Below are 72,089 nucleotides of genomic sequence, written 5' to 3'. Positions count from 1 at the left end.
TGGTCTAGTTAGTAAGGACGTGTCAGCATAAGTATGAGGTAGGTAGCTACATGAGAAACATTTGCCTGCCAAGGACAGCTGTTTCAGCTGCAGGCAATAGAGGTGCAGGATTGAGATCAGTGGCTTCTGTTCGGGACACTAAGCAAGTGAACAGTGCACTACTCTAATGAGCAATAGTGGTGGTGGAGGTGCAGCAGTGTAAGGGTTTCTACAGACTTCACATATGATTTCATTTCGTATGATACAGAATCTGGTTTCACCACACGATCTGTGTTCTCGTATATTTCTGTTCCTGCTCAGAAATCTGTGTTTGGACTGCAAGATTTAAATGCATTGTACGTAAATTGCTCATATTGGCTCTGTTCTCTTTTGCACTGGATTTTCGTATTTTCTCATTTGTAAGGGAAAATTCCGTATTAGCTAGTTTTGATGGAATATATGTGCATCTTCAGTATATTTCCTCACAGAGTGGATATGGAAATCTGCTTTGAATTTCTTTACTTCTTGACATTGATTTAGCCAACAAGATTGCAAAGCATACTCATTCTTCCATGTAACTGCTAAAAATGCAACAGTAGTTAGACAAATGTGTTCACACGTTGCTGGTTGTAGGCACAAAGAGTACATTTTCATAGAAATGAAGATACAACAATCATCCTTCCACTAAGATGAAAATTTCAAAGGAAATAATACATTCTATTAATAAATAGTTCCCAAAACTTTAAGTCAAAACCTAATTTGAAAGAATTGTCGTTGTTGTTGTTGTAGTTGTTGTTGTGCCCTTCAGTCATGAGACTGGTTTGATGCAACTCTCCATGCTACTCTAAACTGTGCAATCATCATCTCCCAGTACTTACTGCAACCTACACCCTTCTTAATCTGCTTAGTCTATTCATCTCTTGGTCTCGCTCTACGATTTTTACCCTCCACGCTGCCCTCCAGTACTAAATTGGTGGTCCCTTGATGCCTCAGAACATGTCCTACCAACCAGTCCCTTCTTCTTGTCAAGTTGTGCCACAAACTCCTCTTCTCCCCAATTCTATTCAATACCTCCTCATTAGTTATGTGACAACCCATGTAATCTTCAGCATTCTGATGTAGAGCCACATTTTGAAAGCTTCTATTCTCTTCTTGTCCAGATTATTTATCGTCCATGTTTCACTTCCATACATAGCTACACTCCATACAAATACTTTCAGAAATGACTGCCTGACACTTACATCCATACTCAATGTTAACAAATTTCTCTTCTTCAGAAACACTTTCCTTGCCGTTGCTAGTCTACATTTTATATCCTCTCTACTTTGACCATCATTTATTTGTCTCCTCAAATATCAAAACTCCTTTACTACTTTAAGTGCCTCATTTCCTAATGTAATTCCCTCAGCATCACCAGACTTAATTTGACTACATTCCATTATCCTCGTTTTGCTTTTGTTGATGTTCATCTTATATCCTCCTTTCAAGACACTGTCCATTCCATTCAACTGTTCTTCCAAGTCCTTTGCTGTCTGTGACAGAATCACAATGTCATCGGCGAACCTCATAGTTTTTATTTCTTCTCCATGTATTTTAATACCTACTCCGAATTTTACTCCTGAGTGATATGATTTCCAATCTATTTTTTAAGTGTTCATTTGTTAATGGAAATGCTAAATTCTTCAGAAAATTACATCAAATTTTTACGGTTCCTTTTGGTTTTGAAAGTGAATCCAAAATTTGGCAATTTATCCCAGATATGGTTAGCTTACTATAAAATAACACCATAGGCCAACATCTTCTGATTTTGGAAACAGAATAACCTGTAATCATTTTATCTACAGTATCCACTCCTCCTTCAGTGTGAATGTAAAAAAATAATTGGCTTCCCTGTTTTGGGGTTGATATCATCCACGTCATGCATTGTAGATAGGAGTATCAGCAAACAGTTACTTCTTGGTTGGGTAGCAACATTTTGAAACTCCACAGGTTGGTCTCTTAGATGCAAAATTCAAGAGGTATCTCCCTTTCCTTCTTGTGAAGAGTGCCTAGAATGGTCAATTTTTTCTCCAACATGTCCTCCACTACTGGCAGTTTGTGTGACAATTGTCAATGATGACATTTCTGTGTGTATCTTTGATGTCACTGACAAGCCTTCCTACAATTATTGCTGGGCTGTTTGTTACTAGAAATGGTCCATCTAGCTGCTTTCCTACATATACTTCAATATTACTGGTATAAAACCTTTTTGTCACTCATGGCACATATTTTAATTGAATATTTTGTGGGTTTGTGTGGTGTATATATAGGGTCCAGGAGTAGCAGCCTCTAAACAGTCAACATTTCATGGACTGTAACATAATCAGCAGGATTATAGAATCACTTCAGGTTGACTGCAAAGGAATGTGGACATTTTCTGACAGCAGTTATGCTGTCAAGTTTTTTCCTTTCATTTGGAGTGGAAATGTCAGCAAATCTCATACAATGTATTACAAGCAGAAATCCCTTGTAGCTCATTATGGCATTCAGGATATTCATATGTGTACTGCCTGACTCCGGAAATTCTTTTACATTTACATGCTGACCTTTCTCTAAACTTGTCAAATGCAAAATGCCAAATATTGGCATAATTTCATGACTATCCACGGCTATACAATCTCTTGTACATTTTTATTTTTTTTCAAGGTTGTCAGTATATTTGGTAGTAAGGGATACTATCATACATTTAGTGCCAAAAAGGTTGAAAAACACAATTTCATTAGAGAAATCTTTTTAATAGCTTGTGAGACTGGGTGGTAAAAAAAATTCTCACCAGAACAGGTGCATTTTCAGAGAAGTATCTGAACGACAGTTGCATTACCCTGTATTTGGTTCTTAATAACTAATACCTGGAACACTTTAGTAGTTAAAATGTCTGCAGCCTTGTACCTGTACTGTTTGGCTGATCCGTGTGGAGGACATGTGATAATGTAGCCTTGTTCTCCTTATTATTTGAGGCCATAGTGTCAATGGAGTTATTGGCTCTAAACAATGATAATTTATGTTAAACTTTGTACCCCTCCATAATTCTGGAGGGTTGCCGTTTGGTACTTTGCAGAAGTGAAGGTACGGAAAGCCACCTAAGATACACATCATAGATATGCATATTTGACAGAGTTGTCAAGTCCTAATGGTCTGTGTGTCATAAGTTCAGATCTCAATGGTTGCAAGTTTGCACATACCATCTTGTGTTGAATGAACTGGTACTGCATAGGATGAAAAAATAAGACTTGCTGGCAGTGTACTATCAAATATGCTTGTAGAAGTGTTAGATTGGGTCAGGTGGCAGCATATGATTTTTTTCTAGTGGAAATTACTTTGTTATATGATTGCTTCTCATTAAACTTCAGTAATAAACCCATTGTAATTTCCACTGTGTGTTAGTGTGCATATGAAAGATTTCCAATGTCTGGAGAGAGGGGTCATGATAGAGACCAGGCAGTATCAGTACTTGATATCGTCTGCTTGGGATAAGCCAAGAATCCTGGCATTCATGCAAGGTTCATAATCGAGACAATTCACGTGCTTGAAAAACAAGAGAGAAATTATTCCAGAAAACGTAAGTGTTGATTGGCAATCCCTCAGTACAGGTATGGAGACCCTAGTTTCCACCACTTGTATGTGAAGTGGACCATCTCCTCTCCACTACTGTGGCCAATATAATAAGAGATCCAGAGTTGTGGCAATCTGCTGGAGCAATGTAGAAGTAGAGGCTGGCTATGAATGACAAGGAGTTGGGGCCCCAATGGTCAGATAGAAAACTTGCCCAGAATAAAAAATATGGGTTTTTGAGGGATAGTGGCAGCACACTAATTCTCGTTATCTGTAGTTCGCCAACCAATCCACTCATACCACATGCATTGTGGCTTTGTACTTCCCTGGTGTCTCGGGCTAGCAACTTTGTATCGTTTCTCTTCTCCTATTGTGTAGGTGGTGACGATCTGGCCATTAAATTAACTCCAAGTTTTGTAGCAACGAATGCTGAAGGTCACTGCACTTTGTATTACGACTAGCAACAACCATGTTCTATGTCACCTGGCACTACCCTGAGGCATCTCATGAGTGGGGAGTGAAGTTGCAGCACTGTTCCCCTTTCTCATCAGATTCTAACCTGTGTAAACAAACTAAATTGCAGTTAGCATAGGCAGCAGGCTTGATACTTGCCCATAAGACATTTTGTGTGTTTGTGGACGGTAATTGGGTGGGTGTGTGGGCAGCCATCTTCTAAAGTGACACTGTTCAGCAGCATTTAGGCAGTGGATGCTGTTGCCATTTAATTTTCTGAACTGAAGATTCTACCCTGGGTCAGTTAGTGCCTGCTACTTGGAGGCAATACTATCTACCTCTGGTATTCTAAATACTGTCACTCTGCCTCCTATCTGCTTTGTGTCTGATTTCCTATCCTCTAGTTCCAAAGCTGACTTCCAACAGCCTTCAGCTTAACAATGTACCAGTCAATATGTTCTGAATATATGACATACAGTAATTTTTATAGTATTCTCCTGAATTGTAATACAGATTCCAAATCTGTTGCATAGAGGTGAACCTTTATCTTTTGGGACTCTGTAGTTCAGCACATAAAGTATGTCATTAATGACTCCAGTAGAGTAACCCTTAGTGTGTATGCATAGAATGTACTTCAAGGACTGGACTATTCATCATGAAAATAGGCATGATTTCATCCTTACATCCTGCTTTGCTCAACCAGTTAGACTAAAGTTTTACCTCAGTAATGCAGTTTATTAATATTAGGCCACTCTTTTGATTAGTTATGAAGAACATGGTACAGAAACTTCTTAATTTCAGTCCGTTACATAGCACAATACCTTTATCTGTGAAATAGCTCTGCAACAACTTTCACAGATGTGACATTGAACAAAAAGCCTCTGGTCTTGGTTAAAAAACTGTTGTATTTGTATCAACACATACCTGAATACTTTGTACACCCATATTTTATGTCACAGCTACAAAAATTGTTGCACATTCTTTGACAGCCTTGATTGAAGTCAGAATGAAGCTGCTAGTCATACCTGTATGGTAATTGCAATTATCTGTGGTTCCTTATATAGTGTGTGAAGCGTGGCAATCTGAACACTGGAGTGGGGTAACGCAGTGCTAGTGATGCTCAGAAGTATGATGCACTGTTGCTTTGGACATGCATGCCGGTCCGAAGGAACACTGGACGGTACTTCTTAACAACACAGAGCATGTCTCTCCCCTGACACCAGGTAAGTGACATTTGAATCAAAATGTGCATTTCAATCACAATATTTCACCCATACAGGAGTGTACCTAGTGAATGTAAGAGTGAGAGTTGAAGACACATGGTTGACAATAAGTGGAAGTCTGGGTTTGCCCATGAATTGTGCTTCGATAGCATAATGGTAATACTACCTTGTGCAATAAGGAGAAATCTGGCTGAGAGTCCTGGCCCGGCAGAAATTTTCATGATTGTCATTCCATTATACAACTGATGGCTGTTCATATTTGAAACAGTGAAAACATTTCATGAACATCACAGTGCCAGCCTACTGGTATGCCGTCCAGTGGTAAATGCGAGAAATCTGAGTGTCCCAGGTTGGCATTTAATTTTGGATGGATTTGTAAAGTGTTGCACTGCATGGCAAAGGAATTCGATGCCTCCGCCAATATGTTGCATCCTTTTAGTGCCGGTTCTTTCTCTACCTCCCTTTCTCATGACGTTGGAATCACAAAATATAAACAAGTTACAGTCTGCCTGAATCTGAAGAACTGTCAACCTGATGACATTCCGATCTCACCTGTACCCCCCTTCAAAGAATCCTAGTTCAGTTCATGATCTAGATGGAGTGAGAAACATCAGTCAAGCTGTTCCGATATCTTTTCCCAAAACAGTTTTCAAACCATTTTCTTGTTGTGGGCTTCAGTGCAAATATTAAGAGCAGCTGCATCAAACCCATAACACACAAATTCCATTTACACTCGGCTCTGTTTTTGCACCACTGAAACTCAATACTGCTTGGTGTTAATTACAAAGATCTTCTCCTACAACTGTGTGTGTGTGTGTGACAGCTTATGTCCTCGGTACGTCTAAGCCAACCTAATTAGCACTGGATTTTTCTCCTTCCCACAATTCAAACGTCAATTATTTTTTGTGATTGAAATAGTGAGGTTTCTCATCTTGACACATGATATTGCTGATAAGCAGAACACCACTTCATGCAAAACACCAAGACCTCACCTAAAGAAATAATAAAAGGGTGAATGACTTTGCGGGTTCTGTACAAAGTCAGATTAAAGAAAGATTCAGAAGCATGCTGCATGATGTTTCACCCATAGGTTTGAACAACATGTGAGTATTATAGAGATCGGGAAGCCTGGAGGAAAGGGAACTTTCTTTTTTAGGAGCACTGTTGAAAAAATTTAGAGAATCACTATTTGAAGCTGACTGCACAACGATCCTACTGTTGGCAACATACATGTCACATAAGATAGAGAGAAATTAGGGCTTGAATGGAGCAATTCAGATAATTGTTTTCCCTTCACTCTGTTTCCCAGTTGAACAGAAATAGTTATGACTACTAGAATTATGGGATACTTTCAACCATGCACTACACCATGGCTTGCCGAGTATGTATGTAGGTGTAGATGTATACAAAATGAAACAACGTGTATCAGATACCATCCCCATATATCATCATGATGTAAAAAGTGATTGCTACAAAGTCTGCTCTGTTTAGCCTGTCTAGTGGCTTATAGTGCTTCCTCTGGATTACAGGGTCCTGGGTTCGATTCCTGGGCCGGTTGGGTATTTTCTCCACATGTGGACTGTGTTTGTATAGTTTTCATCATCATTCATGAAAGTGGTGAGATTGGATAGAGTAAATTTAAGGATTTGTACAGGCACTGATAACTGCCCAGTTGAGCACAACACAAACAAATCATCATAATCATGTGTTCTACCCTGACTGTTGACTCAACTATCACCTGTGTCATCATCTTTGTAATTGTTGTCATTGGTGGTGTTGCTTTTGTTGTTATGAGATACTGTCTCCCATAGGATTATTTCCTCATCCTGCAGATCCAATCTCGACAATTTTTTTCTACTCATAGCCATTTCTACTGAACCTACTGCCATAATTGTTGTCATTGTGCATTTTTGGCATCTGAGGCTACTGATCTCTGAATCGTACTCATTTAGAAATCTTCGTGTTTGATTTCCAGTTACTTGGTCTGTATGGCTGTGGCAACACCTCTACCTTCCATCAGTGACGGAAGAATGACGATCAAAAATTCAAGTCGTAATACTCCAGTTTTTGTAGATACCTTTGAAATGCTTAAATATTATCTTTGCAATAGCTTGCTTGTATAATGTGCCTTAACTGTAGGTGAGACATTCAAAAATTTACTTACAAGGTACATGCACTGACATACAAATTTCTGCCCATGAGCCTAAGATGCGTGAGCCTATTTTGAAAATTGCTCTTGTTACACATTAACAGCCTTTGTGATGTGTCACACTATCTTTGTGTGCAGCCCATAAATGAGCAGCAGCAGGCTGACAATGTGATAGCAGTGCAGCGGAAAGTGACAAATGTAAGCTGTCCTAATTTTAATCTGACCATAATTGAGATATCTTGTCACAAAACACAGTTTCCAGATTTTGTCCATGTTGTCTTCAGTCGAAAGTATGGTTTGATGCAGCTTTCTTTAACAACACACAGATACCGTTTACTGTGAGCTTTATTTTTGAACTGCTGAAGTTGATTAGGGCTTCTTGTTCACTTAAATAATCTACCCTTAAAATTGTGTGTTGGGTAAGGAGTGCAATAGTGAGAAAAGTTGCTGCTAACTTAGGTCATTGCCACATGTAGTTCAAATTAATTCACATTCAACCTTTCCTCCTCCCTCACAATTGTTCCCTTAAGTTTCATTATTGGTTGTAATTGATTTGGCCAGACGCCATCTTTCTCGCACCTACCATATGCAATATCACTAAAAGAGCGAAACCAGTTATTCATAACCCTGCCCTCTGTCCTCACTGTTGTCAATTACCACTTGGCTTGTCACTGTTGGGAGAGACTTACTCTCGAATGATTATTTCCTGGGGTCATGAATGTAACCTTAACAATCTTAACATTATATGCCACTGATCTCTGCTAGTAATGGCTGTTTTTGCTGAACTTAACTGACATAATTGTTTTTATTCCTTTGTGGGGGTACAAGAGCCAATGCATGTGGCAGTTGGATGGTATATAAATATCATAACCAAGTGAAATTCTGTTATTTGGTCTGTATGGCTGAAGCAAAACATTTGAGTGCCCTCCATAGCTACTCGACATTATCAGTCAGGAAACAAATTTAACAAATTCTGGTGCAATGGTTTTCTGATATCATGTGTCTTAGACTTACAAGTAAGTTAGACAAATATGTGATAACCAGTTGTGCAGGACTACATGGATTGTCAGAAACTATTATTTCTTTGGAACCATGTATCTGAGGAAATGGGCAAGACTTCTAAACAGTCAGATTGTTGGAAATTTGAGTGTGATGTTGTTTGGTATCAGCTTACACTGGTTGTAATCAGTAGGTCGAAAGTAACACATGACAGGACATCTAAGGAAGAGGCCACATGCTGATACACAATTCCACTTCTAAGGAGCTGCACATCAACCTTAATATTGTGACAGGTAGAGCACAAGAGAGCCATTGAAGTCTTTTACCTGCAAGTTTTTTGTGACCTATCGAATTGTACGACGAATATTTTGCCTCTCAAAATGATAGTACTCAGAGGAGCTCGTCGTAATGTTGGGAGACGTGTCGTTCATTACGGCACCCATCATTGCTTGCTACCACTGTACTATCCTCTGTTGATGACCAAAATTTTGTTCCACCTCCATCAATTGAACTAGAAGAATGTTGATTAAATTGGGTCCTGAGTCTGATGGCATGGGGGATCTGGCACCCCTGGCATCATCATGGGGTAGAATTCTCCTGAGGTCACTCCTTTTACTACTCTTTAATTACTTTAAAGTACTGGAGCATTAGAGGACTTAGCTGCTGCAGCAGTAGGATCTGACAAGGAACCAGCAGCTGTGGGACCTGTTGTCCATATCTCATTCATCTATTGGCATTTGTCAGGTTACTGTGCAACCTAATGCTTTTGTTCATAGTAACAAAATTGTAAAGCGAAAATAAGCAAATGAAACTACAGTAGTGTATGTGTTCTCCAGTGGTTTTATAGTAACAACCTACATACTGAGACTCTATGAAGTGCTGTTAGTTTTTGGGGAATACTGAGTGGGCTGTGGCATGAATCGGAGTTCAGATTGAGGTGTGAAGCATGCAGGATAATTGGTGAGGTTATGCAAAACCACTTTGCCATCTTATTAACTATAGTGGTTAGCACATCTGCCTAATGAGCAGGGGGCTTGGGTTCAAATCCTGCCTTTCACAATTAATTTTCATTCTTTTGAGTCTCCATGTATATATCATTGGTGTTTGAGGCCTCTGGAACTATATAGTTCCACTAGAGTAAATTCTGTTGCTTTAGTGTTTTCACTACTAACGTCGGTGTCTGGTTGCATAACCTTCCATTGTGCCCTAAAGAAATATGAGAATCACAAGGGAAAGTCAATGACTATATTGCAAAACACCAATAAATGTCGAATATTAAACCGGATGATATGGTAACAGGCTATTAGGGTAGGGATGTACTGACAACTACAGAGGTTAATATTATAGATAGTGTAATAAATGTGATTTGAAATAGCAGTGCAGTCAGAAGCAGCAGAGCGTGTACAGGCAGCATTGAGCATATGCCAGTGTCCTTGTGCTGTGTGCCACAATGTTGACAGGAAAAATTAATCACTTTTAATAGTTATTGCTGAATTGCTATTCAGTACCAAAAATCAGTATTCAGAATGAATACACATTACCAAGTTCCAAACCGATGCACTGACCACTTCAGCACACAGGTGACACATCATATGCTGAAGCTCTTAATGCATTACTCAGGCAAGAACAGAGACCAAAAGACGCCGACACATGCTCGACCTGCTCCCTCCTCAACTATCTTGCCAATGACATCCTTCATCCACAGTTAGCACATGCGTGACCACCATTCCCAATTTCATATTGATTTTCATATATCACAAATGTGAAGAACACAGTTCAGATAGTAGCAACTGAGCACCATTAGTTGTTGTTGTTGTTGTTGTCTGCAGTCCTGAGATTGGTTTGATGCAGCTCTCCATGCTACTCTATCCTGTGCAAGCTTCTTCACCTCCCAGTACCTACTGCAACCTACATCCTTCTGAATCTGCTTGGTGTATTCATCTCTTGGTCTCCCTCTATGATTTTTACCCTCCACACTGCCCTCCAATACTAAATTGGTGATCCCTCGATGCCTCAGAACATGTCCTACCAACCGATCCCTTCTTCTAGTCAAGTTGTGCCACAAGCTCCTCTTCTCACCAATTCTATTCAATACCTCCTCATTAGTTATGTGATCTACCGATCTAATCTTCAGCATTCCTCTGTAGCACCACGTTTCAAAAGCGTCTATTATTTACTTGGCTAAACTATTTATCACCCACATTTCACTTCCATATGTGGCAACACTCCATACAAATACTTTCAGAAACGACTTCCTGACACTTAAATCTATACTCGATGTTAACAAATTTCTCTTCTTCAGAAACTCTCTCCTTGCCATTGCTAGTCTACATTTTACATCCTCTCTACTTCGACCATCATCAGTTATTTTGCTCCCCAAATAGCAAAACTCCTTTACTACTTTAAGTGTCTCATTTCCTAATCTAATTACCTCAGCATTACCCGACTTAATTAGACTACATTCCATTATCCTTGTTTTGCTTTTCTTGATGTTCATCTTATACCCTCCTTTCAAGACACTGTCCATTCTGTTCAACTGCTCTTCCAAGTCTTTTGCTGTCCCTGACGTTCGCCGATGACATTGTAATTCTGTTAAAGTTTTTATTTCTTCTCCGTGGATTTTAATACCTACTCCAAACTTTTCTTTTGTTTCCTTTATTGCTTGCTCAGTATACAGATTGAATAACATCGGGGATAGGCTACAACCCTGTCTCACTCCCTTCCCAACCACTGCTTCCCTTTTATACCCCTCGACTCTTATATCTGCCATCTGCTTTCTGTAGTAATTGCAAATAGCTTTTCGCTCCCAGTATTTTACCCCTGCCACCTTCAGAATTGGAGAGTATTCCAGTCAACATTATCAAAAACTTTCTCTAAGTCTACAAATGCTCAAAATGTAGGTTTGCCTTTCTTTAAACTTTCTTCTAAGGTAAGTCGTAGGGTCAGTATTGCCTCACATGTTCCAACATTTCTACGGAATCCAAACTGATCTTCATCGAGTTCAGCTTCTATCAGTTTTTTCATTTGTTAGTGAAGAATTCACATTAGTAATTTGCAGCTGTGACGAATTAAACTGAGAGTTCGGTAATTTTCACATCTGTCAATGCCTGCTATCTTCGGAATTGGAATTATTATATTCTTCTGGAAGTCTGAGGGAATTTCGCCGGTCTCATACATCTCGCTCACCTGATGGTATAGAGTTTCGTAAGGACTGGCTCTCCCAAGGCTGTCAGTAGTTCTAATGGAATGTTATCTATTCCTGGGGCCTTGTTTCGACTTAGGTCTTTCAGTGCTCTGTCAAACTCTTCACGCAGTATCATATCTCCCATTGCATCTACATCCTCTTCCATTTCCATAATATTGTCTTAAAGTACATTGCCCTTGTATAGACCCACTAAATACTCCTTCCACCTTTCTGCTTTCCCTTCTTTGCTTAGAACTGGGTTTCCATCTGAGCTCTTGATATTCATGCAAGTGGATCTCCTTTCTCCAAAGGTCTCTATAATTTCCCTGTAGGCAGTATCTATCTTACCCCTAGTGAGATAAGCCTCTACATCCTTACATTTGTCCACTAGCCATCCCTTCTTAGCCATTTTGCACTTCCTGTCAATGTCATTTTTGAGATGTTTGTATTCCTTTTTGCCTGCTTCATTTACTGCATTTTTATATTTTCTCCTTTAATCAATTAAATTCAATATTTCTTCTGTTATCCATGGATTTCTACTAGCCCTCGTCTTTTTACCTACTTAATCCTCTGCTGCCTTCACTATTTCATCCCTCAAAGCTACCCATTCTTTTTCTACTGTATTTCTTTCCCCCATTCCTGTCAATTGTTCCCTATTGCTCTCCCTGAAACTCTGTACTCCAGGGAGACCAGTATTAGATTCCGATGCACCAGTGCAGGTTTACTGTATCTCTTCGACCTTCACATTGACCAAGAAACACAGAAATCGCATCGGGATTGAATACAAAAGGCACAATGCCGACATACGTACAAGAGTGAATCTTCTAAGCGTTAGTGCTATGAGCGCCTCCTGGGAGACCAGTATTAGATTCCGATGCACCAGTGCAGGTTTACTGTATCCCTTGGACCTTCACATTGTCCATGAAACACAGAAATTGCTTCGGGATTGAATACAAAGGCACATGGCTGACTTATTTACAAGAAGAGTGAATCTTCAAAGAGTTTCTGCTTTGTGCGTCTCCTGGGAGACCGGTATTTGATTCCGATGCAACTTTGCAGGTTTACTGTAACCCTTGGACCTTCACATTGTCCTTGAAACACAGAAATAGTATCGGGATTGAATTCAAAAGGGACAATGCGGACTTAAGTACAAGAAGAGTGAAGCTTCTAAGGGGTTTGTTATTTGAGCGGCTCCTGGGAGACCAGTACTAGATTCCGATGAACCAGTGCAGGTTTACTGTATCCCTTGGACCTTCACATTGACCATGAAATACAGAAATTGCATCGGGATTGAATACAAAAGGGACAATGCCGACTAAAGGTACAAGAAGAGTGAATCTTCCAAGAGTTTGTGGTTTGAGCGGCTCCTGGGAAACCAGTATTAGATTCCGATGCATCAGTGCAGGTTTACTGTATCCCTTGGACCTTCACATTTCCCATGAAACACAGAACTCGCATCGGGATTGAATACAAAATGCACAATGCCGACGTATGTACAAGAAGAGTGAATCTTCTAAGAGTTTGTGCTTTGAGCGGCTCCAGGGAGACCATAAATTGATTCCTTTTGTGGCGGTGTTCGTAGCGACAAGCAATTCGCTGTAGAAACGGCTTACGAAGTCACCGCCACACTTTTAATAGCGCTGGAACAGTGAACAGAAAGATGAAAACCCAAACACTCTGATTAAATAAAGTCGGTGCTTATTATTAACGAAGATACAGAACACAGTAGTGAACGCCGTGTCTACAGAGATCTGTCTAGTTCGAGTCGGAGCGGCTAGGTCAGCGTCGGCTGACGACAGACAACTACTCTGCTGCGATGAACACACAATTGACTAACAAGTACACAATTCGGTGGCGAGTATACAACTGAGCAGCGAATACAGAACTGTCCTAGCGCTCGCGACTCCAGCGCTTAAGAAGCTAGAAGCCAGCGGTGGCGCGCTCATATTTGCGGCGATTTCCTATATCGCTGGCGCTGCTTATGCGGACGGCGTCCGGACTTTGATGCTGCCAACCTTTTGGCAGCGGGCTCGGTTGGCATTACTGGCTAGGATATAACACTCCTCCCCCCCAAATCGCCGCACCGTCGTTGAATAATGACGTGGCTAGCGTCGACGGCGGGGGAAGGGTCTGGCCGCAGGCGTAGCAGAAGAGACCGGGGCGGAGACTGTTGTCGGTGGCAGTCCCCGGTCCGCACCCCAGCATTGGCCGCGCAGGGCCTCGGGAAACACCTACTGTAAACCGAGGTCAGGGTGCACGCCTGTGACCACGGGCGCAGCTACTTGGACTGGACGCGACGGGGCGTCGGGACCCACGAAGAGAGGCAGCGACTGCTGACGCTGCGTCGACGGCTGCTGAGTGGGCGCCGGACAAGGCGCTGCGGTGTCAGACTCCTTGGGGGTGCCCAAGAAAAGCGGCTGCAGGACAGGCTGCACAGCCACCACATGGGAAGGCGGCCCGGCTGAGGGGTCGACGTCCATCAGCTCCGAAGGCGGTGGCGACTGAAGAGGGACTGCAGGCGCCGGAGCGACCACCTGGGGGGCTCCCGGATGAAGCTGCGCGGGAGGCATCAACGGGACGGGCTGTCGGCGTGGTAGCGGCGACGGCTGCTGCTGCTGCTGCTGCCCTGGGGGCGGCAGCGAAGTCGGAAGGCGCGGCTGGAACCCGCCGCGGACCAAATCTGTGGACAAAGAACGAGCGGCAGAATCCGGGCGGCCAGCGCGGCGCAACTGGTTCTGATGCCTCCTGTGCACCCCAGTAGCACCTTGAACAGTATAAAAACCGCGACCCTGGACACTTATCACGGTACCACGTTCCCAACGACGGCGACCGTGATAAACTCTGAAAAAAACGGCGTCGTTGCGCTGAAAACGCGTGCGATGCTCAGAAGCGGCGGGTCGATCCGGGGGGTGCAACAACCGTAGTAGGGTGCCATGACGACGGCCGTGGAGAAGCTCCGCAGGCGAAGGGCCGTCGCGTGGCGTGGTCCGGTACTTTTTTTTTTTTTTTTTTTTTTTTTTTTTTTTGTGGTTTTAGGGCGCACAACTTCAATGGTCATTAGCGCCCTGACTACTCTAAGAATACACCGCGAGGCACAAGTTGACCACAACAACTAAAAGGGAAAACACGATAAAAGACAGACTGACAGGCATAGGATTAAAAAACAGCATCATCAAATGTCCTTAGCGAGGTTTGTCAAATTGATAAAACGAAGAACACGAGCAGCTGCTCGTGGGTCATCTGCTAAAATGGCATTGAAAATATTTGGCAGGTTAAGATCGAGGCGCAGTATGTTAAGATCTGGACAGGACATTAAAATGTGTCTAACCGTCAGCAAGTGCCCACATGGGCAGAACGGCGCCGGCGCAGCCGTCAGCAGATGGCGATGGCTGAACCGGCAGTGTCCAATTCTTAACCGGGCTAAAACGACCTCCTCCCGCCGAGAAGGGCGTGAGGAGGACGTCCAAGCCACGGGAAGAGGTTTTAAGGCCCGAAGCTTGTTGTCAGTAAGTGCAGCCCAATCGGCATGCCACAGAGATAAGATGCGCCGACAAATCACCCTGCTAAAATCGGACGAAGGGACGCAACAAAAAGCTGTCCGAGGCTGGAGGACCGCAGCCTTGGCCGCGGCATCTGCAGCTTCGTACCCAGGGATACCGACATGGCCAGGAACCCACATAAAGCTAACTGGAGAACCGACGTCCACCAGCTGCTGAAGAGAGCGTTGGATCCGGTGTACGAAAGGGTGAACCGGGTACGGATCACTGAGGCTCTGGATGGCGCTCAGGGAATCTGAGCAGATGACATAAGCAGAATGTCGGTGGCGGCAGATGTAAAGAACAGCCTGGTAGAGGGCAAAGAGCTCAGCTGTGAAGACAGAACAATGGCCATGGAGCCGGTATTTGAAACTTTGTGCCTCGACAATAAACGAACACCCGACCCCGTCATTGGTCTTAGAGCCATCTGTATAAATGAAAGTCATGTCGAAGAACTTCGAACGAAGTTCCAAAAAACGGGAGTGGTAGACCGAACCGGGAGTGACCTCTTTTGGGAGCGAGCTGAGGTCAAGGTGAACGCGGACCTGAGCCTGGAGCCAAGGTGGCGTGCGGCTCTCGCCCACTCGAAAGGTTGCAGGGAGTGAAAAATTAAGGTGTTGAAGGAGGCGACGAAAGCGAACTCCAGGGGGTAGCAGGGCAGAGACATACAACCCGTATTGACGGTCAAGAGAGTCGTCAAAAAAGGAACGATAAGACGGATGGTCGGGCATTGACAGTAGCCGACAGGCATACCGACAAAGCAGTATATCGCGCCGGTAGGTGAGTGGCAATTCGCCAGCGTCAGCATGAAGACTCTCTACGGGACTGGTATAAAATGCTCCGATCGCAAGTCGTAAACCCCGATGTTGTATGGAGTTGAGGCGGCGTAAGATGGATGGCCGTGCAGAGGAGTATACGAAGCTCCCATAATCCAGCTTGGAGCGGACGATCGACCGATATAGACGAAGTAGGACGGTTCGATCCGCTCCCCACGACAGACCACTGAGAACACGGAGGACATTTAAAGAACGGGTACAACGGGCGGCCAAATATGACACATGTGGAGACCAGCTAAGTTTCCTGTCAAATGTAAGGTCTAAAAATTTGGTTGTCTCCACGATTGGGAGAGCAACGGGACCGAGCCGTAAGGACGGTGGGAGAAACTCTTTGTAGCGCCAGAAGTTGATACAGACCGTCTTCTCGGCAGAAAAACGGAAGCCACTGGCGACACTCCAGGAGTAAAGACAGTCAAGAGAACGCTGAAGACAGCGCTCCAGGACACGTGTACACTGCGCGCTGCAATAGATTGTAAAATCGTCCACGAAAAGGGAGCCAGATACATCAGCTGGGAGGCAATCCATTATTGGATTGATCGCGATGGCAAAGAGAGCGACGCTCAAGACTGAGCCCTGTGGCACCCCATTCTCCTGGCGAAAGGTGTCGGTCAGGACAGAACCCACACGTACCCTGAACTGTCGATCCATTAAAAAGGAACGAATAAAAAGAGGGAGGCGACCGCGAAGGCCCCATGTATGCATGGTGCGGAGAATGCCCGCCTTCCAACAGGTGTCGTAAGCCTTCTCCAAATCAAAGAACACAGCCGCGGTCGGGCGCTTCCGCAAGAAGTTATTCATAATGAAGGTCGACAAGGTAACCAGATGGTCAACAGCAGAGCGGCGCCTACGAAATCCACATTGTACATTGGTAAGTAGGCGTCGAGGCTCTAGCAGCCAAACCAATCGAGAGTTAACCATTCGCTCCATCACTTTACAGACACAGCTGGTAAGCGAGATGGGTCGATAACTGGAAGGCAAGTGCTTGTCCTTCCCCGGCTTAGGAATCGGGACAACAATAGACTCGCGCCAGCATGCGGGAACATGTCCCTCAATCCAGATGTGATTGTATGTACGAAGAAGAAAACCTTTACCCGCAGGAGAAAGGTTCTTCATCATCTGAATATGAATAGAATCAGGCCCTGGAGCGGAGGACCGTGATCGACCAAGTGCGGTTTAGAGTTCCCGCATGGTGAATGGGGCATTATAATTTTCACAATTCGAGGAGCGGAAGTTAGGTGGCCTAGCCTCCTTTGCCCGTTTGCGGGGGAGGAAGGCAGGGTGGTAACGAGCGGAGCTCGAAACCTCTGCGAAAAAGCGGCCGAAGGCATTGGAGACAGCCTCAGGGGCTACAAGGACGTCATTCGCGACCTTCAAGCCAGAAACTGGTGAGTGGACCTTAGTGCCAGATAGCCGGCGCAGGCTACCCCAGACAACAGAAGGAGTAAGACTGTTGAAGATGCTTGTGAAAGCAGCCCAGCTGGCTTTCTTGCTTTCTTTGATAATACGACGACACTGAGCACGTAATCGTTTATAATTGATACAATTCGCCACTGTAGGGTGGCGTTTAAATGTGTGTAAAGCACGTCGACGAGCACGTAAAGCGTCTCTACATGCCGCGGTCCACCAGGGGACCGGTACGCGACGTGGAGAAGAAGGAGGGTGAGGGATGGAATGTTCAGCAGCAGCGAGAATGACTTCCGTGAGGTGTGCGACCTGACGATCGCAGCTTGTAAAGGTTTGATCCTGAAAGGTCGCCCTGGAAGAGAAGAGCCCCCAGTCTGCCTTGGAGATGGTCCAATTAGAGAAGCACGGAGAGGGGGTATGCTGCAGGAGATGGATAACACACGGGAAGTGGTCGCTCGAATATGTATCAGAAAGTGCATACCACTCAAACCGTCGTGCAAGTTGGGGAGTACATATAGAGAGGTCTAAATGGGAATAGGTGTGAGATGTGTCCGAAAGAAAAGTAGGGGCGCCAGTATTGAGGCAGACAAGATCGAGCTGGTTGAAAAGGTCTGCTAACAAGGAGCCCCTCGGGCAGGATGCTGGAGAGCCCCAAAGGGGATGGTGGGCATTGAAGTCTCCAGTTAACAAAAATGGTGCAGGTAGCTGAGCAATAAGTTGCATCATGTCCGCCCTGGTAACGGCAGATGACGATGGAGTGTAAACGGTACAAATGGAAAATGTAAAAGTGGGGAGAGTAATGCGGATGGCAACTGCCTGCAGGCCGGTGTGCAACGTGATGGGATCATAGTAAATATCATCCCGGACCAGCAACATGACCCCTCCATGAGCCGGGATTCCTACCACAGGGAGTAGGTCAAAACGCACAGAGGTGTAGTGTGCCAAGGCAATTTGATCGCTTGGGCGTAGCTTCGTTTCCTGGAGGGCTACGACGAGCGGACGGTGCAAGCGGAGCAGCAACTTCAAGTCCTCTCGATTGGAGCGAATGCTGCGAATATTCCAGTGAATAAGTGCCATCGTAAGAAAAGGAAGATGAGAGAAGTGGTCCCCTCGAAGGCCGCTTAGGGCCTGGCTTCGAGCGAGCACTGCCGCCGCTATCAGTAGGCGGACAGTCATCGTCCATGTGGTCTATAGGGTCATCGGCCATCTCGGGAGGATGGCCGGGAGGGGGAGCTTCCTCCGCCAGTGAACGGCCAGATGTACGGCTACCAGCGGTGCGGCCAGGCGAAACAGATGACGGCCTGGGGCGGCAACCGCTGGGTGGCGCAGGAGAAGGAATGCGCCGTGGCGGAGAAGGAGAACTGTGCTTCCTATGCGCCTTTTTGGAAGGACGTGTAGTGGAAGTACCGGTCGAAGGCTGGGAGGTCGAGGTACGGAGGAAGTCTGCACGGGATGGTTCCTTCTTGAAGGCCCGTGCATCTGACTTCGATGTCTTCGTCTTAGCAGAAGCTGAGGAAGGTGCTCGTGTCTGTGGGGTGATGGGAGGAAGAGGAGACGTCGACCGCGCGATCTTAGCACTGGCCGAACGGACGACCGTGGTGCTGAAGGTCAGATCGCATGTCTGGGTTGCTACCTCCCGCGTAGTCCGAGGAGAGGCGAGGACAGTACTGTATTTCCCCGCTGGGAGCAGCGTGGGCTTCCTACTAGCCAATAGCTTGCGAGCAGCCGAGGTGGACACTTTCTCTTTGACCCGAATTTCTTGGATACAGCGTTCTTCCTTATAGACAGGACAGTCGCGGGAGGATGCGGCATGGTCACCCTGACAGTTCACACAATGAGGAGACGGAGGTGGACAGTCACCCTCATGGGCATCCCTGCCACAAGTGACACATTTAGCCGCATTGGAACAAGACTGTCTAGTGTGATTGAAACGCTGACACTGGTAGCAGCGCGTAGGTGTCGGGACATAGGGGCGAACAGAAATAACCTCGTAGCCCGCCTTGATGCGCGATGGCAGCTTAACACTATCGAAGGTCAAGAAAATTGTCCGGGTCGGTACAAGGTCATTGTTGACCTTTTTTATGACCCTATGGACAGCCGTCACGCCCCGCTCAGCGAGGAATGATTGAAGCTCCTCATCAGTCAATCCGTCGAGGGAGCTAGTATAGACTACACCACGAGACGAGTTCAAAGTTCGGTGGGCCTCCACCCGGACAGGGAACGTGTACAGGAGGGTGGCCCGAAGCAGTTTTTGTGCCTGAAAGGCACTCTCAGTTTCTAGTAATAAGGTGCCGTTTCGCAACCTGGTACAAGATTTGACAGATCCGGCTATGGCATCTACGCCCTTCTGAATAACGAAAGGGTTGACAGAGGAAAAATCCTTTCCGTCCTCAGATCGAGAAACTACGAGGAACTGTGGGGCAGGCGGTAGTACTTTTGTCACTGTTGGCTGGTCACGTTTCCGTTTTTGAGTCGAAGTCGAAAGAGATGGAGTAGAATCCATTGCGGAGGAATCCCCCATGATTGCCACCGTCTCCGATGGCGCGCTCCTTCCTTGTGGGGACCCTCGCAGAGGGCACTCCCGCCTTAGGTGAATGTTTACACCTCAGGTCACACCTCCCGAGAAACAGACGGAGGGACCAATCGGCATGGTCACAAGGTATCAGCTCAGGCAATCACCCCTCCCCGGGCCTGGCCTTTACCAGGGGGTACGCGCGTGCCTTACATGTCTACCCAGGGCGGGGAATTACGCGTTACCCCGTCACCGGCTACGCGTGCGAACGCGTGGGTCGGCCTTCAGGCACGCACAGGGAGGAAGGAAGAAGAGGAAAAAGAAGAGAAAGAGGGAGAACGAGGACAGACTGCCTCAAACGCCGAGGCGGAGACCAGAGAAGGCAAGGAGAAGGTAATGAGAAGGCAAGGAGAAAAAGGCAAGGAGAAGGCAAGGAAAAAAGGGAATGAGAAGGCAAGGAGAAAAAGGCAATGAGAAGGCAAGGAGAAGTCAAGGGAAAGAGTAAGGAAGACAGTGAGGTCGAGAAGAGCAAGGAAAGGAACCAACAAAAGGAAGGAAGAAACGAGAAGTGAAAAACCAAAAAGACCACGATTATAGGTCGTGGAACCGTCCGTCTCCGGACGCAGGCGCTAACTACCCCCGTGAGGGGTATGGACTCCTTTTAGTCGCCTCTTACGACAGGCAGGAATACCGCGGGCCTATTCTAATCCCCGGACCCGCAGGGGAAGTGGTCCGGTACGACGACAGGAATGTGATGAGGGCCTGCTGACGAGAGTGCGTAGCACGAATGTGGTCCATATGATCCTTGAATGTGCGTACAAAACGTTCCGCTGCACCATTCGATTGAGGGTGGAACGGCGGAGTAAGAACATGGCGAACGCCATTGGCAGAACAAAAACTTTCAAATTCAGCAGAGGTAAATTGTGGACCATTGTCAGACACTAAAACTTCTGGAAGACCCTCAATACAAAAAATTGAAGTCAACGCCTGTATAGTTTGTGCAGACGTTGTAGACTGCATGGGCACAACAAACGGAAAATTACTAAGTGCATCTATCACGATGAGCCAACGAGAATTCCAATATGGACCAGCGAAATCAATATGTACTCGCTGCCAGGGACCGGCAGGGCGTGCCCACTCAAAATAGCGTTGAGGCGGAGCAGCTTGGTGTTCGGCACAAGTCGAACAATCTGTAGACATCTGCGTAATCTGCTTATCAATGCCGATCCATGTACAATGACGGCGGGCAAGCTGCTTGGTGCGGACCACTCCCCAATGACCTTGATGCAACAAGTCGAGGACCTTGGATTGGAGCACTTGGGGAACCACTACACGAAGCTGGTCATTCTCGGTGCGTAACAGCAAAACTCCGTGCGAAACAGACAACAGATGTCGTTGCGGATAATAGCGACGAACCACAGGATCCGATATGTCCTTTGCCTTGGACGGCCAACCACGTTGAACAAAACGTAATAGTAAACTCAGATGAGGATCCGTAGCTGTCTCACGTGCCACCTGACGATAATCAATCGGAAAATCCCGGAGGGATTGATGCTCATCGGCGTCAATCTGATGGCAAGAGTCGTCAGAGGATTCGAAGACATCATCCGCAGCAATCGGCAATCTAGAAAGCGCGTCAGCGAATGCATGCTGAGCTGTAGGGCGATACAGTATCTCATACTGGTATTGTGACAACAAAAGAGCCCAACGTTGTAGTCTCTGAGCTGTCCGCTGAGGAACTGGTTTAAACGGATGAAACAGTGATGTCAGGGGCTTGTGATCTGTTACTAAACAGAATGGTCTACCATAGAGGTAGTGATGGAATTTTGTGACACCGAACACAATAGCCAACGCTTCCTTGTCTAATTGGCTATAATTACACTGAGCTTTGTTTAGCAATTTAGATGCGAACGCAATAGGACGTTCGGTGTTACCGACTCGGTGATACAACACACCACCGAGGCCGAAAGAAGAGGCATCACAAGCTAACACCAGAGGCTTGTTAGGGTCGTAATGGACCAGACAACGATCATTCAATAAAGCCTCTTTAAGCTGCTGAAAGGCTGATTGGCAATCAGCTGACCACACAAAAGGAACATTCTTACGGCGGAGACGATGCAACGGTGCAGCAATCTGTGATGCATTAGGTATAAACCTAATATAATATGTCAATTTGCCAAGAACTGCTTGCAATTCATGCAGATTGCGAGGGGCGGGCAAATCACGAATAGCTGCTAAATGTGACTGGGAGGGATGAATGCCTTGAGCATTAATAACATGTCCCAGATACTCCATCTCCGTAAGGAAAAATGAACATTTATCGATGTTGCAACGTATGCCTGCCTGAGACAACACTTTAAACAAACACTCCAAATTACGGGAATGTTCAGCAGGCGTCCGACCAGACACAACAATATCGTCTAAATAGTTGCAACACGATGGCACATTAGCCAGAAGTTGTGACAAAAAACGCTGAAAAACAGCTGGAGATGACGCACAAACAAAAGGCAAACGCAGAAAACGGAACAACCCCAACGACGTGTTTATGACAAAATACTGTTGTGATTGCTCGTCGAGGGGCAGTTGCAAATATGTTTCACGGAGATCAATTTTGGAAAAGAAAAGAGCTTCCCCTAACTTATTCATCAGCTCGTCCGGTCTAGGCAAAGAATCAATGACAGTCTGAGGATTAACTGTCGACTTAAAACCAGCACACAAACGTAACTTGCCAAACGGTTTCTTTATAATAACTAAGGGAGAAGCCCACTGGCTCGCTGAAACGGGTTGAATAACACCGTTGTTTTGCCAACGACGAAGTTCATCTTCTACAGGTGCCCGGAGGGCGTGAGGCACTGGACGAGCACGAAAAAATCGAGGCTGAGCATTATCTTTTAACGTAATATGAGCGGCAAAGTTCGCCGCACAACCTAGTTCGTCTTTAAATATGTCACTGTATCGTTTACACAAATCGTTTATGCTGTCTTGAGGAACAACAACAGAATTAATTTGCAACACATTGTCTTGGATAGATAGGCCAAACAAGTCAAAAGAGTCTAATCCGAAAATGTTTACACTGTCTGTAGCGCGGAGCACTGTGAATGAAACTGTTTTTGTATTGCCACGGAATGTGGCTGGCACGCTACATACACCTAACACAGGAATGTGTTCGCCACTATAAGTAGCCAAAGAATGTTTTGCCGCTGAAAGTTTAGGGCGGCCGATAGCCGCATACGTAGCACTATTTATGAGAGTCACAGACGCACCAGTGTCTAATTGAAAATTGAAGGTCTTATCCTGTATGCGTAGCTTCACAAATAGTTTTACACTGTCTCTGGATCGGTGCAGTGGAGGCGGAAGACACAAAATCAGCGCGTTTAGCGCGTGTTCGCTGCTTACAACTCGTGGGTTGGGCGGGTGGAACAACAACACCCGCTTCACTTGCAGTCTGTACATTACTTTTTACAGCGTTGAATTACGCCTGGGTCGCATAGCAGAGGGCTGGGTGGATGGCTTATTGCGAACAAGTTTATTACCCACACGAACCGTGGAAGAGTCTTTAAACGCGACCTCCTGGGCGGGCTGGCTTTGAAGAACATGAATATCCATGGGCTGGGCAGCACTAGAATTGTTCTTGCGTTTACGCAAACAAACAGTCTGGATGTGTCCTTTCCTGTGACAAAAGTGACAAACCGCGTTTCTTAACGGGCAACGTTCACGAGGAGGAGCAAGAACACACTTAGGGCAAGACTTAACTCTATCATTTTGCACACGCGGCTGACGAATGTGTTTAACATGACGCGGCCGGCTAGTGTTTACAGTCTGACTCTGCCGGTGGGGCCGCGGGCGTGACCGAACTTGCTTAACACAGGCAATTTGAGAAATACATGGCTGATCTAACTCACACTCAGCATAGTCAAAAGTATCTTGGGCTTCAATGATGTTCATCACAGTCTCTAATGACGGGTCAGGCAACTTTAAGATAGCAGCACGAATACGAGAATCTGCAATGTTTTGAGTAATAGCGTCTCGTAACATGACATCACTGTAGGAAGTTCCACACACACAAATAAATCGGCACTGACGGGTGAGGCCCCGTAAATCTGTTAACCACTGTTTATTAGATTGATGTGGCAGTTTCTTTAATCTGAAGAACTTGAATCTGGCTGCTGCCACATGAACTCGCGACTCGAAATACTCAGCAAGCTTGTTAACAACGTCATAGTCCAAAGCTTCTGGCTGGGATTCCGGGAACAACTTACAAAGTAGTCGATAGACTTCCACGCCTGCAGTGGAAATTAAATAAAGCTGCCGATCAGTACCTGTGATTTTGTAGACTGTCATGTGCGCCTGCAACTGCGCGAAATATTCTCGCCATTCTTATCTTGATGCATCAAAAGCACGGAAAGGTGGTTCTGCCTGTGCTTGTTCCTTTTGTGTTGGAGGATTAGCCGCTTGTTTGGCGATTGCTTCCACCAGACTTTGTATTTGCTGACTCTGTAACAAGATCAACTGTTGTAAGTCGGCAGACATAGTGAACACAAATTAAACCAGCCCCCAAAATTTTATCTCCATAATTAGTACAACAAGAACAAGTTGAACCAGCCCTGCACACGAGTTCGGAAGTCCTCGTCGCCAGTTTTGTGGCGGTGTTCGTAGCGACAAGCAATTCGCTGTAGAAACGGCTTACGAAGTCACCGCCACACTTTTAATAGCGGGCCGACCGGTCCGCTGGAACAGTGAACAGAAAGATGAAAACCCAAACACTCTGATTAAATAAAGTCTGTACTTATTATTAACGAAGATACAGAACACAGTAGTGAACGCCGTGTCTACAGAGATCTGTCTAGTTCGAGTCGGAGCGGCTAGGTCAGCGTCGGCTGACGACAGACAACAACTCTGCTGCGATGAACACACAATTGACTAGCAAGTACACAATTCGGTGGCGAGTATACAACTGAGCGGCGAATACAGAACTGTCCTAGCGCTCGCGACTCCAGCGCTTAAGCAGCCAGAACAGCGGTGGCGCGCGTAGACTTGCGACGATTTCCTGTATCGCTGGCGCTGCTTATGCGGACGGCGTCCGGACTTTGATGCTGCCAATCTTTTGGCAGCGGGCTCGGTTGGCATTCCTGGCTAAGATATAACAATTCCGATGCACCTTTGCATGTTTACTGTATCCCTTTGACCTTCACGTTGACCATAAAACACAGAATTTGCATCGGGATTGAATACAAAATGGACAATGCCGACTTAAGTACAAGAAGAGTGAAACTTCTAAGAATTTGTGGTTTGAGCGGGTCCTCGGATACCAGTAATAGAGTCCGATGCACCAGTGCAGGTTTACTGAATCCCTTGGACCTTCCCACTGACCATGAAACACAGAAATTGCATCGGGATTAAATACAAATGGGACAATGCCGACCTAAGTACAAGAAGAGTGAATCTTCTGAGGGTTTGTGGTTTGAGCGGCTCCTGGGAGACCAGTATTGGAATCCGATGCACATTTGCAGGTCACGGTATCCATTGGACCTTCACAATTTCCATGAAACACAGAAATCGCATCAGGATTCAATACAAAAGCGACAATGACGACTTAAGTACAAGATGAGTAAATCTTCTAAGAGTTTCTGAATTGAGCGGCTCCAGGGAGACCAGTATTATATTCCGATTCACCAGTGCTGGTTTAATGCATCCCTTGGACCTTCACATTGAACATGAAACACAGAAATCGCATTGGCATTGAATGTAAAAGATGCAATGCCGGCATAAGTACTAGAAGTGTGAATCTTCTAAGAGTTTGTGCTTTCAGCATCTCCTGGGAGACCAGTATTAGATTCCGATGCACCAGTGCAGGTTTACTGTATCCCTTGAACTTCACATTGACCAAGAAACACAGAAATCGCATCGGGATTGAATACAAATTGTACACTGCCGACTTAAGTACAAGAAGAGTGAATCTTCTTTGAGTTTGTGGTTTGAGCGGCTCCTGGGAGACCAGTATTAGACCCCCCTGCGGGTTCGGTGGTAAGAATAGGCCCACGGTATTCCTGCCTGTCGTAAGAGGCTACTAAAAGGAGTCTCACATGTTTCGGCCTTATGTGATGGTCCCCTCGTGGGTTTGACCTCCATCTTTCTAAATTATTCCGAAGAGCGAGCCCATTGGGGAAGGGCGCCTTACATGGTGCACTGTATCCGTTGTGCAATTAGACCTTTAGCCGTCTTTCTCGTCGTTGCAATGGTGTTCCGCTCGTTTTCGATCTCTTGGGCGATTACCACACTGCACTCTGCAGTGTTTCTTTTAACTGCGACGACGACCTTTGCCATTTTTGCACCTAAGATCCAGCACAGTAGCCAGTCCGTTATGGTGGGGCCGCCATGTACCCTCTTGGTTGTAGCCCCCTGACAACACAGGGATCGCTCTACTGATGCCTGCGCCGTTAACTCCCCACGTATGCCAAGGAGTAGATGCCCATCGACCTGGGGCATCGGGACTCCCGGCAATGGCCATCCTGCCAGGTGGCCTTTGCTGTGGCTGGGTGGCGCCCGTGGGGAGGGCCCTTGGTCGGAGTAGGTGGCATTAGGGCGGATGACCCGCAATGAAGCGTGGTACATCATCTCTCGCTGGTGGCCAGCCGTCAGCAGTCTCTAAGCATTCGAGAGCCCAATTTAAAGGTAACGTTTATGACCCCAAATCGTTCCCCTCCCTCGCCACATCATGGGAGGAACGACAGGCATTGCGTGACAGTGAGACGAATTCGCCCAGACATCTTGTCTGTACCAGAGCTGATGGGGAATCTTTTCTATCCGTAAAGCCTCAGTTCTTTGTAGAGCATTTAGAGGACAAGTTTGGGGAGGTGGAGGGCTTGTCCAAGATGCGGTCCGGATCGGTGTTGATAAAAACGGCATCCTCCACACAGTCGCGGGCCTTGCTCGCTTGTACTAAGCTGGGGGATGTCTCCGTCACTATCACGCCTCATAAAAGTCTGAACATGGTCCAGGGCAATATCTTTCACAGGGATCTCCTTTTACAGTCCGACGACGAGCTGCGCGCCAGCTTTGAGCGCCGAGGTGTCCATTTCGTCCGGCGCGTCCACCGGGGTCCGAGGGATCGTCAAGTTGCCACCGGTGCCTTCATCTTGGCCTTCGAGGGTGACACGTTACCTGAGAAGGTCAAGGTCAAGGTGATGGTGTATCATTGTGATGTCAAGCCGTATATCCCTCCCCCGATGCGGTGCTTCAAGTGTTGGAAGTTCGGCCATATGTCTTCACGCTGTGCTTCCGACCTCGTCTGTCGCGATTGCGGTCGACCTTCCCATCCTGATCATCCCTGTGCGCCGCCTCCAATCTGTGTGAACTGTGGTGCGCACCATCCGCCTTGCTCGCCAGACTGTCCGATTCTGCAGAAGGAGCGGAAGATCATGGAAATAAAGACTCTCGACCGCCTGACGTACACTGAGACGAAACGGAAATATGATCGGCTTCATCCAGTGCGCATGACAGCTTCTTATGCCGCAACTGTCACTCCTTCTACAATTCCATCCGCTCCAGTCAGCTCTGAGTCGAAGTCCCACACCTGCCCCCTTGATGGTGGGGGGCACTACACCTCCTGTTGCTCCTGCTCCATCTACTTCAGGAGCAACACCCCCCCAACCATCGGGGACATCAGTCCCCCCTTCCCAGCCGGAGAAGCGTAAGACTTCTTCGGCTACTCTCGTAAGGAAGGGGTCCCTTGAGGACCTCCCTTCTCAAGTTCCGACCGTTTCCAAAGCCAACAGCCGCAAGTGGCTCAAACAACCGCCAGTCCCTGGTCGTCGGGACACACGGTCATCGTCTGTCCCTGAGACTGACCCGGTGACGCCCTCCCAGCCTGAACCACCCAAGGCGCAGCGCGAGAAGCAGAAGAAGAAGAAGAAGAAGAAGAAGAAGAAGAAACTCCCCAAGGCTACCGACATTGCGGTGGCACCCATTCCACCGCTTCCTACAAGCTCTGCGTCTGAGAATGAGGTGGAGATTCTGGCGTCCGCTGAGGACATGGATCTCGCCAGTCCCTCGGATGCAATAGATGGCTGTTGTCCATGTGGTGACTCAGTAGCAGCAGGGGCCCATGAAGCGTAATCTGCCTCCCCAATCCCTTCACGCCTTTCCTATCCATGGCTAATACCATCCTCCAGTGGAACTGCAGCGGTTTCTTCCACCATCTAGCTGAGCTCCGCCAACTTATCAGCCGTCATCCTTTCCTTTGCATTGCTCTGCAGGAAACTTGGTTTCCAGCAATGCGAACCCTCGCCCTCCGTGGCTATCGGGGTTATTGTAAGAACCAGGTAGCTTATGAAAGGGTGTCTGGTGGTGTCTGCATATATGTCCTTAACTCTCTTCACAGCGAGTTTGTACCTCTACAAACAGCTTTAGAGGCTGTCGCTGTTCGGGTGTGGACGCCACAGGCTATCACCGTCTGCAGTATTTACCTTCCACCTGATGGTGCTGTCACGCAGCATGTCCTGGCTGCTCTGATAGCCCAACTGCCACCACCTGTTTTGCTGCTGGGCGATTTCAATGCCCACAACCCTCTATGGGGTGGGACTGTCTCCGATGATCGCGGTCGGGCCGTGGAGCATGTGTTGGCTCAGCTCGACCTTAGCCTCTTGAACGACGGTGCTCCCACGCATTTCAGTGTGACCCATGGCTCGTTCTCAGCCATTGATCTCTCTATTTCCAGCCCTGGACTTCTCCCATCCCTCCACTGGAGAGTGCATCCTGACCTCTGTGGTAGTGACCATTTTCCCATCTATTTGTCACTACCCCAGTGTCATTCTTCTGGGCGCTTGCCCCGCTGGGCTCTCCACAGTGCTGACTGGCCAGCATTTACTTCCGCTGCAACCATTGAGTCTCCCCCACAGGGTGACATTGACGAGGTGGTCCGTGTTTTAACCACGTCCATCATTTCAGCGGCCGAGGCTTCCATCCCCCATTCTTCTGGCCTCCCTCGGAGGAAGGCTGTCCCCTGGTGGTCGCTGGAGATTGCTGAGGCTATTCGCGACCGTAGGCGGGCTCTTCAGTGTCATAGGCGGCACCCGTCTCTGGAGACCCTCATCGCCTTTAAGAGGCTCCGTGCCTTCGCCCGTCGTCTTATTGCACGGCGTAAGCAGGAGTGCTGGGAGAGGTATGTCTCATCCTTGGGCTCCCATGTCTTCCCCCTCACTCGTGTGGTCTCGGATCCGGCGGATTTATGGATACCAGACCCCTATGGGTGTCCCCGGGCCCTCCTTGGACGGCGCTGTCTGCACGGACGCTGCCGCCATTGCTGAACGGCTTGCCGCGCGTTTTGCTCAGAGCTCTGCGACTGCATCTTATCCCCCCGCCTTTCGCTCTCTCAAGGAGCGAGCCAAGCGGACGCCGTTCTCATTCCACACGCGTCGTTCTGAAACATACAATGCTCCTTTCAGCGAGAGGGAATTCCTCGCTGCCCTCGCCGATTGCCCTGATACAGCACCAGGCCCAGACTGCATCCACGCGCAGATGCTGAAGCATCTCTCCAGGGACAGCCAGAGACACATTCTCGCGATCTTTAATCGCATTTGGAGCGAAGGCGTGTTCCCGTCGCAATGGCGAGAGGGTGTTATTGTCCCCATCTTGAAGCCCGGTGCGGACCCACTGGCGGTGGACAGCTATCGTCCCATTACCCTCACCAACGTTTTGTGCAAATTGCTCGAACGTATGGTGGGGCGGCGTTTGTGTTGGGTACTTGAGTCGCGCGGTCTCCTCGCTCCATCCCAGGGTGGCTTCCGTCGGGGCCGGTCTGCAGTGGACAATTTGGTGCGGCTGGAATCTGCTGTCCGTACGGCCTTTGCCCGACGTCAGCATCTCGTTGCTGTATATTTCGATTTGCGGAAGGCGTATGACACAACATGGAGGCATCACATCCTCGCCACGTTGCATGAGTGAGGTCTTCGTGGTCAGCTCCCGGCTTTTCTTCAAGGCTTTTTATTGCGCCGCTCTTTCCGGGTGCAAGTCAGTGCCACCTCTAGTTCATCTCATATACAGGAAAATGGGGTCCCGCAGGGCTCAGTGTTGAACGTCTCCTTATTTCTGGTGGCCATTAATGGTCTGGCTGCAGCAGTGGGGTCATTGGTGTCTCCTTCTTTGTATGCCGACGACTTCTGCATCTCATTTAGCTCCACGACTACGGGAGTCGCCGACCGCATGCTGCAAGTCGCCATTCGCAAGGCAGCATCATGGGCATTGACTCACGGTTTTCAGTTCTCTGCACCCAAGACTCGAGTTATGCACTTCTGCAGGCGTCGGACGGTCCACCCTCATCCTGAACTTTACCTCGACGGCCACCTGCTTGACGTGGTGGACACTTGCCGCTTCTTGGGACTCGTTTTTGATGCCCAGCTCACATGGGTTCCTCATGTTACTCAGCTGAAGCAAAAATGCTGGCGGCACCTCAACGCCCTCCGCTGCCTTAGCCACACGTCTTGGGGTGCAGATCGCTGCACGCTGCTGCGGCTGTACAGGGCCCTTGTGCAGTCCCGGCTTGATTATGGGAGCCTGGCCTATGGGTCTGCGTCCCCCTCAGTGTTGAAGTTATTAGACCCCATACACCACTATGGGGTTCGGCTTGCAACTGGCGCTTTTCGCACCAGCCCCGTGGATAGTCTACTGGTGGAGGCTGGGGTTCCCCCACTGCGGATTCGCCGCCATCGTCTGCTCGCCGACTATGCTGTCCACGTTCATTGCTCGCCAGACCATCCAAATCGTCGCCTGCTTTTCCCTGCTATGGTCCTCCATCTGCCCGAACGGCGACCTAGGTCTGGGCTTTCCGTAGCTGTCCGTGTCCAGTCCCTGCTGTCTGAACTGGGGTCATTCCCTCTTCTGCCTCCCTTCCGGGTCCGTACACCTACGCCTCCCTGGTGTTTGTCCCGGCCGTCCGTTAGTCTGGATTTGGCACAGGGACCTAAGGACTCAGTTCCGCCTGTGGCCCTCCGTCGCCGTTTTCTTGCGCTCCTCGCCTCATTTCCAGGCTGTGAGCCTGTCTACACTGATGGTTCCCTGGTTGATGGTCGCACTGCCTACGCTTTTGCTCACGCTGCCCATGTTGAACAGCGCTCCTTGCCAGCTGGCTGTAGTGTTTTAACTGCAGAGCTGGTGGCCATCTTGCGCGCTCTTGAGCATATGCGTTCCTGCTCAGGTGCGTCCATCGTCATCTGCAGTGACTCCCTGAGCAGCCTCCAGGCCATCAACCGCTGCTATCCCTCTTCTCCTCTGGTGTCCTCCATTCGGGAGTCTGTTTCCACCATTACCCACTCTGGTCGTTCGGTGGTTTTTGTTTGGACGCCAGGTCACGTTGGCATCCCGGGGAACGAACGTGTTGACAGGCTGGCCAAAGGGGCGATAGGCGCCCCAGCTTTGGAGATCGGCCTTACGGCTTGCGACCAGTAGCTGGTGTTGCGCCGTAAGGTGCTTGGGATGTGGGCTGCTGAGTGGCGTGGCATGACAGTCCCGAATAAACTGCGGGCTGTCAAGGAGACGGCCGCTGTGTGGCGTTCCTCCCTGCGGGCTTCTCACAGGGACTAGGTGGTCCTGTGTCGGCTGCGCATCGGCCATACATACCTGACGAACGGCCATCTGTTGCGTCAGGAGGATCCCCCCCTGTGTCGGTGTGGGTCCCGGCTGACAGTCGGCCACATTTTGCTGGAGTGTCCTCGACTGCGCACACTTCGGCAATCTTTTAATCTCCTGGGCACTTTGGCTTTGGTTTTATCCGACGATGCCTCCATGGCTGATGATGGTTTAAATTTTATCCGTGGTAGTCCGTTTTATAGTTCGATTTAGGGAGGTCCTGCACCCTTCCCTTTCTGTATCTTTTGTCCTTGTGTCTGTTGCTGTTCTGGTGTGCCGTGAGATGGTTGACTATTTCCCTTTTTTGTTCTCGTGGTCAGTCAACCAGTCCCCGGCCATCTTCCTTTCTTCTGTTTCTTTCTGTCTGGTGTTCCTCTGTCCTGTTCTTGTCTGTAGTGTTTGTTGCTGCATTTGTGTTCTTTTAGCGCCTGGGGGGACTTCTCCTCCCCCTTTGGTTTTTACCTACTCCGTCGATTTTCGGCTCGCCTGATTTTGGAATGGGGGACTGATGACCTCCGATGTTTAGTCCCCCCTTAAACATCCCAACAACCACCAAGTGCAGGTTTACAGTGTCCCTTGGACCTTCACATTGAACATGAAACACAGAAATCGCATCGGGATTGAATACAAAAGGCACAATGCCGAATTAAGTTCAAGAAAAGTGAATCTTCTAAGAGTTTGTGCTTTGAACGGCTCCCGGGAGACCAGTATTAGATTCCGATGCACCAGTGCAGGGTTAATGTATCCCATGGACCTTCACAATGACCATGAAACACAGAAATTGCACTGGGATTGGATACAAAAGCACAATGCCGACTTAAGTACAAGAAGAGTTTGTGGTTTGAACGGCTCTTGGGACACCATTATTAGATTCCGATGCACCAGTGCAGGTTTACTGTATCTCTTGGACCTTCACATTGTCCATGAATCACAGAAATCGCATCGGGATTGAATACAAAAGGCACAATGCCGACTTAAGTACAAGAAGAGTGAATCTTCTAAGTGTCTGTGTTTTGAGCGGGTCCTGGGGGACCAGTATTAATTTCCGATTCACCAGTGCAGGTTTATTGTTTCCCTTGGAACTACACATTGACCATGAAACACAGAAATCGCATCGGGATTAAATACAAATGGCACAATGCCGACCTAAGTACAAGAAAAGTGAATCTTCTAAGAGTTTGTGTTTTGAGCGGCTCCGGGGAGACAGAATATTAGGTTCTGATGCACCAGTGTAGGTTTACTACATCTCTTGGACCTTCACATTTACCATGAAGCACAGAAATTGCATCGGGATTCAATACAAAAGGAGAAAAGGACTTATGTACTAGAAGAGTGATCTCCAAGCGTTTGTGCTTTGTCCGTCTCCTGGGGGACCAGTATTAATTTAAGATGCACCAGTGCATGTTTACTGTATCCCTTGGACCTACACATTGACCATGAATCACAGATGTCGCATCGGGATTGAATAAAAATAGCACAATTCCAAAATAAGTACAAGAAGAGTGATTCTCTTAAGAGTTTGTACATTGAGCGCCTCCTGGGAGACCTGTATTAGATTCCTTTGCACCAGTGCAGCTTCTTCTGTATCCCTTGGTGCTTCACATTGCCCATGAAACACAGAAATTGCATCGGGAATGAATACAAATGGCACAATGCCGACTTAAGTACAAGAAGAGTGAATGTTCTAAGAGTTTAGCTCAAAGCACAATCCTGTCAGACCAGTATTAGATTCTGATGCACCAGCGAAGGTTTACTGTATCCCTTGGACCTTCACATTAACCTCGAAACACAGAAATCGCATTGGGATTCATTAAAAAGGCAGAATGCCGACTTAAGTACAAGAAAAGTGAATCTTCTAAGAGTGTGTGCTTTGCGCGGCTCCTGGGAGACCAGTATTAGGTTCCGATGCACCAGTGCAGGTTCACTGAATCCCATGGATCTTCACATTGACCATGAAACACCGAAATCGCATCTGGATTGAATCCAAGAGGGATAATGCCGACTTAAGTACAAGAAGAGTAAATTTTCTGAGAGTTTGTGCTTTGAGCGGCTCCTGGGAGACCAGTATTCGATTCCGATGCACCAGTGCAGGTTTTTCTGTATGCCTTGGACCCGCACATTGACCATTTAACACAGAAATTGCATCAGGTGAATAAAAGAGGCACAATGTCGACTTAATTACAAGAAAAGTGAATCTTCAAGGAGTTTGTGCTTTGAGCGGCTCCTGGGAGACCAGTATTAGATTCCAATGAACCAGTTCAGGTTTACTGTATTCCTTGGACCTTCACATTTACCATGAAATACAGAAATCCCATCAGGATTGAATACAAAAGGCAGAATGCCCACTTAAGTACAAGAAGAGAGAATCTTCTAATAGTTTGTGGTCTGAGCGGCTGCAGGGAGTCCAGTATTAGATTCCGATGCACCAGTGCTGGTTTAATGTATCCCTTGGAAATTCACATTGACCATGAAGCACAGAAATCGGCATTGTGCCTTTTGTATTCAATCCCGAGCGATTTAAGTACAGGCAGAGTGAATCTTCTAAGAGTTTGTGCTTTCAGCGGCTCCTAGGAGACCAGTATAAGATTCCGGTGCACCAGTGCCGATTTACTGTATCCCTTGGACCTTCACATTGACCATGAAGCACAGAAATCGCATCGGGATTGAATACAAAAGGCACAATGACGACTTACGTACAAGAAGAGTTAATCATCTGAGAGATTGTGCTTTGAGTGGCTCCTGTTAAACCAGTATTAGATTCCGATGCACCAGTTTAGTTTTACTGTGTCCCTTGGACCTTTCCATTGACAATGAAACACAGAAATCGCATCGGGATTGAATACAATTGCATGATGCCCACTTAAGTACGTGAAGAGTGAATCTTCTAAGTGTTTGTGCTTTGAGCGCCTCCTGTGAGACCAGTATTAGATTACGATGCACCAGTGCAGGTTTACTGTATCCGTTGGACCTTTACATTGACCATGAATCACAGAAATCGCATGGGGATTGAATTCAAATGCACAATGCCGACTTATGTACAAGAAAAGTGAATCTTCAAGGAGTTTGTGCTTTGAGCGGCTCCTGGGAGACCAGTATCAGATTCCAATGCACCAGTGCAGGTTTTCTGTATCCCTTAGACCTTCACATTGACCATGAAACACAGAAATCACATCGGGATCGAATACAAAAGGAACATTACCGACTTAAATACAAGAAGAGTGAACGTTCTACGGGTTTGTGCTTTGAGTGGCTCCTCGGTGACCAGCATTAGATTCCGATGCACCAGTGCAGGTTTACTGTATCCCTTGGACCTTCACATTCACCATGATTCAAAGAAATCGCATCGGGATTGAATACAAAAGGCACAATGTCGACATAAGTACAAGAAGAGTGATTCTTCTAGGATTTTGTGATTTGAGCGTCTCCTGGGAGACCAATATTAGATTCCGATGCACCAGTGCAGGTTTTCTGTATTGCTTAGACCTTCACATTGACCATGAAACACAGAAATCGCATCGGGATTGAATACAAAAGGGACATTACCCACTTAAATACAAGAAGAGTAAATGTTCTAAAGGTTTGTGCTTTCAGTGGCCCCTCGGAGATTAGTAATAGATTCCGATGCAGCAGTGCAGGTTTTCTGTATTCCTTAGATCTTCACATTGACCATGAAACACAGAAATTGCATCGGGATTGAATACAAAAGGCACAATGCCGACTCAAGTACAAGAAAAGTGAATCTTCTAAGAGTTTGTGCTTTCAGCGGCTCCTGGGAGACCAGTGTTAGATCCCGGTGCACCAGTGCCAATTAACTGTATCCCATGAACCTTCACATGACCATGAGACACAGAAAATTGCATCGGGATTGAATACAAAAGGCATAATGCCGACTGAAGTACAAGAAGAGTGAATGATTTAAGAATTTGAGATTTGAGCGGCTCCTGGGAAACCAATATTAGATTCCGATGCGCCTGTGCAGGTTTACTGTATCGCTTGGACCTTCACATTGACCATGAAACACAGGAATCGCATCGGGATTCAATACAGAAGGCACAATGCCGACGTAAGTACAAGAGGACTGACTCTTCTGATTGTGTATGTTTTCAACCTTTCCTGTGAGACCAGTTTTAGATTCCGATGCTACACTTCAGGTTTACTGTATCCCTTGGACCTTCTTATTGACGATGAAACACAGAAATTGCAACGGAATTAAATACAAAAGGCACAATACCGACTTAAGAACTAGAGGACTGCCTCTTCTTACAATCTATGATTGGAACCATTCCTGTGAGACCGGATTTAGATTTCGATGCTTCACTTCAGGTATACTGTATCGCTTAGATATTCGTATTGACGATGAAACACAGAAATTGCATCGGAATTAAATACAAAAGGCACAATGCCGACGTAAGTACAAGAGGACTGACTTTTCTTACATTCTATGATTTGAACCTTTCCTGTTACACCAGTTTTAGATTCCGATGCTTCACTTCAGGATTACTGTATCCCTTGGACCTTCTTATTGACGATGGAACACAGAAATAGCATCGCAATTAAATACAAAAGGCATATTGCCGACTTAAATAAAGGAAGACTGACTCTTCTTACTGTCTATGTTTGAACCTTTCCTGTGAGACCAGTTTTAGATTCCCATGCTTTCCTTCAGGTTTACTGCATCCCTTGGGCCTTGTTATAGACGATGAAACACAGAAATTGCTACGAAATTAAATAGATAAGGTACAATACCGACTTAAGAACTAGAGGACTGCATCTTCTTCTTACATTCTATGATTTGAACCTTTCCTGTGAGACCGGATTTAGATTCCGATGCTTTACTTCAGGTTTACTGTATCGCTTAGATATTCTTATTGACGATGAAACACAGAAATTGCATCTGAATTAAATACAAAATTCACAATGCCGACGTAAGTACAAGAGGACTGACATTTCTTACATTCTATGATTTGAACCTATCCTGTTACACCAGTTTTAGATTCCATAGCTTCACTTCAGGATTACTGTATCTCTTGGACCTTCTTATTGACGATGAAACACAGAAAGTGCATCGAAATTAAATACAAAAGGCACAATGCCGACTTAAGTACAAGAAGACTGACTCTTCTTACTGTCAACTCTTCGAACCTTTGCTGAGAGACCAGTTTTTGATTCCGATGCTTCATTTCAGGTTTACTGTATCCCTCTGACCTTCTAATTGACGATGAAACACAGAAATTGCATCGGAATTAAATACAAAAGGCACAATGCCAACTTATGTACAAGAGGACTAACTCTCCTTGCATTCTATGTTTTGAACCTTTCCTGTGAGAAAAGTATTAGATACCCATGTTTACTTCAGGTTTACTGAATACCTTGGAACTTCTTATTGACGATGATACACAGAAATTGCATCGGAATTATATTCAAAAGGCACAATGCCGACATAAGTACAAGAGGACTGACTCTTCTTGCGTTTTATGATGTCAACCTTTCCTGTGAGACCAGCTTTAGATTCCGATGCTTCACTTCAGGATTACTGTATCCCTTGGAACTTCCTATTGACGATGAAACACAGAAATTGCTTTGGAATTAAATACAAATGGCGCAATGCCAACTTTAGTACAAGAAGATTGACTCTTCTTAATGTCTATGTTTTGAACCTTGCCATGTGAGCCCACTTTTAGATTCCGATGCTTCACTTCAGGTTTACTGTATCCCTCTGACCTTCTAATTGACGATGAAACACAGAAATTGCATCGGAATTAAATACAAAAGGCACAATGCCAACTTATGTACAAGAGGACTAACTGTCCTTCCATTCTATGTTTTGAACCTTTCCTGTGAGAAAAGTATTAGATACCCATGTTTACTTCAGGTTTACTGAATACCTTGGAACTTCTTATTGACGATGATACACAGAAATTGCATCGGAATTATATTCAAAAGGCACAATGCCGACATAAGTACAAGAGGACTGACTCTTCTTGCGTTTTATGATGTCAACCTTTCCTGTGAGACCAGCTTTAGATTCCGATGCTTCCCTACAGGATTACTGTATCCCTTGGACCTTCTTATTGACGATGAAACAGAGAAATTGCATCGGAGTTAAATGCAAAAGGCACAATGCCGACTTAAGTACAAGAAAACAGACAGTAAGAAGAGTCAATGTTTTGACCCATTCCAGTAAGGCCAGTCTTAGATTCCGATGCTTCACTTCTGGTGTACTGTATCCATTGGACCTTCTTGTTGACAATGATACACAGAAATTGCTTCGGAATTAAATACCAATCGCACAATGCCGACTTAAGTACTAGAAGACTGACTCTTCTTACTGTCTATGTTTTGAGCCTTTCCTGTGATACCAGTTTTAGATTCCGATGCTTCACTACAGGTTTACTGTATCACTTGGTCCTTCTTATTGACGATGAAACACAGAAATTGCATCGGAATTAAATACAAAAGGCACAATGCCGAGTTACGTACAAGAGCACAGACTCTTCTTACATTCAATGATTTGAGCCTTTCCACTGAGACCAGTTTTAGATATCGATGCTTCACTTCTGGTTTACTGTGTCACTAGGACCTTCTTATTGACGATGAAAAATTGAAATTGTTTCGGAATTAAATACAAAAGGCACAATGCCGACTAAAGTACAAGAAGTCTGACTCTCCTTACATTCTATGATTTGGGCTTTTCCAGTGAGACCAGTTTTAGATTCCGATGCTTCACTTCACTTTTATTGTATCCCTTGGACGTTCTTATTAACGATAAAACACAGAAATTGCATCGGAATTAAATACAAAAGGCACAATGCCGACTGAAGAACAAGAAATCTGAATCTTCTAACTGTCTATGATTTGAGCCTTTCCTGTAAGACCAGTCTTAGATTCCGATGCTTCACTTCAGGTATACTGTATACCTTGGACCTTCTTATTGACGATGAAACACAGAAATTGAATCAAAATTAAATACAAAAGGCACAATGCCGACTTAAGTACAAGAAGTCTGACTCTTCTTACTCTGTATGCTTTAAACATTTCCTGTGAGACCAGTTATAGATTCCGATGCTTCATTTTATGTTTACTGTATCCCTTGGACCTTTTTATTGACAATGAAACACATAAAATTTATCGGAAATTAATACAAAAGGCACAATGCCGATTAACTACAAGAGGACTGACTCTTCTTTCTGTCTTTGTTTCGAACCTTTCCTGTGAGACCAGTTTTAGATTCGCATGCTTCACTACAAGTTTACTGTATCCCTTGGACCTTCTTACTGACGATGAAACACAGTAATTGCATCGGAATTAAATACAAAAGGCACCATGCCGACTAAAGTACAAGAGGATTGACTCTTCTTCCATTCTATGATTTTAGTCTTTCCTGTGAGACCATTTTTAGATATCGATGCTTCACTTCAAGTTTACTGTATCCCTTGGACCTTCTTATTGACGATGAAACACAGAAATTGCATCGGAATTAAATACTAAAGGCACAATTTCGACTTAAGTACAAGAAGTCTGACTCTTCGTACTGTCTATGCTTTGAACCTTTCCTGTGAGGCCAGTTGTAGATTTCGATGCTTCACTATAGGTTTACTGTATTCCTTGGACCTTCTTGTTGACGATGAAACACTGAAATTACATCGGAATTAAATACAAAAGGCACAATGCCGTATTAAGAACAACAAGACTGACTCTTCTTACTGTCTATGTTTGAACCTTTTTGCGAGACCAGTTTAAGATTCCGATGCTTCACTTCAGGTTTACTGTATCCCTTGGACCTTCTTATTGACGATGAAACACAGAAATAGCATCAAAATTAAATACAAAAGGCACAATGCCGACTTAAGTACAAGAAGTCTGACTCTTCTTACTCTCTATGTTTTAAACCTTTCCTGTGAGACCAGTTATAGATTCCGATGCTTCATTTTATGTTTACTGTATCCCTTGGACCTTTATATTGACAATGAAACACATAAAATTTATCGGAAATTAATACAAAAGGCACAATGCCGATTAACTACAAGAGGACTGACTCTTCTTTCTGTCTATGTTTCGAACCTTTCCTGTGAGACCAGTTTTAGATTCCGATGCTTCACTTCAGGTGTACTGTATCAATTGGACCTTCTTATTGACGATGAAACTCAGAAATTGCATCGGAATTAAATACAACAGGCACAATGCCGACTTATGTACCAAAAGTCTGACTCTTCTTACATTCTATGATTTGAGCCTATCCTGTGAGACCAGTTTCAGATTCCGATGCTTCACTTCAGGTGTACTGTATACCTTGGGCCTTCTTATTGACGATGGAAAACAGAAATTGCATCGGAATTAAGTCGACATTGTGCCATTTGTATGTAAGTAGAAGAACACTGACTCTTCTTACTGTCTTTGTTTTTAACCTTTCCTGTGAGACCAGATTTAGATTCCGATGCTTCACTTCCCGTTTACTGTATCCCTTGGACCTTCTTATTGACGATGAAACACAAAAATTGCATCGGAATTAAACACAAAAGGCACAATGCCGACATAAGTACAAGAATACTGACTCTTCTTACTGTCTATGCTTTGAACCTTTCCTGTAAGACATGTTTTAGATTCTGATGCTTTATTTCAGGTTTACATAATCCCATGGTCCTTCTGTTGACGATTAAACACAGAAATTGCATCGGAATTAAATACAAAACAAAATGCCGACTTAAGTACAAGAAGACTGACTCTACTTACGGTCTATGTTTCGAACCGTTCCTGTGAGACCAGTTTTAGATTCCGATGCTTTACTTAAGGTTTATTGTATCCCTTCGACCTTCTTATTGACGATGAAACACAGCAATTGCATCGGAATCAAATACTAAAAGCACCATGCCGACTTAAGTACAAGAGGACTGACTCTTCTTACATTCTATGATTTGAACCTTTACTGTGAGACCGGTTTTAGATTCCGATGTTTCACTTGAGGTTTATTATATCTCTTGGACCTTCGTATTGGCGATGAAACACAGAAATTGCATCGGACTTACATACAAAACGCATAATGCCGATAGGTACAGGAGAACTGACTCTTCTTACATTCTATTATTTGAACCTTTCCTGTGATACCAGTTTTAGATTCCGATGCTTCACTTTAGGTTTACTGTATCCCTTGGACCTTCTTATTGACGACGAAACACAGAAATTGCATCAAAATTAAATACAAAAGGCACCATGCCGACTTCAGTACAAGAAGTCTGACTCCTCTTAGTCTCGATGTTTTAAACATTTCCTGTGAGACCAGTTATAGATTCCGATGCTTCATTTTAGGTGTGCTGTATCCCTTGGACCTTTTTATTGACAATGAAACACATAAAATTTATCGGAAATTAATACAAAAGGCACAATGGCGATTAACTACAAGAGCACTGACTCTTCTTACTGTCTATGTTTCGAACCTTTCCTGTGAGACCAGTTTTAGATTCCCATGCTTCACTACAGGTTAACTGTATCCCTTGGACCTACGTATTGGCGATGAAACACAGTAATTGCATCGGAATTAAATACAAAAGGCACCATGCCGACTTAAGTACAAGAAGATTGACTCTTCTTCCATTCTATGAATATAGTCTTTCCTGTGAGACCAGTTTTAGATATCGATGCTTCACTTCAAGTTTACTGTATCCCTTGGACCTTCTTATTGACGATGAAACACAGAAATTGCATCGGAATTGAATACAAAAGGCACAATGACAACTTAAGTACAAGCTAACTGACTCTCCTTACTGTCTATGATTTGAGCCTTTCTCTGAGACCAGTTTTAGATATCGATGCTTCACTTCTGTTTTACTGTATCCCTTGGACCTTCTTATTGACGATGAAACACAGAAATTGCATCGGAATTAAATACAAAAGGCACAATGCCGACCTAAGTACAAGAAGACTGACGCTTCTTACATTGTATGATTTGAGCCTATCCTGTGAGGCCAGTTTCAGATTCCGATGCCTCACTTCAGGTGTTCTGTATCCTTTGGACCTTCTTATTGACGATGAAACACAGAAATTGCATCGGAATTTAATACAAAAAGCACAATACCGTCTTAAGTACAAGAAGACTGAGTCTTCTTACTTATTATGTATTGATCCTTACCTGTGAGACCTGTTTTAGATTACGATGCTCCACTTCAGGTTTACTGTATCCCTTGGACCTTCTTATTGACGATGAAACACAGAAAATTCATCGGAATTAAATACAAAAGGCACAATGCCGACATAAGTTCAAGAAGACTGACTCTTCTTACTGCCAATTCTTGGAACCTTTCCTGTGAGACCGGTTTTAGATTACGATGCTTCACTTCAGGTTTATTGTGTCCCTTGTATCTTCTTATTGACTATGAAACACAGAAATTGCATCGGAATTAAATGCAAAAGGCACAATGCCGACTTAAGTAGAAGAGGACTGACTCTTCTTACATTCTATGATTTGAACCATTCCTGTGAGACCAGTTTTAGGTTCCGATGCTTCACTTTAGGTTTACTGTATCCCTTGGAACTTCTTATTGACGATGAAACACAGAAATTGCATCGGAATTAAATACAAAAGGCACAATGCCGACTTAAGTACAAGAAGTCTGACTATTCTTACTGTCTATGTTTTTGAGCCATACCTGAGAGACCAGTTTTACATTCCGATGCTTCACTTCAGGTTTACTGAATCCCTTGGACCTTCTTATTGACGATGAAACACAGAAATTGACCGGAATTAAGTACAAAAGGCACAATGCCGATTAAGTACAAGAGGACTGACTCTTCTTACATTCTACGATTTGAACCTTTCCTGTAATACCAGTTTTAGATTCCGATGCTTCACTTCAGGTTTACTGTATCCCTTGGACCTCCTTATTGACGATGAAACACAGAAATTGCATCGGAATTAAATACAATAGGCACAATGCCGACTTTAATACAAATAGACTGACTCTACATACTGTCTATTTTTTAACCTTTCCTGTGAGGCCCGTTTTAGATTCTGAGGCTTTACTTCTGGTTTACTGTCTCCCTTTTACCTTCTTATTGACGATGAAACACAGAAATTGCATCGGAATTAAATACAAAAGGCACAATGCCGAATTAATTACAAGAACTCTGACTCTTCATACTGTCTATGTTTTGAGCCTTTCCTGTGAGACCGGTTTTAGATTCCGATGCTTCACTTCAGGTTTACTGTTTCCCTTGGACCTTCTTATTGACGATCAAACGCATAAATTGCATCGGAATTAAATACAGAAGGCACAATGCCGACTTAAGTATAAGAAGACTGACTCTTCTTACATTCTATGATATGAGCCCCTCCTGTGAGACCCGTTTCAGATTCCGATGCTTCACTTCGGGTGTACTGCATCCCTTCGACCTTCTTATTGACGACCTTGACCTTGACGAGTTGCAATCTTACTAGGCACTCGATTCTGTAAAGAATTTATATTTATGAAAGTAGGTAGAAATATTTAACTGTAGGCTTATTCGTTGAATATATCTGATTTAACTGACTGTGTAAACTTTTTATGTTTAGTAGACAGTCACCTCTGTACGACGTATTGACATGGCTGGCAAATTATTCTAATATTGAGATTTAGATTTGAGTCCGCACCTACCGCAGCAGTCTTTGGAAACGATTTAAATACGAAGTCCGATTATTTGAGTCTTATTTCACGGTCAACTACGGATAACATTACATTTACGAAAAACCATTGTCAAGCGTCTGATACCGAATAATTAAACATCCACGTTCCAGATAAGCAAATATTAATTACATCCAATCACTATCATACATAATTAATAATTAATATGTTAATTATTTTATTTATTTTATATTGGCGACTGCGTGCCGGACTTGTTATTTTGTCATGTGTTACATTGTTCTCTTTGTTTCATGTGAAAAATCAACTTTCTGGACCTGGACTTGAATATATGAGACATAACAAAAATCTGAAGATATTTTCCAATTCTATAATTTTGCGGGAAGACGCAATGAAGCTTCCAGCAAAATAAGGTAAGACGCAACATTTGTGCATTGGCAGGCTTGACAAGACGCATAATTCAGTGTATTAGCTCTTCAGTAGATTCTGTAGTATTTGTTTCGCGTGTAGCAGTTTTCAGTGATAAATTTCATTCTCAGTACTTTTCCTTAAACAATAACTTCTGCAACAATACCAATTCACGAGTGTACAATATGGCCGACTTCTGTACGATACGTTGTAACATGGACAGCAGCCATTAACAATAATTCCATATACAGTTTACATTTTTATATTAACAAACAGCCATTGTTGCTACGAGCGATTCATGTTCAACTGCATTTTATTTTAAAGCCAGTGTCAAACTTTATTTTCTTGAAACATATATCACGTGTGGCATGGTCATAACTAGAAAACAATACGCAAAGATGGAACAGCAAAGACATACTAGTCAGACGCAACCCGACTCGGACGAGAGACAAATGTTAGAAAATGACTTTACGACAGCAACCGGTAGTGACGATTCATCAAATATTGACGCAAGTGTTAACGGAAATTTTGACAATAGGCCGTCCACCACAAAAATTTCAGTCTCAGTCAGAGCCCATGTTAATACATGACGTCACATCTAATGACGCGGCGGGGGCAGAGACCTTGCAAACAGTAAACATTGCCAACATGTTACAAATGCTAATGAAACAAAACGCAGAAAATATGGCCACCTTAAGGATGCAGAACGCGGAAAACATGGCAACCTTAAGGATGCAGAACGCGGAAAACATGGCAACCTTAAAGACACAAAATGAACAGGTAAAGACACAATTTGACGAAATTAAATCTGATCTCATAGCAATCAAGACAGGTAGTGACACTTTGTGTAAACGTGTGGAACTTATAGACGCCACACTGACCAAACAGATGACTGAACTCAGTACGAAATTTTCCAAGCTTAATACGATACAAGAAAAGACTACAAATGACGTAGCACTTTTACTGACACAATTAAAAAACCTTAAGGTCACGTGTGAAGCTCTTACAGAACAGATTCAAACATATCCTTTAGTACACGACAACCTTGAAAAACGAATTACTGACGTGCAGAATAAATTTGACGATGTTGAACAACACCTGACTGACATCATACAATCTGATGCCACAGCTCATTTTCAAAATATTAATAAAGAATTTCATGATTGGGTAGAGAACAAAGACAAACATTTTGATAGATGCATACGTGAAAAGTTACCAACAATTGTGCGCGACTCCGTAGCGGAATACATCACTAATAACAAAGAGCTGATTAGTGACGCAGTACAATCCCTCACTGTACCCATGAGACAATTCACCGATCAACCGCAGTCTGAATGTAACGAAGATATCAGTCAAAATATACAGTTCAGAAACCAATATACATTCGAGTATGACGCACACATACCGCACACGACAAACACACAAGAACAAAACACACCACGACTACAACAGATACCACGACGTGCAACCACAAACACAAGCTATTATCACGGTAAACCACAGCAACAATAACGTAATTACTCGCCAGCTGAACATTGCAGTAATTACAGTGGAACAAATCCATATCATAATGCAAAGGAAGAAGAAAGCTTCATAAAACACAGGCAGTTTCAGGCTTTTATCCCAGAAAAACGAACCATTCATCCGGTGATTTTTCTTAAATCTTTTAGTAACGTATTTCCACGCACTTGGAGTGACCGGAAAAAGATTTCATATATTGTCGGTTACATCCAAGGCGATGCAGCTGTCTGGGCATACAGCCAAGCTGACGTATGTACCACGTACAGTGAGTTTGAGCGTGCCTTTCTGAACAAATTCTGGTCGCAATCCGTCCAGGAGCGACTCACAAGACAAATTTTAGAACCTGAAACTTTTAACAGTAAAAATGGTAACTTACGCAGATATTTCGAAAAATACTTGAACATGGGACATTTTTTGGACGAACCAGTCGCAACACGTGATATACTCCGTGCGTTGAAGGCCAAATTGCCTTTCAACATTAAAGAAAAACTTTTACATATTCCGGATGACGATCCAGATTATTTTTTAACAGCTTTAGATTCGGTTGACATGTTACTAGAAGATCAGCGCTTCGCGCGGCAAAACAGCAGCCACAATGTTTATACTAGTGGTATGCAAAACATGCAGGCTTGCCAACTCAATTCTGGCGCGCCCACAGTTGGATACGTGGTACAACAAAAACAGCAGACTCACATGCCGTCTCAATACGGAAATCAAAATCAACACGCGTATTCCAATACGAACAACAGTTACAACAGTAATAACACTCCATGCGGCAATCCATACAAAAGGCACCGCGGTAATAACAACAACGGTAACAACGGATACAAATGTAACAACAAAAACACAAACAGAAATAGAAATTATAATAGCTACGAGCCAAGACAGCATCAAGGCTGGACTCGTAGCGATCAATACTTTCATTCAAACACTGCTTTACCACAGCAGCCACCAGGACAAAATTGGAGCATACCTTACGACCGACAGGTAAGTTATAATGCGCAACAGCAACAACAACCGCAAAAGATTGGAGATCACAACAGGCAATATCCGAATGTGAATATAATAGAAATGACACCTGATACACAACCTCAATCCGTGTCAGTACCGAATACAAATGCTAATCCAACAAACTAGAAACAGTCACTTCTATGCCCCAGGTCGTGGCTGAAGAATTCTTGGGGGGCGACTTCAATGTTAATCAGTTATTTGACACCACAATTGAACAACAAAATATTGATGTGCCTAATAATTCTAAACAAAAACTACCTGTTTTATTTTTAAGATACAACCAGAATGACTATATATCAGATGAACTTTTGCAAGACAGTACACAATGTCGTTCAAACACAAATGAAATTGTTTTAGCATCTACTACTGGTGTAGTAGGTGGGATTCCAACTACTATTATCCTAGATAAAGGTGCAGCTGTGAGCGTTTTATCTTTTAATTTCTATAGAAAGATGTGTGAAATGGAGCCTGTGCCTGAGTTTCCCGCCCAAAACTGTAAAATAACTACTGCTCTAGGTAATAAGTCATGTAGGGTTACGAAGCAAGTTTTTGTAAACATTAAAATAGGTAATAGAACCGTACAATGGCCATTCCTGGTTGTACAAAACCTTGTGACAAATTGCATATTAGGAATAGATATTATGAGCGAGAAGGACTGCATTATAGACTTCTTCAAAGGTAAATCTATTTTAAATGATAAAGGCAGTGTAATTATTATTCATTTGGACAGGAGAACTCTAAAGCAAGACAAACACTGTACAGGATACAAGGTTCAGTTAGTACTTGACAATGACATTCAAGACATGCAAACACACTCATGTGACACAGAGCTAATGGACTTCAAAATATTGCTTGATCATAAGGTAAATGAAGCTACAGCTCTCAGTGTACATGAACGTATAAAACTACAGGAAGTGTTATCCAAATATTTACAAGTTTTTACCAAACGATTAGGTGTTATCAACACGTATGTGTACAAGATTGAAGTTAAGCCTCACAAGTTCTTCTACCACAAGACATATAACGTACCGTTATCTCAACGACCTGCTGTGTGGCAAGAATTAAAACAAATGTTAGACTGGAAGGTCATTGAACCATCCACCTCACCTTACTGTAGTCCTCTACTTGTTGTCAAAAAATCAAATGGAAGCATTAGGCTAGTGTTAGACGCACGAGCAATTAATGAAATAATTTTACCAGTTCACACAAAACCCAAAAATTTAGAGGAGCAATTACAGAAATTTCTAGATGCAAAATATTTTTCCACAATAGATCTCGCTAATTCATTTTGGCAAGTAGGTATCACTCCTGATTCTCGGAAATATACTGCATTTATGTTCGGGGGGCGAACGTACCAGTTCTGTGTTGTACCCTTCGGATTGAATGTCACTTCTGGGGTATTCATTACAGCCCTGGATACCGTGCTTGGCGATGATTTAGTTGAGACAGTCACACACTATGTGGATGATATACTGATAGCTACACAGTCTTGGAATGAACACGTTGACACACTTCAAAGAATTTTAGAAAAATTTGCACAAGCTGGAGTCACAGCCAATCTTAGAAAATCAAAATTTGGTTGCAGTGAGATAAAATATTTAGGACATATCATTAATTCACAGGGCATACGTCCTGATCCCAGTAAATTAGATGCTATCAGAAACTTTCCTAGCCCTCGAACTAAAAAGCAGTTAAAATCATTCCTTGGGCTATGTTCATTTTTCAGACGTTTTTTACCACAACCACTTTTGAACAGTAAAGATCTGCTAAATCTACTCAGAAAGAATCAAGTTTGGATCTGGTCGGAACAGTGCCAGAATGACTTTAATACAATTAAACATGCTTTAGTGAATGCAAACATATTGAGCCATCCAGATTTCAATTTAGATTTTTGTATGACTTGTGACGCTTCACGTACTGGCTTGGGCTGTTGCTTATTTCAAGTTGTAAAGAATAAAGAAAAGAAACAGATAAGAATTATTGGGTTTGCAAGTCGTACTCTAACTGAATGTGAGCGTACATACTCCACTACTGAGTTAGAAACACTTTCCATAGTCTGGGCATTCAAGAGATTCAATTATTATTTATTTGGAAAACATACAGTAATTTATACCGATCACCAGGCCTTGACATTTTTGGTAACTTGTAAACTTGTACATCCTAGACTATCACGATGGGCAGTTACTCTTCAGAACTACTCTTTTGAATTTAAGTACATAAAAGGTAAGGACAACACCATTGCCGACTCTTTGTCTAGACTTCCACAAGGTATGAATGAAACCAACAGTGACTTAGAAAATATAAATGACTACAGGATTCTCTTAATGCAAGACAAGCAGTATCACAAATATTGTATTGATATATGCTGAAACATTGCTAAATTACAAAAATCTGATCCTCACTGGTATAAGATAATAACATTACTGGTAGAAAAACACAATCACCCTTTGAATAGGTATTACAAGTTACACAATGATGTGTTATTTTATCGCCGACATCCAAATGCTACTAACTGGTGTGTATGCATTCCCAAAGAGTCTGAACGTAATTTGATTTGGCACACACACTTAGTTTGGGGTCATTATGGGGCGAAAAAGTGTTTGGCAAAGCTCAGCACATACTGTTATTATAGTAATATGAGAAGAAAAATTTACAGGGAACCGAAAACATGTGTCATATGTCAAAAATCAAAACCTCAGAATTTATCCACAAAAACAGATTTACATTCTATTTTACCGAGTAAACCCCTGGAAATTCTATGTACTGACATCAGTGGACCGCATCCAGCAAGCTCTGGAGGCGTCAAATGTATCTTAGCTTTTTACGATATATTTTCTAAACATGTAAAACTTTATGCTTTAAAATCCGCCACTGCAAATGCTATAATACGAAGATTCTCAAGTGATTACCTGACGCACGTGGGAAAACCTAAAGCAATTCGGTCAGATAATGCAGCATACTACTCTGGGTACAAATGGAGAAATTTCTTGAAGGATAATAACATTAAAAGTATATTTATTTCAAGGTTTAGTCCACAATGTAACGCGACCGAGAGACTTTTCCGAGAACTAAACCGATTCATGAGGACCTATATTTCATCAAAACATACTAATAGGGTGTCCTACCTAAGTCTTTTCGAAGATGTACACAATAACTTAAATATTTACAATACAAATTACACACCTAACGAGATCATGTTCAATTGCAAACAGAACGATCAATGGATAGAACCATTACCTAAGTTGTCAGACAAGGAAATCACACCTGAACAGAAAATAAAAGAAGTATTGACTACACTGACACATCACGCACAGATACGAAACAAACATCACATAAACATAATAAAAAGAAAATAGAAATTCAAGGTAGGAATGCTTGTACTACTTCATACTCATCATAAATCTGTAGCACTCAAACGACGCAATGCTAATTGTTAACATACCGCATCCTGGTGCGTATCTGTTACAACATCCTAGAACTAACAAAATTATTGGGCTACACGCACACCGAGATCTTAGAGCATTTCATGCTAAATAATGTCAGTCATACCCATGAAAACATTGCTAAGCAACTCGCAAAACTCTGTTTGCTACAACACAGATAATAAGTAGTATAGAAATTTTCATTTCAGCGGTTCCAGTGACGCAGTTGAAGACAGGAGAACTTTTCTTTCAACGCCGCGGCACCACCGAGAAGACTGAATATTAAAGTAAAATTTATGATTACGTAGCAGTGAATGATATATTAAATTTCACGGAACATTTGTGACTGTAGGTACCACTGACTTGGTATGACACCTGACGAACCGACAGACGTCATCTGTGAAGCGATCTTTTACTTCGAGCAATAGATTAGACGCACATCTCTCAGCAAGAAAAGCATCTACCAGTAGCCAAGGCCACACAGACACTATACACACAAGCACAAAACGCGAGGAATCGAGCAGTTTTCCGTCTCTTATTATTTTGAATATTTATTGAGTAGTGAAAACGCCTGGTCTTGCCTACTGATGTAATGAATGTTGTGTCTAACCTATCTTAATTTCAGATGACATCACAAAAAACATCGATAAAATCCCCGCAAAACCGCTAAAGGGAACGTAAATATCTGCAATTCATGTAATCAAATGTGACATAATGTAATAATTTATAGCTATGTAATGATGATGTAAACATGTTTATGTGTAACTGTATTATGTTTATGCTAAGAAAATATGTGACGTGTATATGTATGATTACTTATGTTTTTTTTTTTAAAATGATGTATAATGTAACTGTTACTATGTGAAAATTGGAACCATAACGAGTGCCAAAATGTGTAAAACTTAAAAAAAAAAAAATTGCATAGTGAACCACTGTTCACGGACATTAACGTACATTACTAAGTCTGCAACTACGCAGAAACCTATGTGAAAGAAACTGTTAATGACATTCATCATGCATTGTAAATTTGTAAACGCGATGAACGATTTCTTTGATAAGTAACTACGAACATTTAGGTGAGCTATATTTAGCAAAAAAACTGAAAATGTGAAGTGCGTAATTTGTGCAACGTATAGTGACATTACTACAGTATCTAACTTCAAGATGTTAACTGGATTAAATGGTCACAACGTGCCTGTCCAGAAAACAACACGACGAGTGGAAGAATTTTGGTTGGAACTCCAGGGAATAGAATGTTCTCGAAATGTGACGGACACACTTACCTGGACTGTCCAAGGATCGACGCCAGTTATGTGCCGTCTGAGGTTCTGCAACCAAGCTTCCACGGAATATCGAAAACGAACTGCATATGGACCAATTACTCGACGGGTCATGTCTGATCTGTAATAAACAATGCCTTTTGTCACAAGAAACTGCATCACAACGACTATAATGGAAATAGGAAATGGACATGCTTATGTATCAATCACGTTGTTATACAGCGATGTTACTGTGATCAAAAAACTTTACCACGACGACACTATCCTGTGATAAATTATTGTGCAGCAGATGAATATAATCTGTAATAACGACACGATGTGTATAGGTCAACGCACCTGAAACTAAAAGACATTTTTCTTTGAAGCATTTCATTGCAATACTATGTAACTAAGAACATTCACAATCTAAAGTTGTATTGTATTATAACAAATATTGTAATTTTAAAACTAAGTTACCTGTCATATGTAATCTTGGTGGAATATTTTCTTTGTGCAACGACTAAGAAATGCGCCCGCACACGAACAATATGAACTGCAACTCTGTGCCGCGTGATCTAAACTTACGATATAACGGCAGTGCCGGAGCCACACAGACGCTTCTGCGCATGCGCGGACTCTATTTGGCCAACATAAGAACTTTTACGGCGCACGCGCGTCATTCAAATATTGTATATAATATACAGTATAATGTATGTCATGTAATTAGTCGTAGATAACTTAGATTTTCTTGTGCCTTTAGATGAATTGCTCGCCTGCAGGTGTGTCCTTTCGCCAGCAATTCAGGGAACAATATAAAGTCACATTTGCATGCCATGTGTGAGTTTCCTCGGAAACGCGAAATCTTAATTAAATAATTTATCTCTGACAAATAAATAAAGCCTATGGCACATAACTTCAGCGCTGTGTCGCTGATAAAACAAAAACACAATTACGATACTCTTATGTTTGATTAAGAAGAAGGAGGTCGAGGAGAATAGCTGAGGCGGGAAGCACGTATATTTTATTAACTGGCACACCACCATATTTTATGTTATATAAGAACACTGCGAGTTGCGATCTTACTAGGCACTCGATTCTGTAAAGAATTTATATTTATGAAAGTAAGTAGAATTATTTAACTGTAGGCTTATTCGTTGAATATATATGATTTAACTAACTGTGTAAACTTTTTATGTTTAGTAGACAGTCACCTCTGTACGACGTATTGACATGGCTGGAAAATTATTCTAATATTGAGATTTAGACTTGAGTCCGCACCTACCGCAGCAGTCTTTGGAAACAATTTAAATACGAAGTCCGATTATTTGAGTCTTATTTCACTGTCAACTACGAATAACATTACATTTACGAAAAACCATTGTCAAGCGTCTGATACCGAATAATTAAACATCCACGTTCCACATAAGAAAATATTAATTACATCCGATCACTACCATGAATATTAATTTATTAATGTAATATTTTATATTATTTATTTTATTTATTTTATACCTTGGACCTTCTTATTGACGATAAAACACAGAAATTGCATCGGAATTAAATACAAAGGCACAATGCCGACTTAAGTACCAGAGGACTGACTCTTCTTACTGTCTATGTTTTGAACCTTTCCTGTGAGACCAGTTAAAGATTCCGATGCTTCACTTCAGGTTTACTGCGTCCCTTGGACACTCATATTGGCGATGAAACACAGAAATTGAATCGGAACTAAATACAAAAGGCACAATGCCGACTTAAGTACCAGAAGACTGACTCTTCTTACTTTCCATGGTTTGAACCTTTCTTGTGAGACCAGTTTTAGATTCAGATGCTTCACTTCAGGTTTACTGTCTCCCCTGGACCTTCTTATTGACGATGAAACACAAAAATTGCATTGGAATTAAATACAATAGGCACAATGCCGACTTAAGAACAAGAAGACTGACTCTTCTTACTGTCTATGTTTACAACCTTTCCTGTGAGACCAGTTTTAATTCCGATGCTTCACTTCTGGTTTACTGTATCAGTTAGACCTTCTTATTGACGATGAAACACAAAAATTGCATCGGAACTAAATTCAAATGGCACAATACCGACTTAAGTACAAGAAGACTGACTCTTCTTACTGTCTATGATTTGAATCTTTCCTGTGAGACCAGTTATAGATTCCGACGCTTCTTTCAGGTTTACTGTATCTATTGGACCTTCTTATTGACGACGAAACACAGAAATTGCATCGGAATTACATACAAAAGGCACAATGCCGATCTAGGAGAAGACGACTGACTCTTCTTACATTCTACGATTTGAGACTTTCTTTTAAACCTGTTTCGGATTCCGATGATTCAGTTCAGGTGTACTGTATGCCTTGGACCTTCTTACTGATGATGAAACACAGAAATTGCATCTGATTTAAATACAAAAGGCACAAATGCCGAATTAAATACAAGAAGACTGACTCTTCTTACTGTCTATGTTTTGAAACTTTCCTGTGAGACCAGTTTTAGATTCCGATGCTTCACTTCAGGTTTACTGTATACCTTGGAACTACCTATTGACGATGACAACAGAAATTGCATCGGAATTACATACAAAAGGCACAATGCCGATTTAGGTACAAGACAACTGACTCTTCTTACATTCTATTATTTGAGCCTTTCTGTGAAACCAGTTTCAGATTCCGATGCTTCAGTTCAGGTGTACTGTATCCATTGGACCTTCTTATAGGCGATGAAATACATATATTTCATCGGAATTAAATACAAAGGGCACAATGCAGACTTAAGTAAAAGAAGACTGACTCTTCTCACTGTCTATATTTAGAACCATTTCCGTGAGGGCAGTTTTAGATTCCGATGCTTCACTTCAGGTTTACCGTATCCTTTGGGCCTTGTTATTGACGATGAAACACAGAAATTGCATCGGAGTTAAATACAAAAGGCACAATGCCGACTTAAGTACAAGAATACTGACTCCTCTTACATTCTATGATTTTAAACCTCTCCTGTGAGACCAGTTTTAGATTCCGATGCTTCACTTCAGGTTTACTGTATCACTTGGACCTTCTTATAGACGATGAAACACATATATTTCATCGGAATTAAATACAAACGGCAAAATGCCGACATAAGTACAAAAAGACTGACTCTTATTACTGTCTATGATTTGAACCTTTCCTGTAAGATCAGTTTTAGATGCCGATGCTTCACTTCAGGTTTACTGTTTCCCTTGGACCGTCTTATTGTCGATGAAACACAGTTATTGCATCGGAGTTAAATACAAAAGGCACAATGCCGACTTAAGTACAATTGGACTGACTCCTCTTACATTTCATGATTTAAACCTGTCCTTTGAGACCAGTTTTAGATTCCGATGCTTCAGTTGAGGTTTACTGTATCCCTTGGATTTTCTTACTGACGATGAAACACTGAAATTGCATCGGAATTAAATACAAAAGGCACAATGCCGACTTAAGTACAAGAAGACTGACTCTTCTTACTGTCAATTTTTAAAGCTTTCCTGTGAGACCAGTTATAGATTCCGACGCTTCATTTCAGCTTTACTGTATCCCTTGGACCTTCTTATTGATGATGAAACACAGAAATTGCATCGGTATTAAATGCAAAAGGCACAATGTCGACTTAAGTACAAGTAGACTGACTCTTCTTACCGTCAATGTTTTGAACCTTTCCTGTTAGACCAGTTTTAGATTCCGATGCTTCACTTCAGGTTTACTGTATCCCTTGGACCTTCTTATTGACGATGAAACACAGAAATTACATCGGAATTAAATACAAAATGCACAATGCCGACTTAAGTAGAAGAAGACTGACACTTCTTATTGTCAATTTTTTAAACCTTTCCGGTGAGACCAGTTTTAGATTCCGAGGCTTCACTTCAGGTTTACTGTATCAGTTTGACCTTCTTATTGTTGATGAAACACAGAAATTGCATCGGAAATAAATACAAAAAGCACAATGCCGACCTAAGTACAAGAAGACTGACTCTTCTTACATTCTATGATATGAGCCTTTCCTGTGACACCAGCTTTAGATTCCGATGCTTCACACCCGGTGTACTGTATCCATTGGACCATCTTATTGACGATGAAACACAGAAATTACATCGGAATTAAAAGCAAAAGGCACAATGCCGACTTAAGTACAAGAAGACTGACTCATCTTACTGTCTACATTTTGAACCTTTCCGGTGAGACCAGTTTTAGATTCCGATGCTTAACCTTAGGTTTACTGTATCCCTTGGACCTTCTTATTGACGATGCAACACAGAAATTGCATCGATACTAAATACAAAAAGCACAATGTCGACTTAAGTAGAAGAAGACTGACTCTTCTTACTGTCTATGTTTTGAACTTTTCCTGTGAGACCAGTTTTAGATTAGGATGCTTCACCTCAGGTTTACTGTATCCCTTGTACCTTCTTGTTGACGGTGAAAACCAGAAATTGCATCGGAATTAAATACAAAAGGAACAGTGCCAACTTAACTACAAGAAGACTGACTCTTCTTACTGTCTACGATTTGAACCTTTTCTGTGAGACCAGATTTAGGTTACGATGCTTCACTTCAGGTTTACTACATTCCTTGGACCTTCTTGTTGACGATGAAACACAGAAATTCCATCGGAATTAAATAGAAAAGGCACAATGCCGACTGAAGTAAAAGAAGACTGACCCTTCTTACTGTCTACGTTTTTAACGTATCCAGTGAGACCAGTTTTAGAATCTGATGCATCACTTTAGGTTTAATACATCACTTGGGCCTTCTTATTGACGATAAAACACAGAAATAGCGTCGGAATTATATGCAAAAGGCACCATGTCGACTTAAGTACAAGTAGACTGTCTCTTCCTCCTTTCTATAATTTGAGCTTTTCCTGTGAGACCAGTTTTACATTCCGAAGCTTCACTTCAGGTTTACTGTATCCCTTGGACCTTCTTATTGACGATGTAACACAGAAATTGCTTCGGAATTAAATACAAAAAGCACAATACGGACTTAAGTACAAGAGGACTAACTCTTCTTACATTCTATGATTTGAGCCTTTGCTGTGAGACCAGTTTTAGATATCGATGCTTCACCTCAGGTTTACAGTATGCCTTGGGCCTTCTTATTAACGATGAAACACAGAGATTGCATCGGAATTAAATACAAACGACACAATGCCGACTTAAGTAGTAGAAGACTGCCGCTTCTTACTGTCTATGCTTTGAACCTTTCCTGTGAGACCAGTTTTAGATTCCGATGCATCACTTCAGGTTTACGGTATCCCTTGTACCTTCTTATTGACGATGAAACACAGAAATTCAATCGGAATTAAATACAAAATGCACAATGCCGACTTAAGTAAAAGAAGACTGACCCTTCTTACTGGCTACATTTTGAACCTATCCTGTGAGACCAGTTTTAGATTCAGATGCTTCGCTTCAGCTTTACTGTATCCCTTGGACCTTCTTATTCACGATGAAACACAGAAATTGCATCGGAATTAAATACGAAAGGCACAATGCCGACTTAAGTACCGGACGACTAATGCTTCTTACTGTCTAGGTTTTGAAACTTTCCTGTGAGACCAGTTTTAGGTTCCGATGCATCACTTCAAGTTCATTGTATCCCTTGGATCTTCTTATTGACGATGAAACACAGAAATTGCATCGGAATTAAATACAAAAGCCAGAATGCCGACTCCATTCAGGAAGACTGACTCTTCTTACCGTCTATGTTTTGAACCTTTCCTGTGAGACCAGCTATAGGTTCCGACGCTTCATTTCAGGTTTGCTGTATCCCTCGGACCTTCTTATTGACGATGAAACCCAGAAATTGCATCGGAATTAAAAGCAAAAGGCACAATGCCGACTTAAGTACAAGAAGACTGACTCATCTTACTGTCTATATTATGAACCTTTCCGGTAAGACCAGTTTTAGATCTCGATGCTTAACCTCAGGTATATTGTATCCCTTGGACATTCTTATTGACGATGAAACACAGAAATTGAATCGGAACTAAATACAAAAGGCACAATGCCGACTTAAGTACAAGAAGACTGACTCTTCTTACTGTCTACGATTTGAACATTTGTGTGAGACCAGTTTTAAATTTCGATGCTTCACTTCAGGTTTACTGTATCCCTTGGACCTTCTTATTGACGATGAAACACAGAAATTGAATCGGAATTAAATACAAAAGGCACAATGCCGACTTAAGTACAAGAAGACGGGCTCTTCTTACTGACTATGTTTTGAGCCATGCCTGTGATACGAGTTTTGGATTCCGATGCTTCACTTCAGGTTTACTACATTCCTTGGACCTTCTTGTTGACGATGTAACACAGAGATATCATCGGAATTAAATACAAAAGACACAAGGCCGACTTAAGTACAAGAAGACTGACTCTTCTTACTGTCTATGCTTTGAACCTTTCCTGTGAGACCAGTTTTAGATTCTGATGCATCAATTCAGGTTTTCAGTATCCCTTGTACCTTCTTATTGACGATGAAACACAGAAATTCAGTCGGAATTAAATACAAAATGCACAATGCCGATTTAAGTAAAAGAAGACTGACCCTTCTTACTGGCTACATTTTGAACGTATCCTGTGAGACCAGATATAGATCCAGATACTTCACTTCAGGTTTACTGTATCCCTTGGACCTTCTTATTGACGATGAAACACAGAAATTGCATCGGAATTAAATACAAAAGGCACAATGCCGACTTAAGTACAAGAAGACGGGCTCTTCTTACTGATTATGTTTTGAGCCATGCCTGTGATACGAGTTTTGGATTCCGATGCTTCACTTCAGGTTTACTACATTCCTTGGACCTTCTTGTTGACGATGAAACACAGAGATAGCATCGGAATTAAATACAAAAGACACAAGGCCGACTTAAGTACAAGAAGACTGACTCTTCTTACTGTCTATGTTTTTAACCTTTACTGTGAGACCAGTTTTAGAATCCGAAGCATCACTTCGGTTTACAGTACCCTTGTACCTTCTTATTGACGATAAAAGACAGATATTCCATCGGAATTAAATACAAAAGGCACAATGCCGACTTAAGTAAAAGAAGACTGACCCTTCTTACTGTCTACGTTTTTAACCTATCCTTTGAGACCAGTTTTAGATTCCGATGCTTCACTTCAGGTTTACTGTATCACATTGCCCTTCTTAATGACGATGAAACACAGAAATTGTATCGAAATAAATACAAAAGGCAGAATGCCGACTTAAGTACAAGAAGACTGACTCTTCTTACTGACTATCTTTTGAAACATTCCGGTGAGACCAGTTTTAGTTTGCGATGCTTCACTTCAGGTTTACTGTATTCCTTGGACCTTCTTATTGACGATGAAACACAGAAATTGCATCGGATTTAAATACAAAAATCACAATGCCGACTTAAGTACAAGAAGACTGACTCTTCTTATTGTCTCTGTTTTGAACCTTTCCTGTGAGTCCTGTTTTACATTCAGATGCTTCACTTCAGGTTTACTGTATCACTTGGATCTTTTTATTGACGTTGAAACACAGAAATTGCATCGGAATTAAATACAAAAGGCACAATGCCGACTTAATTACAACAAGACTGACTCTTCCTACTGCCTACGTTTTGAAACTTTCCTGTGAAACCAGTTTTAGATGCCGATGCATCACTTCAGGTTTACAGTATCCCTTGTACCTTCTTATTGACGATGAAACACAGAAATTCCATCGGAATTAAATACAAAAGGCACAATTCCGACTTAAGTACAAGAAGGCTGACTCTTTTTACGGTCTATGCTTGGAACCTTTGATGTGAGACCAGTTTTAGACTCCGATGCTTCACTTCAGGTTTACTGTATCAGTTTGACCTTCTCATTGTTGTTGAAACACAGAAATTGCATCGTAATTAAATAGAAAATGCACAATGCCCACTTAATTAGAAGAAAACTGACTCTTCTTACTATCTATGATTTGAACCATTCATGTGACACAGTTTTAGTTTCCGATGCTTCACTTCAGTATTTACTGTATCCCTTGGACCTTCTTATTGATGATGAAACACACAAATTGCAACGGAATTAAATACAAAGGGCACAATGCCGACTTAAGTACAAGAAGACCGACTCTTCTTACTGTCTATGATTTCACCCTTTCCTGTGAGACCAGTTTTAGATTCCGATGCTTCACTTCAGGTTTACTGTATCCCTTGGACCTTCTTATTGACGATGAAGCACAGTAATTGCATCGGAATTAAATACAAAAGGCACAATGGCGACTTACGTACAAGAAGACTGATTCTTCTTATTACCTATGAGTTGAGCATATCCTGTGAGACCGGTTTTAGATATCGATGCTTCACTTCAGGTTTACTGTATCCCTTGGGCTTTCTTATAGACGATGAAACACAGAAATTGCATACGAATAAAATACAAAAGCTACAATGCCGACTTAAGTACAAGAAGTCTGACTCCTCTTACTGTTTATGAATTCAACGTTTCCTGTGAGACCAGTTTTAGATTCAGATGCTTCACTACAGGTTTAATGTATCCCTTGGATCACCTTATTGACGATGAAACACAGAAATTGCATCGGAATTAAATACAAAAGCACAATGGCGACTTACATGCAAGAAGACTGACTCTTCTTACTGTCTATGTATTGAACCTTTCCTGTGAGACCAGTCTTAGATTCCGATGCTTCACTTCAGGTTTACTGTATCCCTTGGACCTTCGTATTGACGATGAAACACAGAAATTTCATTGGAATTAATCACAAAAGACAAAATGCCGACTTATGTACAAGAAGACCGACTCTTCTCATGGTCTATGATTTGAACCTTTCCTGTGAGACCAGTTTTAGTTTCCGATGCTTCACTTCAGGTGTACTGTATCCCTTGGACCTTCGTATTGACGCTGAAACACAGAAATTGAATCAGAATTAAATTTAAAAGGCACAATGCCGACTTAAGTACAAGAAGACTGACTCTTCTTACTGTCTATGTTTTGAACCTTTCCTGTGAGACCAGGTTTGGATTGCGGTGCTTCACTTCAGGTTTACTGTATCCCTTATACCTTCTTATTGACAATGAAACACCTTAATTGCATCGAAATTCAATACGAAATGCACAATGCTGACTTAAGTACAAGAAGACTGACTCATCTTACTGTCTATGATTTGATCCTTTCCTGTGAGACCAGTTTTTGATTAAGATGCCTCACTTAAGGCTTACTGTATCCCTTGGACCAGCTTACTGACGATGAAACACAGAAATTGCATCGGAATTAAATACAAAAGCACAATGGCGACTTAAGTATAAGAGGACTGACTCTTCTTACGTTCTATGATTTGAGCCTTTCCTGTGTGACCAGTAAACCTGAAGTGAACCATCGGAATCTCACACTGGTCTCACAGGAAATGTTCAAAACATAGACAGTAAGAAGGGTCAGTCTTCTTGTACTTAGATCGGCATTTTGCTTTTTGTATTTAATTCCGATGAAATTTCTGTGTTTCTTCAATAAGAAGGTTGAAGGGATACAGTAAACCTGAAATGAATCGTCGGAATCTAAAACTGGTCTCACAGGAAAGGCTCAATACGTAGACAGTAAGAAGAGTCAGTCTTCTTGTACTTAAGTCGGCATTGTGGATTATGTATTTAATTCCGTTGCAAATTCTGTGTTTCATAGCCAATAAGAAGGTCTAACTGTCACAGTATATCAGAAGTGAAGCATCGGAATCAAAAACTGGTCTCACAGGATAGGTTCAAAACATAGACGGTAAGAAGAGTCAGTCTTCATGTACTTAAGTCGGCATTCTGCCTTTTGTAGTTAATTCCGATGCATTTTCTGTGTTTCATCGTCAAGAAGAAGGTCCAAGGGATACAGTATACCTGAAGGGAAGCTTCGGAATCTAAAACTGGTCTTACAGGAAAGGCTAAGATCATAGAATGTACGAAGTGTCAGTCTTCTTGTACTTAAATCGGCATTTTAAATTTTGTATTTAATTCCAAAGCAATTTCTGTGTTTCATCGTCAATAAGAAGGTCCAGCTGATACAGTACACCTGGAGTGATGCATCAGACACTGAAACTGGTATCACAGGAAAGGCTGAAATCATTGAATTTTGAGAAGAGTCAGTCTTCTTTTACTTAAGTTGGCATTGTGCCCTTTTGTATTTAATTCCGATGCAGTTTCTGTGTATCATCGTCATTAAGAAGGTCCAAGGGATACAGTAAACCTGAAGTAAAGCATCGGAATCTTAAACTGGTTTCACAGGAAAGGTTGAGATAATAGAATGTAAGAAGAGTCAGTCCTCTTGTACTTAAGTCTGAATTGTGCCTTTTGTATTTCATTCCGATGCTATTTCTGTTTTTTATCGTCAATAAGAAGGTCCAAGGGATACAGTAATTCTGAAGTGAAGCATCGGAATCTAAACCTGGTACCACCGGAAAGGCTCAAAGCAAAGACAGTAAGAAGAGTCCGTCTTCTTGTACTTAAGTCGGCATTGTGCCTTTTGTGTTTAATTCCGATGCAATTTATGTGTTTCATCGTCAATAAGAAGATCCTTGGGATACAGTGAACCTGAATTGAATCACCGGAATCTAAAACTGGTCTCACAGGAAAGGCTCAAATCATAGAATGTATGAAAAGTCAGTCTTCGTGTACTTAAATCGGCATTGTGCCTTTTGTATTTAATTCCGATGCACTTTCTGTGTTTCATCGTCAATACGAGGGTCCAAGGGATACAGTACACCTGTAGTGAAGCATCGGAAACTGAAACTGGTTTCACAGGAAAGGCTCAATCATAGAATGTAAGAGGAGTCAGTCTTCTTTTACACTTGTCGGCATTGTGCCTTTTGTATTTAATTACGATGCAATTTCTGTGTTTCATCGTCAATAAAGAGGGCCAAGGGATACAGTAAACCTGAAGTGAAGCATCGGAATCAAAAACTTGTCTTACAGGAAAGGTTCAAATCACAGAATGTAAGAAGAGTCAGTCCTCTTGCACTTAATCGGCATTGTGCCTTTTGTGTTTAGCTCCGATGCAATTTCTGTGTTCCATTGTCAATATGATGGTCCAAGGGATACAGTATACGAGAAGTGAAGCATCGGAATCTAAAACAAGTCTCACTGGAAAGGTTCAAAACTAAGACAGTATGAAGAGTCAGTCTTCTTGTATTAAAGTCGGCATTGTGCCTTTTGCATTTAATTCCGATGCATTTTCTGTGTTTCATCGTCAATAAGAAGCTCCAAGGGATACAATAAACCTGAAGTGAAGCATCGGAATCTGAAACTGGCATTACGGGAAAGGTTCAAATCATTGAATGTAAAATGAGTCAGTCCTCTTGTACTTAAGTCGGCATGGTGCCTTTTGTATTTATTTCCGATGCAATTTCTGTGTTTCACCGTCATCAAGAAGGTCCAAGGGATACAGTAAACCTGAAGTAATGAATCGGAATCTTAAACTGGTCTCACAGGAAAGGTTCAAATCATAGACAGTAATAAGGCAGTCTTCTTGTACTTAAGTAGGCATTGTGCCTTTTGTATTTAATTCCGAAGCAATTTCTGTGTTTTTCCTCGTCAATAAGAAGGTCCAAGGGATACACTAAACCTGAAGTGAAGCATCGGAATCTAAAACTGGTGTCACAGGTAAGGCTGAAAACATTGACAGTAAGAAGAGTCAGACTTCTTGCACTTATGTCGGCATTGTTCCGATTGTATTTAATTCCGATGCAATTTATGTGTTTCATCGTCAATACAAAGATCCTTGGGAAACAGTGAACCTTAAGTGAAGCATCGGAATCTAAAACTAGTTTCGCGGGAAAGGTTCAAATCATAGACAGTAAGGAGAATCAGTCTTCTTGTTCTTAAGTCGGCATTGTGATTTTTGTATTTAATTCCGATGCATTTTCTGTGTTTCATCGTCAATAAGATGCGCCAAGGGATACAATAAACATGAAGTAAAGCATCGGAATCTAAACCTGATCTCACAGGAAAGGTTGAAATCATAGAAGGTAAAAAGAGTCAGTCCCCTTGTACTTAAGTCGGCATTGTGCCTTAGGTATTTCATTCCGATGCATTTTCTGTGTTTCATCGTCAATAACCAGGTCCAAGGGATACACTACACCTGAAGTGAAGCATCGGAATCTAAAACTGGTTGCACAGGAAAGGTTCAAATCATAGACAGTTAGAAGAGTCACTCTTCTTGTACTAAAGTCGGCATTGTGCCTTTTGTATTTAATTCCGATGCATTTTCTGTGTTTCATCGTCAATAAGAAGCTCCAAGGTATACAATAAACCTGAAGTGAAGCATCGGAATCTGAATCCGGTCCCAGAGGAAAGGTTCAAAACATAGACAGCAAGAAGAGTCAGTCTTCTTGTACTTAAGTCTGCATTTTGCCTTTTGTATTTAATTCCGATGCACATTCTGTGTTTCATCGTCAATAAGAAGTTCCAAGGGATACAGTAAACCTGAAGGTAAGCATCGGGATCGAAAACTGGTCTCACACGAAAGGTTCAAACCTTAGACAGGAAGAAGAGTCAGTCTTCTTGTACTTAAGTCGGCATTGTGCCTTTTGTATTTAATTCCGATGCAATTTCTGTGTTTCATCGTCAATATGAAGGTCCAAGGGATACAGTAAAACTGAAGTGAAGCATCTGAATCCAAAACTGGTCTCACAAGAAATTTTCAAAACATAGACAGTAAGAAGAGTCAGTCTTCATGTACTTAACTCTGCATTGTGCCTTTTGTATTTAATTCCGATGCAATATCTGAGTTTCATCGTCAATAAGAAGGTCCAAGGGATACAGTAAAAATGAAGTGAAGCATCGGAATCTAAAACTAGTCCTAGAGGGAAGGTTCCAAACATAGACAGTAAGAAGAGTCAGTCTCCTTGTACTTAAGTCGGCATTTTGCTTTTGTATTTAATTCCGATGCAATATCTGTGTTTCATCGGCAATACGAATGTCCAAGGGACACAGTAATCCTGATGTGAAGCATCGGAATCTAAAACTGGTCTCACAGGTAAAGTTGAAATCATAGAATGGAAGAAGAGTCAGTCCTCTTGTACTTGAGTCGGCATTGTGCCTTTTGTATTTAATTCCGATTCAATTACTGTGTTTCATCGTCAATAAGAAGGTCCAACGTATACTGTAAACCTGAAGTGAATCATCGGAATCTAAAACTGGTCTCACAGGATAGGTTAAAATCATAGACAGTAAGAAGAGTGTCTCTTCTTGTACTTAAGTCGGTATTGTGCCTTTTGTATGTAATCCTGATGCAATTTCTGTGTTTTATCTTCAATAAGAAGGTACAAGGTATACAGTCAACCTGAAGTGGAGCATCAGAATCTGAAACTGGTCTCACAGGTAAGGTTAAAATCATAGACAGTAAGAAGAGTCAGTCTTCTTGTACTTAAGTCGGCATTGTGCCTTTGTATTTAATTCCGATGCAGTTTCTGTGTTTCATCGTCAATAAGAAGGTCCAAAGGGTACAGTAAACCTGAAGTGAAGCATCGGAATCTAAAACAGTTCTCACAGGGATGGCTCAAAACATAGACAGTAAGAAGAGTCAGTCTTCTTGTACTTAAGTCGGCATTGTTCCTTTTGTATTTAATTCCGATGCAATTTCTGTGTTTCATCGTGAATAAGAAGGTCCAAGGGATACAGTTAACCTTAAGTGAAGCATCGGAATCTAAAACTGGTCTCACAGGAAAGGTTAAAATCATAGACAGTAAGAAGAGTGAGTCATCTTGTACTTAAGTCGGCATTGTGTCTTTTGTATTTAATTCTGATGCAATTTCTGTGTTTTATCATCAATAGGAAGGTCCAAGGGATACAGTAAACCTCAAGTGAAGCATCGGAATCAAAAACTGGTCTCACAGGAATGGCTCAAAACATATACAGTAAGAAGAGTCAGTCTTCTTTTACTTAAATCGGCACTGTGCCTTTTTTATTTAATTCCGATGCAATTTCTGTGTTTGATCGTCAATAGCTAGGTCCAAGGGATACAGAAAACCTGAAGTGAAACATTGGAATTTATAACTGGACTCACAGGAAAGGTTCAAAACATAGATAGCAAGATGAGTCAGTCTTCTTCCACTTAAGTCAGCATTGTGCCTTTTGTATTTAATTCCAACGCAATTTCTGTGTTTCGTCGTCAATAAGAAGGTCAGAGAGATACATTAAATCTGAAGTGAAGCATCGGAATCTGAAACTGGTCTCACAGGAAAGGTTCAGAACATAGAAAATAAGAAGAGTCAGTCTTCTTGTACTTAAGTCGGCATTGTCCCTTTTGTATTTAATTCCGATGCAATTTCTCTGTTTCAACGTCAATATGAAGGTCCAATGGATACTGTAAACCGGAAGTGAAGCATCGGAATCTATAACTGGTCTCACAGGAAAGGTTCAAAGCATAGACAGTAAGAAGAGTCAGTCTTCTTGTACTTAAGTCGGCATTGTTCATTTTGTATTAAATTCCGATGCAATATCTGTGTTTCATCATCAAGAGGAAGGCCCAAGGGATACAGTCAACCTGAAGTGAAGCATCGGGATCTAAAACTGGTCTCACAGGAAAGGTTAAAATCATAGACAGTAAGATGACTGAGTCCTCTTGTACTTAAGTCGGCATTGTGCCTTTCGTATTTAATTCTGATGCAATTCCTGTGTTTTATCGTCAATAAGAAGGTCCAAGGGATTCAGTAAACCTGAAGTGAAACATCGGAATCCAAAGCTGTTCTCACAGGAATGGCTCAAAGCATAGACAGTAAGAAGTGTCAATCTTCTTGTACTTAAGTCGGCATTTTTAGTTTTGTATTTAATTCCGATGCAATTTCTGTGTTTCATCGTCAGTAAGAAGGCCCAAGGGATACAGTAACCCTGAAATGAAAATCGAAAGCTAAAACTGGTCTCATAGGAAAAGTTCAAAACATATTCAGTAAGAAAATTCAGTCTTCTTGTACTTAAGTCAGCATTGTGCCTTTTGTATTTAATTCCGATGCAATTTCTGTGTTTCGTCGTCATTAAGAAGGTCCAAGAGATACAGTTAATCTGAAGTAAAGCATCGGAATCTGAAACTGGTCTCACAGGGATGGCTCAAAACATAGACAGTAAGAAGAGTCAGTCTTCTTGTACTTAAATCGGCATTGTGTCTTTATATTTAATTCCGATGCCATTTATGTGTTTCGTCGCAATAAGAAGGTCCAAGAGATACAGTAAACCTGAAGTGAAGCATCGGAATCTAAAACTGGTCTCACTGGAAAGGATTTAAGCATAGAAAATAAGAAGAGTCAGTCATCTTGTACTTAAGTCAGCATTGTGCGTTTTGTATTTAATTCCGATGCAATTTCTGTGTTTCATCGTCTATAAGAAATTCCAATGGATACAGTCAACCTAAAGTGAGGCATCGGAATTCAAAACTGGTCTCACAGGAAAGGTTAAAATCACAGACAGTACGAAGAGTCAGTCTTCTTGTACTTAAGTCGACATTGTTCCTTTTGTATTTAATTCCGATGCAATTTCTGTGTTTCATCGTCAATTAGAAGGTCCACGGTATACAGCAAAACTGAAGTGAAACATCGGAATCTAAAACTGGTCTCACAGGAAAAGTTCAAATCATAGAACTTAAGAAGAGTCAGTCCTCTTCTGCTTTTGTCGGCATTGTGCCTTTCGTATTTAATTCTGATGCAATTCCTGTATTTTATCGTCAATAAGAAGGTCCAAGGGATACAGTAAACCTGAACTGAAGCATCGGAACCCAAAACTGTTCTCACAGGAATGGCTCAAAACATAGACAGTAAGAAGTGTCAGTCTTCTTGTACTTAAGTCGGCATTGTGAGTTTTGTATTTAATTCCAATGCAATTTTGTTTTTCATCGGCAGTAAGAAGGCCCAAGGGATACAGTAACCCTGAAATGAAAATCAAAAGTAAAACTGGTCTCATAGGAGAGGTTCAAAACGTAGACAGTAAGAAAAGTCAGTCTTATTGTACTTAAGTCGGCATTGTGCCTTTTGTATTTAATACCGATGCAATTTCTGTGTTTCATCGTGAATAAGAAGGTCCAAGGGATACAGTTAACCTTAAGTGAAGCATCGGAATCTAAAACTGGTCTCACAGGAAAGGTTAAAATCATAGACAGTAAGAAGAGTGAGTCATCTTGTACTTAAGTCGGCATTGTGTCTTTTGTATTTAATTCTGATGCAATTCCTGTGTTTTATCGTCAATAAGAAGGTCCAAGGGATACAGTAAACCTGAAGTGGAGCATCGGAATCCAAAACTGGTCTCACAGGAATGGCTCAATTCATAGATAGTAAGAAGTGTCAGTCTTCTTGTGCTTAAGTCGGCATTGTGCCTTTTGTATTTAATTCCGATGCAATTTCTGTGTTTCATCGTCAATAAGAAGGTCCAAGGGATACTGTAAACCGGAAGTGAAACATCTGAATCTATAACTGGTCTCAGAGGAAAGGTTCAAAGCATAGATAGTAAGAAGAGTCTCTCTTCTTGTACTTAAGTCGGCATTGTGCCTTTTGTATTTAATTCTGATGCAATTTCTGTGTTTTATCATCAATAGGAAGGTCCAAGGGATACAGTAAACCTCAAGTGAAGCATCGGAATCAAAAACTGGTCTCACAGGAATGGCTCAAAACATATACAGTAAGAAGAGTCAGTCTTCTTTTACTTAAATCGGCACTGTGCCTTTTTTATTTAATTCCGATGCAATTTCTGTGTTTGATCGTCAATAGCTAGGTCCAAGGGACACAGAAAACCTGAAGTGAAACATTGGAATTTATAACTGGACTCACAGGAAAGGTTCAAAACATAGATAGCAAGATGAGTCAGTCTTCTTCCACTTAAGTCAGCATTGTGCCTTTTGTATTTAATTCCAACGCAATTTCTGTGTTTCGTCGTCAATAAGAAGGTCAGAGAGATACATTAAATCTGAAGTGAAGCATCGGAATCTGAAACTGGTCTCACAGGAAAGGTTCAGAACATAGAAAATAAGAAGAGTCAGTCTTCTTGTACTTAAGTCGGCATTGTCCCTTTTGTATTTAATTCCGATGCAATTTCTCTGTTTCAACGTCAATATGAAGGTCCAATGGATACTGTAAACCGGAAGTGAAGCATCGGAATCTATAACTGGTCTCACAGGAAAGGTTCAAAGCATAGACAGTAAGAAGAGTCAGTCTTCTTGTACTTAAGTCGGCATTGTTCATTTTGTATTAAATTCCGATGCAATATCTGTGTTTCATCATCAAGAGGAAGGCCCAAGGGATACAGTCAACCTGAAGTGAAGCATCGGGATCTAAAACTGGTCTCACAGGAAAGGTTAAAATCATAGACAGTAAGATGACTGAGTCCTCTTGTACTTAAGTCGGCATTGTGCCTTTCGTATTTAATTCTGATGCAATTCCTGTGTTTTATCGTCAATAAGAAGGTCCAAGGGATTCAGTAAACCTGAAGTGAAACATCGGAATCCAAAGCTGTTCTCACAGGAATGGCTCAAAGCATAGACAGTAAGAAGTGTCAATCTTCTTGTACTTAAGTCGGCATTTTTAGTTTTGTATTTAATTCCGATGCAATTTCTGTGTTTCATCGTCAGTAAGAAGGCCCAAGGGATACAGTAACCCTGAAATGAAAATCGAAAGCTAAAACTGGTCTCATAGGAAAAGTTCAAAACATATTCAGTAAGAAAATTCAGTCTTCTTGTACTTAAGTCAGCATTGTGCCTTTTGTATTTAATTCCGATGCAATTTCTGTGTTTCGTCGTCATTAAGAAGGTCCAAGAGATACAGTTAATCTGAAGTAAAGCATCGGAATCTAAAACTGGTCTCACAGGGATGGCTCAAAACATAGACAGTAAGAAGAGTCAGTCTTCTTGTACTTAAATCGGCATTGTGTCTTTATATTTAATTCCGATGCCATTTATGTGTTTCGTCGCAATAAGAAGGTCCAAGAGATACAGTAAACCTGAAGTGAAGCATCGGAATCTAAAACTGGTCTCAATGGAAAGGATTTAAGCATAGAAAATAAGAAGAGTCAGTCATCTTGTACTTAAGTCAGCATTGTGCGTTTTGTATTTAATTCCGATGCAATTTCTGTGTTTCATCGTCTATAAGAAATTCCAATGGATACAGTCAACCTAAAGTGAGGCATCGGAATTCAAAACTGGTCTCACAGGAAAGGTTAAAATCACAGACAGTACGAAGAGTCAGTCTTCTTGTACTTAAGTCGACATTGTTCCTTTTGTATTTAATTCCGATGCAATTTCTGTGTTTCATCGTCAATTAGAAGGTCCACGGTATACAGCAAAACTGAAGTGAAACATCGGAATCTAAAACTGGTCTCACAGGAAAAGTTCAAATCATAGAACTTAAGAAGAGTCAGTCCTCTTCTGCTTTTGTCGGCATTGTGCCTTTCGTATTTAATTCTGATGCAATTCCTGTATTTTATCGTCAATAAGAAGGTCCAAGGGATACAGTAAACCTGAACTGAAGCATCGGAACCCAAAACTGTTCTCACAGGAATGGCTCAAAACATAGACAGTAAGAAGTGTCAGTCTTCTTGTACTTAAGTCGGCATTGTGAGTTTTGTATTTAATTCCAATGCAATTTTGTTTTTCATCGGCAGTAAGAAGGCCCAAGGGATACAGTAACCCTGAAATGAAAATCAAAAGTAAAACTGGTCTCATAGGAGAGGTTCAAAACGTAGACAGTAAGAAAAGTCAGTCTTATTGTACTTAAGTCGGCATTGTGCCTTTTGTATTTAATACCGATGCAATTTCTGTGTTTCGTCGTCAGTAAGAAGGTCCAAGAGATACAGTTAATCTGAAGTGAAGCATCGGAATCTAAAACTGGTCTCACATTAAAGATTCAAAACATAGGAAATAAGAAGAGTCAGTCTTCTTGTACTTAATTCGGCATTGTTCCTTTTGTATTTAATTCCGATGCAATTTCTGTGTTTCATCGTCAATAAGAAGGTCCAAGGGATACTGTAAACCGGAAGTGAAACATCGGAATCTATAACTGGTCTCACTGGAAAGGTTCAAAACATAGACAATAAGAGGAACCAGTTTTCTTGTATTAAGTCGGCATTGATCTTTTGTATTTAATTCCGATGCAATTTCTGTGTTTCATCGTCAATGACAATGTCCAAGGGATACAGTAAACCTAAAGTGAAACATCGGAATGTATAACTGGTCTCACAGGAAGGGTTCAAATCATAGAATTTAAGGAGAGTCAGTCCTCTTCTACTTTTGTCGGCATTGTGCCTTTTGTATTTAATTCCGATGGAATTTCTGTGTTTCATCGTCAATAAGAATGTACAAGGGATACAGTAACCCTGAAGTGAAGCATCGGAGTCTAAAACTGGTCTCACAGGAAAGGTTCAATCATAGAAAGTAAGATGAGTCAGTCTCCTTGTCCTTAAGTTGGCATTGTGTCTTTTGTATTTCATTCCGATGCAATTTCTGTGTTTCCTCGTAATTAAGAAGGTCCAAGGGATGTAGTATACCTAAAGTGAGGTATCGGAATATAAAACTGGTCTCACAGGAAAGGTTCAAAACGTAGACAGTACGAAGAGTCAGTATTCTTCTTTTTAAGTCGGCATTGTTCGTTTTGTATTTAATTCCGATGCAATTTCTGTGTTTCGTCGTCAATAAGAAGGTCCAAGGGATACTGTATACCGGAAGTGAAACATCGGAATCTATAACTGGTCTCACAGGAAAGGTTCAAAACATAGACAGTAAGAGGAACCAGTTTTCTTGTACTTAAGTCGGCATTGATCCTTTTGTATTTAATTCCGATGCAATTTCTGTGTTTCATCGTCAATATCAATGTCCAAGGGATACAGTAAACCTAAAGTGAAACATCGGAAAGTATAACTGGTCTCACAGGAAAGGTTCAAATCATAGAATTTAAGAAGAGTCAGTCCTCTTCTACCTTTGTCGGCATTGTGCCTTTTGTATTTAATTCCGATGCAATTTCTGTGTTTCATCGTCAATAAGAAGGTCCAAGGGATACAATAAAACCTGAAGTGAAACATTGGAATCTATAACTGGACTCACAGGAAAGGTTCAAATCACAGACTGTAAGAAGAGTCAATCTTCTGGTACTTAAGTCGGCATTGTGCCTTTTGTATTTAATTCCGATGCAATTTCTGTGTTTCGTCGTCAATAAGAAGGTCCAAGAGATACAGTAAACCTGAAGTGAAGCTTCAGAATGCAAAACTGGTCTCACTGCACAGGTTCATAACATAGAAAATGAGAAGATTCAGTCTTCTTGTACTTAAGTCGGCATTGTTCCCTTTGAATTTAATTCCGATGCAATTTCTGTGTTTCATCGTCAATAAGAAAGTCCAAGGGATACAGTCAACCTGAAGTGAAGCATCGGAACCTAAAACTCGTCACACAGGAATGGCTCAAAACATCGACAGTAAGAAGAGTCAGTATTCTTGTACCTAAATCGGCATTGTGCCTTTTGTATCGGAATCTAAAACTGGTCTCACAGGAAAGGTTCAATCATAGAAAGTAAGATGAGTCATTTTCCTTGTACTTAAGTCGGCATTGTGCCTTTTGTATTTCATTCCGATGCAATTTCTGTATTTCCTAGTCAATAAGAAGGTCCAAGGAATGCAGTAAACCTGAAGTGAAGCATCGGAATCTAAAACTGGTCTCAGAGGAAAGGACAAAACATAGACAGTACGAAGAGTCAGTCTTCGTGTACTTATATCGGCATTGTGCCTTTTTTATTTAATTCCGATGCAATTTCTGTGTTTCATCGTCAATCTGAAGGTCCAAGGGATAGAGTAAACCGGAAGTGAAACATGGAATCTAAAACTGGTCCCACAGGAAAGGTTCAAATCATAGACAGTAAGAAGAGTCAGTCTTTTTGTACTTATGGCGGCATTGTGCCTTTTGTATTTAATTCCGATGCAATTTCTGTGTTTCGACCTAATAAGAACGTCCAAGAGATACAGTAAACCTGAAGTGAAGCATCGGAATCTAAAACTGGTCTCACTGGAAATGTTTATAGCATAGAAAATGAGAAGAGTAAGTCTTGTTGTACTTAAGTCGGCCTTGTTCGTTTTGTATTTAATTCCGAAGCAATTTCTGTGTTTAATCGTCAATAAGAAGGTCCATCGGATACTGTAAACCGGAAGTGAAGCATCGGAATCTATAACTGGTCTCAGAGGAAAGGTTCAAAGCATAGACAGTAAGAAGAGTCAGTCTTCTTGTACATAAGTCGGCATTGTTCCTTTTGTATTTAATTCCGATGCAATTTCTGTGTTTCATCGTCAATATGGAGGTCCAAGGGGTACAGGCAACCTGAAGTGAAGCATTGGAATCTAAAACTGGTCTCACAGGATAGGTTAAAATCA

This window comes from Schistocerca americana, chromosome 9 (genome assembly GCF_021461395.2).
Source record: "Schistocerca americana isolate TAMUIC-IGC-003095 chromosome 9, iqSchAmer2.1, whole genome shotgun sequence".
NCBI classification, from domain to species: Eukaryota; Metazoa; Arthropoda; class Insecta; order Orthoptera; family Acrididae; genus Schistocerca; species Schistocerca americana.
This window is presented reverse-complemented; position numbering follows the sequence as displayed.